Source organism: Polyodon spathula, chromosome 13 (genome assembly GCF_017654505.1).
Source record: "Polyodon spathula isolate WHYD16114869_AA chromosome 13, ASM1765450v1, whole genome shotgun sequence".
Taxonomy (NCBI): domain Eukaryota; kingdom Metazoa; phylum Chordata; class Actinopteri; order Acipenseriformes; family Polyodontidae; genus Polyodon; species Polyodon spathula.
The window spans coordinates 19,678,897-19,750,985 of NC_054546.1; the positions used below are offsets into that span (position 1 = coordinate 19,678,897).

Genomic DNA, 72,089 nt, shown 5'->3' on the forward strand with positions numbered 1-72,089 from the left:
TCGGGAACATTCCCCCAGCCCGTCTATGCAGCCACGGGGTTACTCTCCCCCTAGTAGGGACCGCCCCCACCATGCTTCACCCTGTAAGAAAGCGGGCCTCCCAGATCCCGCTCCGGGTCACTTCATCAAAGGGGACGATCTCGATCCCCTTATAGGGACAGGCACCATAGGGACAGGTCGGGCATGTCGGAGCTCACGTCCAAGATCTCCCAATTCATGGAGGTCATGATGGGCCAGCAGTTGCTGCTCATGTCTTTGGTACCAAATATCGCACCTTGACCCATGGATGAACCAGTTGTGCCACTTGTCGGCGCTTCCACCACAGACTCTGTTGGCTCTACCTGTGCAACAGCACGACCCACCTCGAGGGACTTGGAAGTTGGATGTGATCTCTAGGGACACATCAGACTTGGAACCACTCCTCAAGGAAGAGGGTTTAGACATACAGTAGTCGGCCTTGCAGCACTCCAAGCATGATCCTGCCTCGGAGGTGTTGGAGACGGATGGCCCTTGGTGGTTGGTCGTTGAGTGAGTAGCTCGTCACCTGGGGGTGGCCAGCTGTGCAGGAACCTCAGCGGTCCCTTTTGAATCACCATCTGCACAAGCACATCATACCAGGATGCTTCTGGCATTCCCAGATTTTATTAAAGTGCAGTCCACTTGGGGGGGCTCCTGCCTCTTCTCCTGCTACATTGCGAAAAGCTTACGCTTTTTCAGTGATGCAAAGAGCGGATGCAATCGGTTTGGCGTCTTTTCCACCAGTGGACATCACTTTTGCTGCTCTGGTGGAGACCCCAACACTATCAGGTTTGAAAAAGAATCCTACATGCCCTAACAGGCAATGCCGGACTACGGAGGTGCACCTCAAGAAGGGGTATTTGGCGGCAACTGAGGCAGTCAGGTTGTCTAATGTTGCTAGCCTGCTAACAGTGTATCAGGCAGCGCTTATTAAGGGTTCCTTAGAGCCAAGTTGGGGCTAGTTGCCCAATTGCTGGTGAAACTAGCCCAGTTAAATGCCAGGGCGCAGGAATGGAGCTTAGCTTTGTTGATGGTGGCTAGAAGGTAGCTCTGGCTCTCACAGGCAAGAGTTCAAGAGTCTGACAAAGTTCCCCTGCTAGATGCCCCTATTACACCGTTGCACACGTTCGGCCCAGCGGTGGACATGCTCCAAAGATCTGCTAAGGCCCGAGAGGTTTCAAAGCAGATGGCGCAAATGTGGCCACATCTGGGTTTTCAGCCGAAACGCCCACAGCAACAGCAGCAGTGGCGTAGGACACCACCACACCAGCCGGCTCGCCCAAAAGGTAAAAAGACTTTGCCTGAAAATACTGCAATATGCAGTCAGCCTGTATTCACTAGACCGTAGCAGGGAGGTTGGCGTTCTGGAGGAGGCTATAGACCACGCCCTTGTGGCCCCGTGCAGACCTCTCAGGAACGGCCACAGCTGAAAGCCCTGAAACATCCAGGCAGCCTCCAACGCACCACTACACTCCTCCACAGCTTCAATTCTGGCAACTATATACTGAGAACATCTGGGTGTACAAAACCGTAAACATCGGTTACAGCCTTCAGTTCCGGTTAATCCCCCCCCCCCCCCCCCCCTTTTTTGGGGAGTTGTGGTGAACGCAGTGAAGGACTTAAATCAGTCCTCAGCCCTGAATGTGGAAACACCTGATGTAGGGGGGGTGCGGGGCTTAAATAAAACTGCCCTCACACCCAGTGCGTCCAGCTCACTTCGCTGCATATTCAAGTCTAGTCAGTGATGCATTGCTGAGCAAGGACGCTATCCAGTCAGTAGACTTTGATCGAGCAAGGGTTCTACTCAAAATACTTCCTGGTGCACAAGAAGGACGGCGGGCTCCGCCCTATCTTCGATCAGAGACTACTTAACAAATACCTTCTGGTGTTACCGTTCAAGATGCTTATGCACTGACACATCATCCAGCCTTCCGGTAGGGCAACTGGTTTGCCACCGTGGACTTGAAAGATGCGTACTTTCACGTCCCCACCTGTCTCAGTCACAGGAAGTACCTGCGTTTTGCCTTTCAGGGCAAGGCCTATGAGTTTCGTGTCCTTCCATTCGGTCTGTCACTAGCTCCTCGAAACCTTTTCAAAGTGTAAGGACGCCATTCTGGCCCCCTTGCAGGTGCAAGGCGTCCGATTGCTAAACTATCTGAATGACTGGCTCATCTGTGTGCAGTCAAGGGAGCAATTAATAGAGCACATAGTGATGGTCAGAGACCACCTTCAACAACTGGGTCTAAAGGTGAATTCAGACAAGAGTCGTCTCGTGCCAAGCCAGCAGAATTAGTTTCTCGGTCTGCATCTAGACTCATTGCCCATGGAAGCGACCCTATCAACATAAAGAGTCGCCTCGGTAGAGCAGTGTCTCTCCCTATTCAGGTTGAGAGAAACTGTGAGCATGACATTGTGTCAGCGCATGTTAGGGTTGATGCCTGCTGCCTCACAAGCCCTTCCACTGGGCTTACTACACCAGAGACCCCTTCAGACCTGGTTCAATGCCTTCCAGCTACATCCGCAGCGAGAAAAACAAATTGGAGGTTTTCCAAACTTTCTGGAGAGCCCTGCGTTGGTGGAAGGTTCCATCCAATATCCGCCAGGGTGTGCTATTGGGTTCCATCTTCCGGGTTGGGTTGGGGAGCCGTCTGGAATGGGAAAGGGACCCTTGGAGTGTGGACAGGACATCAATGCTCTGGAGCTCAGAGCAGTGGACCTCGCCCTACGGCATTTCTTGTCGGTGCTTCAAGGCAAGCACGTGTTAGTGCGGTCAGTCAGCACCACGGTAGAGGTATATATCAACTGCTAGGGCAGATTGCGGTCCCACAGCCTTCATCAAATGGTAGCATGGTTGTTGTTGTGGGCACATCCTCAATTAACCTCCCTTCGAGTGGTCTATTTGCCAGGCCGAGTCAATCATGCAGCCAGAGGAGGTCCCCTTGCAGGCAAATAGCGCCTTCACCCTCAGGCGGTAGAGCGCATTTGTGAGTGGTTCGGCAGAGCATAGGTGGAACTCTTTGCATCGCAAGAGTCCGCGCACTGCCCGCTGTGTTTCTCAGTGAAGGACCTTGACAGCCCCCTAGGAGTTGACGCACTGGCCCACAAGTGGCTCCCTGCCTTCTTGGAGAAGGTAAGGGTAGAGCAAGCGACAGTGATTCTGATTTCCCCTCGGAGAGTATGGTTTTCGATCCTGGTGCAGCTTCTGCACAGTCGCCCAGTCGACCTCTTATCCCAAGCCCAGGGAGGGCTGTGGCGTCCAAGTACTGAGCTGATGCAGCTATGGGTTTGGCCCCTGAGCGGGAATGCCTGTCAGCCTTAGGGCTGTCAACGGCGGTTATTTTGGTTATTGCGAGAGTACCCTCAACCAGGTTCCAATATACGTGCAAGTGTCAGTTGTTTCAAGATTGGTGAGAGCCATGACCCAATATCGTGCCCTATGGCAGTGATACTACAGTTTCTTCAGAAACTTTTAGATGAAGGGAAATCTCCCTCTACACTGAAGGTGGATTTAGCCGCCATATCGGCTTGCTATGTACTCATTGACAGTTTATCACCAGGATGCCATTTTTTGGCATCTCAGTTCCTAAGGGGTGCAAGGCACTTACCGTCACGGAGCCTTGACATGGTCCTAGAAGCCCTTACCAAGGACCCATTCGAGCCTCTCCACAGAGTGGATGTGAAGCTTGTCTTTGATAAATGCTTTTTGCTAGCTGTGGTCTCAGCAAAACGTGTGAGTGAGTTACACCTACTATCCAGGCATCCAATTTGTACTCGCTTCACAGGAGATGAGTCTAGAGCCTCCATGCATCCTAATCTGGCTTTCTTGCCGAAGGTTATATCCCCAGCCTGTGTGAGCCAGTCAGTGGGGTTGACGACGTTCATCCTCCCCCTTTCTCTGCCCTAGAGGAAGAACGGTTACACATGCTCTGCCCAGTGTGGGCATTATGGTGCAGCGTTTTTCCCATTGGGTAGTGGATGCTATTAAGTTAGCATGTGAATCAGCAGACCTTCCGCCACCAGGGCAGTTGAAGGCACATTCCACTAGGAGGATGGCGACTTCCTGGGCCCTCTTTAGAGGTGTGCCCGTGTTTGAGATTTGCACTGCAGCCAGTTGGGTAACACCGCATACATTTACAAGGTTCTACAGGTTAAATGTACTGGGTTCCTCTGCTCCATTTAGAGCATCTGTGTTAGACTCTATCATGCTTCACGATGCTTTCGAGCACAGACATTGAGGTGCTGCTCCGCACATGCATAGATGGGAATGCCTATGCAGTTGTGTTATGACTTAATGCCTGCTGCCATGCTTTCTCCCTTGTGACGGCTTGGGTACACTGTTCCCATACTTAATGGTTATTTTCGAATTGAAAGAGAACGATAATTTGCTGATGCAACCCCGGTTCCCTGAAAGAGAAAATAACCATCAAGAAGCAAGGTGGCTTCGGAAGCCTTCGCGGCCTAAAGCAAAGGAGAATGTAATGCTGCATACACTGGGTATTCCAAGCCAACAAGGGGGCGGGCTTAGACATCAGTGCATGCACCAGCCTATCGGCAGCTTTGATATAAGCTCAGCTAAATTCTACTGCCTGGGGGCGATATCCCATACTTGATGTTTATTTTCTCTTTCAGGGAACCGGGGTTGCATCCGCAACCTATCGTTTTAGCTATATACTGCAGATGGATCACCTATACTCTGGAGGGAGGGATAACTTGTACTACATTATAACCCTACACTACGTGTTTCAGTGAGAGGCTTTATGCTTTATTATTTGATGGATGATTTGCCACATTTGATATTTATCTTTATTTAATTGAGTTTTTTTTTGTGTTATTTCTTTAGTTTTGTTGTCACATTTATTTTCTTTTATGCACTAGTCACTTTAATCACCCCACTTAAAACGCCTACTCTAGGGAAATCTAGACTGACTGTAATTGTGATAACATTTCTTGATGGATTTTAGCCTGTGGTATTTTGCTTATTTATTGGGTTTTTAACTATTTATTGTAATTTAATAAAAGCTCTGAATTATTACTTCTGCTTCCAGACTGCTGTTCATTTCAGCCATAGGACAATCTATCTACCTAATGTTAATAGTTGCACAAGCGCACCTAACTTTATTCCAGACCCTACCTACCCTAGAGGTGGTGGCAGCGGTCATGCTACTCAGACCCCAACGTGACATTCACACTGACTTAGTTGGGTTTGTTTCTCTCTCTCTCTCTCTCTCTCTCTCTCTCTCTCTCTCTCTCTCTCTCTCTCTCTCATGGAGGATTGTGGGAAGGGCTTGCAGAGAGGTTGAACTCTGGTGCGGTAGGACCGGGAAATTTTAAACTTTATTTACTTATTTATGTATTTATTTATTTATCTTGTTTGTTTTGATAGTTACTTAGTTGTTCTTTCTGGGGGGTGTGTTTGTTTTTTAATAGGTTAGTGGTGTGTGATGGTTTGTTCGTAGGTTAGTGGTTTGTGTTTGGAGATCCCATAATGAGGTCTCATTCAGGAGGGCTGGGGGCTCTCACCCGCCGACACGGGGTCCATTGCCTGCCTGACCCTGGGGTTTCAGTGGAGGAGTGCCTGCTGGCAGTAGGAGAGGTGGTGGGGTTTGAAAATATTAGGTCAGCGTCAAGAATGAATAAAGCGCTGGTAATATTTTTAGTGGAGGTGTCGCTGGTAAATAAGCTGGTAGAGGAAGGCTTTACACTAAAAGGTGAATTTGTTCAGGTTTCCCCTCTAATAACCCCGGTAACGTAAATTATTTCTAATGTGCACCCGTTTTTAAAAAATAAGCCATTAGAAAAGAATTTATCTTGTTATGGTAATTGTGTCCCCAATTAAAGGAATCCTGCTGGGTTGTAAAAATAACAGCATTACGCACGTCATGTCGTTTAGAAGGCAGGCATTTGTGTTACTAAAAGATCCAAATCAAGTAATAAATGTAGCCTGAAATTTTAATGTAGAAGGGAAGAATTGTGTGGTGTTCGTCAGTTCTGAGACGATGCTGTGTTTTTACTGCGGAGAACAGGGACACCAGAAGAAAGCCTGCCAGAGAAGGGAGGCTAGAGCAGAGACAGGGCAGGAACAGGGCGATGCTGGCAGGGAGGAAGTCGGGGATGTTGGGGGTGAGTGGGAGGAAGAGTCGGCTCCTGCATCATAGCTGCAGAGCGAGTCCATGCTGACCGAGGAGTACCTCCCAATGTGGAGGAAGAGAACACAGCGGAGGGTGAGCCGGGCGCGGTGCAAGATTCTCCGCTGGCTGAATCTCAGCCAGCTGATATAGTGACGGCTGTGGCAGAGACCGGTGTCGAGGAGTCGGAGGGAGCTGAGGAGGAGAGGATTCTCGGGGGCCAGCGAGAGGACAGCGCGGAAGAGATGGAGGGGGAGCACTCTGACTCCTCGCTTATCTCAGACATCCCTGAAAGCCAACCAGTCAGTAAGAAAAAATTATACATGCTTGAGCAGGTAAATGATTTTATGACAGAAACAAAAGAGAAATGGGGAGTAGAAATAGAGTTTTTTCCCTGATTTAAGGTTATTTCTCCACTCCGCTCACATTATCACAAGGAAAGCACCAATAGAAGAATTTGATCAGCCAAAACGTTATAGATTAAAAATAATTGTTCAGAAAATTAAAAACGATTTTAACAGTGGTTCAAAATCTCTTGTTTAAAAATGGCTGTTTTATGAAACTTCTTTTATTACTTGTTTTAGTCTGTTAGTTTTTTTAGCCATATTTTTCGCTCTATTTTTGATAACTTGTTTTCTATTAGAGATTTTTTTTATCTGTAAATGATATTTGTGATTTTAATGTAGGAATGGTCTCCATTGATCAAGAGAAGGCTTTCAATAGAGTCGACCACACCTACCTCTTTAAAACACTGGAGGCCTTCAGGTTCGGCCCTGGTTTTATCTCTTATATTCGGCTTTTATATTCCAACATTTTTAGTATTTTAAAGATCAACAATGGGCTGAGTCAGCCCTTCCCAGTGTGCAGGGGTATAAGGCAGGGCTGTGCCCTGTCTGGTATGCTGTATTTGCTGGTTATAGAGCCCCTGCTGCACCTGCTGAGGGTCAGGTTAGCTGGATGGACAGTGCCCTCCTCCGCCCTCCACTCCCTCCTCTGCTACAGTGAAGGTGTCTGCCTATGCAGACGATGTGACTGTGTTTGTGAGTGGGGATGCTGATGTCCAAGCACTGCAGCCGACTCTAAATGAGTTCCAGAGAGCATCTTCTGCCAGAGTAAACTGGGCAAAATGTGACACCTTCCTGTCGGGCAGCTGGGATGAGGGCACCCCTCCTGTCCTGCCTGAGGGGCTGGAATGGAACAGAACAGGCATTAAAGTGCTGGGGGTGCACCTCGGAACAGAGAACTACATGAAGAAGAACTGGGAGGGTCTGTTGGACAGGGTGAGGGGGAGGCTGCAGAGATGGAAGGGACTGCTGGCCCAACTGTCCTTCAAAGGCTGGGTGCTTGTTATTTCTAATCTGGTGGCCTCTAGCATGTGGCACAAGCTAGTATGCCTGGGCCCACCCCGGGGCCTGGTGAAGGAGATCCAGAGAGTACTGCTGGAGTTCTTTTGGAGCGGGAGACACAGTTTGAGTCCGGCAGTCCTGTACCTCCCTAGTGATGACGGGGGGGCAGGGGCTGGTCAGCATTTTCAGCAGGGTGGCAGCCTTCAGACTGCAGGCGGTTCAGAGACTCCTGTACACTGAGGAGGAGGCTCATTGGAAGAGGCTGGCCTGTTTCCTTCTCAATAGAGTTGGGGGGGCTGGGGTTAGGAAAACACCTGTTTTTAATTGAGAACACCAGTTTTGGTAAAGCAGGACTTCTTCCTTTTTATCAAAATATTTTAAATGCTTGGCAGTTGTGAGGGTGGAAAGGGATGTGGAGTCCTTGAAAGGGCAGGACCTGTTTGAGGAGCCCCTATTTTTTAATCTACTCTTTCCAGTTAAGTTCCTCCAGTCGATGACGCTCTGTGCCAGTTTTGTAAAAGCAGGTGTAACCAGGATGGTCCACCTGTTAAACCTTGAGTTTTCCTGCTAGCTAACTGCCTCCCAGCTAACTGAACAGCTAGGCTGGCACTGAGAAAAGCTTGCAGAAAGACTAATGGGTGAGTTGAGGGGCTGCATCTTCCCGTGGCTCAAGGCAGTCCTGAGGGAGGAGCTGTCAAGAGACACAGAGCAAAGATAGCTTTCCTTATTTCCAGGGATGATTGTGTCACCAGCAGTAGGTGAGGGGGGAGATGGGAGAGAATGGAGGGACTTTGCTTAAATACCAGAATGTGGAGGAAATAGTCTTTCACACAATGAATAGCGAAAATATAAACTGTATGTTAAAGCCACAGAGTATAGTAGGCCTAAGGGGTCTGGTACTCCAAGTGTAGAGCTTACTTATCTGTAGAGGAGGGGCACAGGCCGGTGTGGAGGGTACTGTACAAGCCGCCCCTCGCAAAGAGAGTGGGACACCTGCAGTGGAAGATTCTGCACTGCACTGTGTCCACAGGCAGGTTTCTCCATAGAGTGGACCCCAGTATTAGTGAGCATGCGCTTTCTGTTCAGCAGAGGAAACTCTTTTTCATGCCTACAGTGAGTGTGAGAGGCTGCGGCCACTTTTTAATTTAATGCAGGTAATCCTGAATAATTTAGGGGTTGCTTTTAGTAAGGAGCTTTTTATTTTTGGGGTTCTGTACAGTTTTAAAATGAAAAACAAGTGTGTTCTTATTAATTTTTTAATTGCACAGGCAAAATTGGCTATTTTAAAGACAAGGGAAAATCAACTCTGGTTCTGGACTGACCAGTTTAGTGGTTCAGTTCAGGGTGCTCGTGGTCAGCCAGATTAGAGTAGTTTAGTAGTTTAAATAAAGGATCTTAAAAATCAAAGAGGTGTGTTTGTTTCTCTCTCTCTCTCTCTCTCTCTCTCTCTCTCTCTCTCTCTCGCTCTCTCTCTCTCTCTCAGCATTTTCTTTTTTATTTTCTCCTTTCTCCACACCCGTTTTCCACTCATCGCACACACAAAATCCCAAGTGCTTCGTGCTGCTATATATGCAACTATGCCGAGATTCAATTACTAATTAATCATTCACTTGAATCTCGGCACGTGAAATAATTTGTGCAATCCCATACTCACTTACATTATCTGCACGTGAAGTGATTATACAATCCCTGTGCCTAAATACAACTACCGGTATATGTTTTAAATCACTCGTGCTATACAGACCCATTTATATCCAGTGCACCAATACCTACACACCAGCATTGACACACCACACGCAACATATAACACAAAATACACACATGGGTGGGGCTCACTGCCACAGTCCTTCTTTTATAAGAGCTTGGCTATTGTAAAGCAATGCTACGATTGCACTTGTTTATTGGTGTATTACATTTCACTAGGTATTGCACAGCTAAACGAGCTGGTTGCTGTGTGCACGGCATTCATCATACCAAAGTGCAATGTTGAATAGGTGATAAGGGTTCAGTGGAGCTTGACATGTGCATTGATCGCGAGACTTGTTTAAGTAGTTGGGCAAAGACAGGCAAATGGAAAAGGGAAGATAATAGCTTTGTTTTACACTCAATTTACACTCAATTTAAACAATTCTTAAGCAAAACACACTGACAAGGACGTTTGTCTAATTTCATATCTAATATACTCTATTTAAAACGTGCATTTCTGCAGTATATTCTTTCAAATGATGGAGGAAGATAACACACTGAGCTCAGGGGAATTCGTTATTGATACAGTGCTTGTTACTAAGAGGATTTGGTACAGATCCTTACGAAACAATTGAGTGTTGATTAGATTCTGACGATGATCTAATCAAAGATCACTAACAGGGAGCTGCCATAAGCCTACAAGGATTTCTGTATTGAAAGCGAAACACCTGTCATTGACTTGCATTAGAATACTGTGTGTATACAGTGTGATATTAGAAAACCAGGAAAATTCATCAGGGTTACGCAGTGAAAATAATTGTGGTAGCATTGTGTGTTATGGGACCCCTACTTTAATAGAAAGAGTATCAATTTGTAACCAACTGTATCCAACTGGAATGTGTAACATGTGGGTCAATGGATAATAATAATAATAATAATAATAATAATAATAATAATAATAATAATAATAATAATAATAATAATATATTTTGCACAGAGCCTTTCATTGAAAGAAATCCCAAAGCATTTCACATTTAAAAATACGTAAATAAACACGTGTTACCAAACCAAACAACAATGTTTAACTACCTACCAAGACGTATGTTTTAAATGTTGCATACGATTAATGTTTATTCTTAAACATTTGGTTTTACAATGTAATTGAATAATTTGGTTTAATTAAACACAGAAAAACCGGCCGGGTACGCGACTGTGAACTGTTCATTTGAGCAATTCAATAAATAGTTACTGGAAGCTCCAAGAGTCAGTCCAGCTGTTCTATATAACACCACAAAGGAGTTTTGTTTGATGTGTTTATTATAATGGTACATGAACGTTAAACACATTTATTCATTTATGTATGTATGTATGTATGTATGTATTTAGTCATTAGAGGACGTCTACGTGACAACCATTAACTGTGTTTTTGAACAAGGGATTATAATCCAGCAGAGCCTCATGTAGTTTCCTCCTGATTTGTACATTGTATTATAGGGTCCTCATATGGAAAACAGGGACCCATATGCGTTCGTATCCATTCTGTCTGTGACACATTACATGGTGACCATGATACAGTAACTGCCATGATTTTGCATCAATCTTCACCAAAGTTTCATCACACACTCATAACCTGGGAACACTGTGATAGCTTAATAATAGTAATAATAATAATAATAATAATAATAATAATAATAATAATAATAATAATTTCTTATCAGATGCCCTTATCCAGGGTGACTTGCAATTGTTACAAAATATCATAGTACAAAGTTTCACATTACAAAATATCACATTTCAGAATATCACATTACAGATAAGAGGAATTGTAAAGTACAATAAAATCAATAGCAAAAGATCAAATTCAAATAAGACCAAACAAATAGAGAATACAGTAAATTACATATTCGAATAAGAGCAGTTAACTTATATTAAAAAATATTTGCTTGTGAGTAAAGTCCAGTATGAACACGTAGTAAGTACGATGAATGGATGGGAATGATTTTAATAAGAGCAATTACAAAAACTGATGTTATTCTCTTTGTTACCAGGGAGTTATTCAACACAGAATACAAATGAATAAGATACAAGTGTATGTATAACCCATTTATATACAGAGAGATGTATTTTAATATATAACATCAACTTTGTTTAATTATTCCAACCTGGGTTAAAATATATTTCCCTTTTAACATAAAAAATATCAGTTTCAGTAGGTTGACTGAATTTCATGTATAGATGTGGTTTAACAATTAAGAAAGTCATATTGGATAAAGGCTGCCAGAAGGTTCATAGCTAACTTCTAAGTCTGCAATTGTAAATCTGGTTATTTCACTTAAATCCAGGCTGTCAAAAACACAGTCAAAATGTAAAAGTCCCATATTAGATATTGACCTCTCTCTTTGGGTCTACACAAATCCTGTTCAGGCAAGTTTCAAACCACCTGCTTTCCTGTCAAGGTTATTTATTATTAATAGGAAACTGTAAACATTTTCCCATACTTGGTATTACATTACCAAGTATTCATTAATTTCTACAATATAATGAAGCCACAGACAGTTCATCACTGAGGTATTTGTTATAATTTAAAAGATCAATCATAGAAACACTGACCAGTAAATCTTGCTTCAGTTGCCAAAAGTTGTTTCCTCCAGTTATCCACACGTGGTACTGCTTTGTTTTAAACAGGTAAAGACAAGTTTACCAAAATTAATTACATTCTCTTTGGCAAATCTACTATATACTTGACACAGATGAGTACCATTATGCTTTGACTGACATTTTTTACTTTAAGACATTTTCCACAGTATATTCTCTTAGTTTCAAACTCTTCAAGTCTCTGTCATTACACTTCTTTTGATCTTTTTACAGTAAATCACTTTTAGTTCAACTGATCTATTTCAATTGTACTTAAATATATTTGTCATTTTCATAGAGTTTACTCTTCTTTGCTTCACTGGATCAGAATGTTAAGGAGGCTTGTCACACGAGGGCTGCAGTGGTGACATCAGACCAGGAAATGAAACCTAAACACAGGATGGTACAGGGCAAAACGACATGGCTGCACTTGTATTTTATTAATTCATTATAAAATAAAGATTTAAACAAAAGCACAAAGAAAAGGGCACTCTGGCCAAAGTAGAAAAACACTAACAATTATTTTATATATAAAAATGAGTACCTTTGTTCGCTGGCTTTGTAACATTCACTCTTACTCACAACTCTCTACTCTGAGCACAGAGTGAGTTTTTTATTCTGTGGCTGGAGCCTTAATTACCCATTAAACAATTACCCTATTAAGGCTCCAGCCACATTCTAATGAGTTTTACTGGGATGGGGATTTAACCCTTATTCCTGCCAGCTACACTTTACAAAATGGGCTTTTTGCCGGTCTCAAACAATAAACAATGTCGAATGGCATTCATCTGTCTGCACACACATATACAAAAATATGTAATACTAATAATACATAAATAATAAAAGGGGCAGGCATCTTGTCACAATGCTCCATGCTTAGTTCAAAGAGATCCTTCCTCATGATAAGAGAGGCTTGAGGCTTTCAACATGCTAGCATGATTTTGAGTAATGAACCCTCTACACTAACTCCATACAATTCCAATAATAATATTTTCTACTGGTTACAGAGAATATCTAAACAGAAATACAGACTCCTACTATATTACTGTAAACTAATAAAATAGTTAGTGTATTTAGTGTATTTCAACAATTCATTTAAATTCTCCCATTCATGTCCAACAAATCAACCCGCTTCCAGCAAGATTCAAATTCACATCACAGGTATTGGTGACAACGGCTTTCACCTGATACCTGGACACGTCTGACAGGGATACCCTCTTTACATTTCAGCTTACCCAAATGAGCCCACTTCACGGTATGATCAGTTTTACACCCTACACATTCAACTCTTCTCATATTATCTGGGTCAACGTTCAAATGCAAGAATGAAGTAATTTACAAACCACTAACCAAGATCATGCAGCAGTCTATTGACACAGGGGTGGTACCGACAGATTGGAAAATTGCAAACGTAATACCGATCCACAAAAAGGGAAACAAAACTGAACCAGGTAACTACAGACCAGTAAGCCTGACTTCTATTATATGCAAACTTATGGAAACTATAATAGGATCCAAAATGGAAAATTACCTATATGGTAACAGGGTACTGAGAGACAGTCAACATGGTTTTAGGAAAGGGAGATCGTGCCTAACTAACTTGCTTGATTTTTTTGAGGATGCAACATCGATAATGGATAATTGCAAAGCATATGACATGGTTTATTTAGATTTCCAGAAAGCTTTTGACAAAGTCCCGCACAAAAGATTAATTCTCAAACTGAACGCAGTTGGGATTCAAGGAAACACATGTACATGGATTAGGGAGTGGTTAACATGTAGAAAACAGAAAGTACTGATTAGAGGAAAAACCTCAGAATGGAGTGTGGTAACCAGCGGTGTACCACAGGGATCAGTATTAGGTCCTCTGCTATTCCTAATCTACATTAATGTTTTAGATTCTGGTATAGTAAGCAAACTTGTTAAATTTGCAGACGACACAAAAGTAGGAGGAGTGGCAAACACTGTTGCAGCAGCAAAGGTCATTCAAAATGATCTAGACAAGATTCAGAACTGGGCAGACACATGGCAAATGACATTTAATAGAGAAAAGTGTAAGGTACTGCACGCAGGAAATAAAAATGTACAGAGAGTAGAGAGTTAGTGACAGAGAGAAGAGTAGTTTCAGTGTAGTGTACCTGGCGAAAACTAGATTGGAGGGGGTTGAGCAGAGAGTGTGTTGACAGGAAAGCAGAGAACTGGTGATGTATTGCTTACTCAAGAGTTTTAGAGAGCAATGGGAGAAGGGAGACAGGATGGTAGTTCTGGTGGAATGGGGGATTTTTTTTAATATGGGGGTGATGCAGGCCTGTTTGAAGGCAGAGGGGAAACAGCCAAAGAGCAGAGAGTTGTTGAGAGGACATAAAAGGGAGTAGACCAGGGGCAGCAGCTTGGAAGAGGTGAGTGGGGAGGGGTCTAGAGCACACGTGATGGATTTATGGCTCTCAGGCAGGGAGCAGAGATTGGAGTCCAAAAGGGGCAAGAAGGAGGAGAGAGAGAGTAGAATAGTAGGGGTTGCAAAGAGAGATGGGGAGTGAGTGAGCAGAGGACAGCGGGTGGGTGGAGAAGGAGTTGAGGTAGTGAAGAATTTGCGGATATCTGTGATTTTTTGGAGGAGGCAAAGTCATCAGCTGAGATGGAGGAGAGTGGAAGAAGGGGGAAGTGCTAAGGAGGGAGGAGAAGGTAGAGAGAGGTTTATGGGGATAATTAGTGGAAGACTGAATGTAAAGTGGAAGCAGGAGCATTTGGCAGACATGAGTGTAGAAGAGTTGGAAGTGAGGAGCAAGCAATAGAGATCCAAGGCAGCAGGGAGATTGGTTTTCTTCCATTTCATTTCAACAGAGCACCGAGTATGAGCCGAGCAGATCACGGAGGAGAGCCAGGGCTGGGGCAGGGAGGGACGGGATAGTCAAATTCCCCTATCCCGTCCAGAGGGGTGAGGAGAGTGGGACAGAACATAGAGTGATTAGAATACTGTATTTCCAGTGATAGAAAGAGCACACTTTTGTAATGAACTGTAAAGAGCTGGCTAACATAAAGACCCGTCCTTTTGTTCCTTACATGGAGGCAAATGTCCAGCTTCCCCGTTCAATGATGCTTTGATTTTCTTTGAATAAACGTATGTATTGTTAAATGACACTGATTTAATTTGTGCATGTTTTATACTATATATGTTGTCTGTCACTTTGTAACTGGTCTGTATCACTTAGAATCATCTTCTCCATTCATCTGTATGCTTATGTTGGGTTCTGAACTAGTTATTTGGGGTTTTTAGCACCTACATATATTATATTACTGTTTATGTTCAGTTCGTATTCACCCTGAACAAGAAGTTACAAATACAACTTGCTTACCACCCCTTATTTTGTATAACCCCTGTCTAAGGAGGTGTTGCACATGCTCAGATGTGTTCTTGTTCAGCTCGGTGCTAGTGAGTCTATAGCGTTTCCGTGGCCGTCAACCACGTTCTAAACCCATAGTGTGCTGTTCCAGTGACTGCCCTCTCCTACCTTTGCAAGTAGGTTCATTCAGGTCACAGTGTTGAGAATGGGTAGTAAAGCACTGTGCTGTTCCACTGCCCTCCCCTCCCTCTGCAAGTAGGTTCATTCAGGTCACTGTGGAGAATGGGTAGTAAAGCACTGTGCTGTTCCAATGACTGCCCTCACCTCCCTCTGCAAGCAGGTTCATTTAGGTCAGTGTGTAGAATTGACAGTAAAGCTTAGGGCAGGTTAAGTGAGCACACAGCACAACTCATAACAGGAGAAGACATAGATACTGAAGGTACAAATCCTAAAGTTATTTTAAAAAGGAGTGATGAATAAATATGAATAGATTTATTTATTATTGTTATTTGATTTTAGTACTATATATATACAGCTCTGGAAAAAATTAAGAGACCAGTGCAAAATTATCAGTTTCTCTGGTTTTACTATTTATAGGTATGTGTTTGGGTAAAATGAACATTTTTGTTTTATTCTACAAACTACTGACAACATTTCTCCCAAATTCCAAATAAAAATATTGTCATTTAGAGCATTTATTTGCAGAAAATGACAACTGGTCAAAATAACAAAAAATATGCAGTGTTGTCAGACCTCGAATAATGCAAAGAAAATAAGTTCATATTCATATTCAATACTAATGTTTTAACTTAGGAAGAGTTTAGAAATCAATATTTGGTGGAATAACCCTGATTTTCAATCACAGCTTTCATGTGTCTTGGCATGCTCTCCACCAGTCTTTCACATTGATGTTGGGTGACTTTATGCCACTCCTGGTGCAAAAATTCAAGCAGCTCGACTTTGTTTGATGGCTTGTGACCATCCATCTTCCTCTTGATCACATTCCAGAGGCTTTCAATGGGGTTCAGGTCTGGAGATTGGGCTGGCCATGACAGGGTCTTGATCTGGTGGTCCTCCATCCACACCTTGATTGATCTGGCTGTGTGGCATGGAGCAGTATCCTGATGGAAAAACCAATCCTCAGAGTTGGGGAACATTGTTAGAGCAGAAGGAAGCAAGTTTTCTTCCAGGACAACCTTGTACTTGGCTTGATTCGTGCGTCCTTCACAAAGACAAATCTGCCCGATTCCAGCCTTGCTGAAGCACCCCAGATCATCACCAATCCTCCACCACATTTCACAGTGGGTGCGAGACACTGTGGCTTGTAGGCCTCTCCAGGTCTCTGTCTAACCATTAGATGATCAGAGAAGATGACCTTACTCCAGTCCTCTACAGTCCAATCCTTATGGTCTTTTGCAAACATCAGCCTGGCTCTTCTTTGCTTCTCTTTGATAAAGGGCTTTTTTCTAGCTTTGCACGACTTCAGCCCTGCCCCTAGGAGCCTGTTTCGAACCGTCCTCGCCGTGCACTTCACCCCAGCTGCCATTTGCCATTCTTTTTGTAGGTCACTTGATGTCATCCTACGGTTGCTGAGTGACATTCGAATGAGTTGGCAGTCATCCCTGTCAGTGGAGAGTCGTTTTCACCCTCTGCCGGTCTGTAGCTTTGTTATCCCCAATGTGTGCTGCTTGACCTTGTTCTTATGAACCGCCGTCTTTGAAATTTTAAGGATGGAAGTAACCCGACGCTCATTGTATCCCTCTGCCAGTAAAGCCAGAATTGAACCTTTCTTTTTCTCACTCACAACTTTCCTTTTCAACTCTTTGGGCATGGTCAATAGTTATTTTTTGATTCCAATTACTTTTGAGGTACTACTAGCACTGTTTTGCCATCCAGCTGGTCCTAATGCAAGAGGATAGTGATGACCACAGGAGTGGTTTTTATACTTTTCCTCGTTAAATAAGATTTGGTTCAGGTATTCCCCTAATCAGTACCTCATTCAGTAGAATGAGGTGTGCCTGTGTTGGAATTCAACAGACACTGGAATGGAATGCCTGCCATACATGTAGAGATGCTGAGTTAAGAAAAATTTGCGGTGGTCTCTTAATTTTTTCCAAAGCTGTATATATATATATATATATATATATATATATATATATAATTTAGCAGACACTTTATCCAAAGTGACTTACAGAGGCTTAGGGGTGAACTATGCGTCAACAACTGCTGCCGCTGCAGAGTCACTTACAATAGGACTTCAGTTTTACGACTCTTTGGAAGGACCTCTCACAAGGAGGTTAAGTGATTTGTTCATGGTGACACACAGTGAGTCATTGGCTGAGCTGGGACTGAACCTGGAACCTCCTGGTATCAAGCCCTTTTCTTGTTTTAAAATAACTAAATCACAATGATAACCACAATCATCATCACAATCAGAATCATAATACAAATCACAATTGTAATCATACAGATAAAACTTTGATAATATTTTTCATATTTTACAAAACAGGCAATGCAGAGGCAGCAATTGCTAACAATTGGTACTTTGAATACACCAATGGACATGTTACTTATCTAGTCTTAGTGCACCACAGCACTTTATTAATCTGTCCCATTACTTGTTGGAGGATGATAATGATTGTTTTTAATATGTTTGTATTTAACAGTATGTTTCTTATTGTGACATCACTATGCTTATACCTTTTATTATGCATGTGAACTATTGAGCGTGCCAGCATGCAGTGCATTTATAATATTATCATTGCGTCATTATTATTTTGGTTTGTATTACATAGAAACTTGTTATGAATCCTGAATCAATACAATCTCCGTGTTAAAAGCACTGCCTGTTATTTGTTATTATTTACTTCTTATAATATAAACGCCTAGGTTTAAAGACCCTGATTAATACTAATTATGGAATACTTTAAAGTAACCAAGATTAGAGCAAGTTGGAGCCAGTGAAACCAGCCCATACTGCTTTATCTTTTATACTTTGTTTTCTGTGTATTTCAAAAAGGCATGTAATGGAGAGCACAATATATATTTTCCTTAAGTATCCTACTAGCATCACAGTACAGAACTAAATAAAAGGGTGTGTAAAGTTTGCAACATATGTTCTATACAATTAATATTAACTATATACAGAAAGTGTTCATAATTAAAAGTTAACTGGGTATGGGTAAATCACAGACAGTCTTACTGTTGAAATGTTTTATTATCTCACGTTTTCAGTTTGTTTTTTTTTCTCTTCACTGTACATACAATGTTAAATAGCGCATGTTATAAGACACTTTTAAATTCGTCTGCAAAAGTTTATAAGCTTGCAAAAAGTAAAATACAAAAGCATTAGCCGACCTGTGATACATTTCAAAGTATTCTTCCTATTACAAAACCACACTCACAGTAACGCTGTGCCCGTACAGAGCAATCTCTCTTTTCCAAATGAAGAGCTTCTTTAGTTCTTTCCTGAAACTGTCATGCAGCCATGCATATATGAATGGGCTGTAGCACGCCAAGCTCATGGCAAACAGGACAGCTGGATCAAGTTAAAGTAATACTTGCTTATTATGCGAATGTTAATGTCCCTAACGATGTTGAATATGTGCAAGGGCAGCCAGCAGATAACGAACACGATGACAACTATCACGAGAAGGCTAAATGTCCTTTTCTTTCTGGTCTTGTACCAGTCTGCCTGGGTCTGCGTTACTCTCCTGGGCATGACTCTGTTCTTCAGCTTGACAGAAATTCGGACGTATGATATTAATACCACTAGCAGAGTTCTAAATAGTATGTGTTAGCCATGGCTGGGACTGTCAAGCAACAGGCGATGATCCAAATGAATGGCATCAGATAGGCACTTAACTTCAGGGAGATTCTACGGTGTAGTGGGTGCACAATAACAACGTAGCGGTCTACTGCGATGGCTGTTAGAGTGAAAACAGAGATGTACACAGACACCGGCTGCATAAAGAGAACAAAATAACACATTGCATTGCCAAACAGCCACCCTCTCAGCTCATACACATACGCCAAAATCAGAGGGATACAAGTCGTACACATCAGGACGTCCAAAGCAGCTAGATTCCCTATTAGAAAATTGGTTACATTGTGCATTTTCTTTATTCTGACAATCACGAATACCAAGAGGCAGTTGCCTACAATGTCTAAGATGACAATAGCAGCGAACAGGGGAATGAGGAGAGCTTTGAGTTGCTGGATGAGTTGTAGACCTTCAAACACTGAAGAAGTCTCGTTCATTGTTGGCCATGGCGCTCAAGCAGTTTGGTTACTTGTGGGTTCTTGTCCAGATCTCATGTCTCTTGAATCGTTATTCGCGATGGTCCCCTGCACAAACACACATGTAATATTACTTCTTTAGGCCTTTTATTTTAAAAGTGAAATAATAAATATTTTAAAAAGCACAAAAAACCATTCCTCCGACTTGCTGCCAAAAAGCCATACCTCCGACGTGGAAACAAGGCCAATTGACTCAACTACGCACGAAAACACAGGAACTGGGGTGCAGAAAAATGGCAGCAGGTGCTCTGGACTGATGAATCAAAATTTGAAATATTTGGCTGTAGTAGAAGGCAGTTTGTGGTGGAGGTTCCTTGCAACTTTGGGGCAGCATTTCTGCAAATAGAGTTGGGGGTTTGGTCAGAATTAATGGTCTCCTCAATGCTGAGAAGTACAGGCAGATACTTATCCATCATGCAATACCATCAGGGAGGCATCTGATTGGCCCCAAATTTATTCTGCAGCATGACAACGACCCCAAACATACAGTGAAAGTCATTAAGAACTATCTTCAGCGTAAAGAAGAACAAGGAGTACTGGAAGTGATGGTATGGCCCCCACACAGCCCTGATCTTAACATCATCAAGTCTGTCTGCGATTACATGAAGAGAGAGAAGCAACTGAGGCTGCCTAAATCCACAGAAGAACTGTGGTTAGTTCTCCAAGATGTTTGGGCCAACCTACCTGCCAAGTTCCTTCAAAAACTGTGTGCAAGTGTACCTAGAATAATTGATGCTGTTTTGAAGGCAAAGGGTGGTCACACCAAATATTGATTTGATTTAGATTTTTCTTCTGTTCACTCGCTTTACATTTTGTTAACTGATAAATATAATCTATTAACATGTCTATTTTTGAAAACATTCTTACTTTACAGCATTTTTTCACACCTGCCTAAAACTTTTGCACAGATATATATATATATATATATATATATATATATATATATATATATATATATATATATATATATATATATATATATATATATATAACCTGAATACCTTCTGTCGGACAGCAAGTTGCTTTCAGATAAGTGAGTACCAGCAGCTCTAGTTACTAGCCAGCAGCGGTTGTAAATACGCGTTCCATAGCACAATTCAATGGCATAATGCTTAACAGACCTAGGTCCCAGTTACATCTGAAATAACGTCAATTGAGAAGTTTGTTAAAAAAAAAAAAAGAAACTCCACCGGTAAGTCCCTCCTTCTCATTTCGTACTAAGGGTAGAGTCACTGAATGCTGATGTCTACATTTCTGTTGGTACTTGTTTTGTCTTAAGTACTGCCCACCAGCTACATGAACTACATTAACAAGATACATGTATGCATTGCAATAACCACTACTTTTAAATTAAGTTATTGTAATTTTTAACTATATCAACCAATAAAAACAAATGCAGAAAAAGAGGATTGCAATTTAGTTGCACAGTCATGCTTGATTTGATAGTAAATACGATTTCTTACTTATTTGGATGTTATTGCATAGTCTATTATTGCATGTGCACTAATTAGAATGAATACTTTGTTAGCTGACCAGTTAGGTCACAATTCCTTTAGCGGTCGCTTCAGCTGCAGACTCAAGTGTTAAGTTATACCTGAAGCATCAGGAGTATGTATTTGATCTGCAAACCCTCCCTACCAAAGCAAAATAAAACGACATGGAAAGAAGAGCCTCAATTTCATAAAATATCTTTCAGTGCGCCTTGCACCTAATCTGATAAACCTGAATGCATTATTTAACTAGAATAGGGAGGTCTGATACCCTAAAAGAAAATCCTCAAAACGTTTATTATAAATTTATTTTTCTCTCTCTCTCTCTCTCTCTCTCTCTCTCTCTCTCTCTCTCTCTCTCTCTCTCTCTCTCTCTCTCTCTCTCTCTCTCTCTCTCTCTCTCTCTCTCTCTCTCACCTCTCTACAATGTTACAAAGTTTCTATAGTTGATCCTAGATAGATAGATTTATATATATATAGATAGATAGATAGATAGATAGATAGATAGATAGATAGATAGTTGTCAACTGGATTTACTAAGGGCCATGTGCATTGTGGAATCACTGTATCTTTCAGAACTTCGTTGTATCTAAGCTCAACCTATGTACGCATGACTGACGCAAGTGAGCACTGGGCTGTACATCAGAACCTTGGACAGCGTCTCTGGGAATAGGAGTGCGCACCCTAATCCGAGTTAACATAAGGGATGCCCTTTGAAACACAGTACTTGCAGCAGGTCAGAGATCAAAAATCTCAAATTACTGTTAACACCAGCATGGAATATTCTTGCCTTCTACCTCCACTTCATGGCACAAAAGACTGTCAGTTATTGGAACAGAAATGGGTCTGGCAATTGGCACCAAAGTCCATCGACATAATTATTTATATAATGTTTTTAATCACTCTGAGTGCTTCCTATTGCTATTGCTGTTTCTTTTTTTTTCTTGAATCAAGTAGTTCTTGTCAGGTATGTTATCCATAAAAACTCATAAGATGTATATGAGTAAATACAGAAATGTGGTTATTAAGATAAGCTGGATTGTGTAGAGCATTTTTACAGCACTAGAGATTTCTTCTGGCCTCTTATTTTTCACATCCTTGCAAAATTCAACCATTAATTAAATGGGCAGTTGCTGGTGATGGCTCGAGATTTTTGCACTTGCTTTAATAAATGTGTACATTTGTTATCTGAACCATTAATATGGTGACTAATACAAGGGTACGGCGCAGTAATGCAATACATGTATTGATGTGGTTTAAAATGCTTTAAAACTGTCACAAAAAAGGCAACATTTAACCATTGAAATTGTAACTGTTGCAAAAACACATATTTTAAACAACCAGAAAAACATTGTTTAATTTTATGTGCTTGTTTTAATTTTATTTGAAATAAAATGAATTCATGAAGCTTGCTCAGTCATTCAGCCTCCTTTGGCTCGAAAAAAAGTGATCTTTATTTTAAACTAAAATGTTCCTTGTAAAATTACCCACATTTGCTCTGAAATATACCTCACCTTTGTCTGGATACATTTTTTGTACAGTAATTTTGCCCTCTCAATGAGGAGTGTCTGTCTGGCTGCATGGTAAGCATGGCTGAGTGATTGCATACTTTGGTGGTTTGTTTGGTTCACCGGTCAGTTTGTAAGTTTGCTGTTTTTAACTCTAAGACTATGCTATACATGTCTGCTATAAGGTATAGATTTAGGGAACTGTTTTTTTTAGCTACTAACATTTAAGTGTTGACCACACAGAGTGTTAGCCTCTGCTTGAGAGAGGCCCACTGCTAGACATTTTCTTAGCTGCACATTAACCCATAAAGTGCCATTGTCCTCATTTTGAGGACAGGCTACTTTGTAATTTTTTGCAGCATTTTTAACTGGTCATTTTTTCTTGAACTATATTGTTGTTATGACGTACTCTAAATTTGTTAACCTGAAAAATTAAGTCTAAATGTAACTAGCAATCCTGCAAATATAGCCCTCCAGATGCTTTTATGATGCTTCAATATGAAATAGGATTATTTTTATACACACATGGATGATAAAGCTCCCTTTTTTATGTGTTGAGCTTGATAGCCACCGTGAAATTTCACTTTCTATGATTACGGGCACATCTAACTTGAATGTCCTCACAAGAGGATGCAGCAGTTTGTAGCCAAAGCAAAGGGTTTTCTTTTTTTTCTGTGCAGAAATATTCATTTAGAATGCAGCAAATTACATAAACACAGCTTGTATTCTGTTTTTTTTTTTTTTTTTTTTTTTTTTAAGAAAAATGCATTTGGTGATTAATAGGTTAAACCCTTTGCATGGCAGGGTGTTTGTTTTGTTCCCTGTTGTAAATGAGCTATCGAGGGAGTGACAGGTGTGTGGTTCACTAGTTTTAACTGTGTTATAGGAAAATACAAGATTCTTCCCAGTTTGTTGCTGAATTAATGCCCAATACACGCATGGCAATACAATCCTTATGAATACCTCCCATTTTCATTTCAGTGCAATATCGTGGTTATCTTTTGAGACTGATTTCTGTTTCACTGCAGCTTTATGGTCCCTGAACAGTAGATGCAATGACAGTTTATTTCCACCCGAACCCATCTGAGCAGAACTGCTCTATAGTCAGTTCTATCTGTTTCCCATGCTGTACAAATTCTCATTTTAGAATTAAACATTGGCAGAAATTTTCTCTAAATAACACCCTTTTTTTCATAACAGAGGAAAATAGCCATTTGCAGTATTCTCTTACGTCATGGGTGACACTCATCCACATCAATAATGCAGCGCTTCAATTCATCCAACTCGACAACCTAATGAGCACTGGCCATGCTTGGCCTTTTTTTCTTGTCTTACTTGCTGCATACAGAAATGCCTATGGTACTGCCGATGTATGCTGTAGGCATGTGTGAGGCGAGAGTGTATTAAATGGAATGTCCAGACAGTAATTTACGTGTACAGAAATAAAATAATTTATTTTTATTATCTATACACAACAAAATAATTAAATAACAAAAGAAAACAAAATGGTGTGAGGGAAGGAGTGCAGGGGTGAAATCCAAAACAAACCGTGGTAACTCGTCTTTAATCGTCTTCGTGGCGAACCATACATAAACAAAAAAAGACAAAAGAAATGTTAGTGTTTTTGTTTTAAAAATCCCGCTGCACCAACCTAGCCTCTCCCTCCACCCGTTACTCCTCCTATTTTACTTTCGGACCCACCCCGAACACAGTAGTACGTTCCCTTTAGTATGTAATGTCCCGCCTCTGTAGTCAGTGGAACACCAATCCCCAACTGACACGTGTCCTTATCCTTCACTTGACTCCAGTGGCTGGAATTTACATACTCGTACTTCCGCCCCTCACCAAGGTGCCGCCCCTCAAAAGATGACTTTTGCCATGGTCACGAGATCTTGGTAAGGGAAGTCCCGAGTTGGTTTGATGCCATCTACTGTCGGGAGGCTGAATCACAGACCGAAATCCCTTTGACTCATCACAGCATGATATAAAACTCCTTCACTGAAATGTAATTTCATGAATCTATTTATTGATTGTGGGAATATGGAACAATTTACAAATGACAGATAATACCTGGGTGTTAAATACATTTGACACAATTACAGTTTGTAAAATTGTTACTGCAATGGAAGTATGTTTGCATTGCCTGGGCAATCATTTATGCAGGAATGTCGACAGTAGTCTGGTATTGGAGGCGACTAAAATATACTTGGTATTTACGTGATTTGATTTAAGGTTAAAGTGAGTTCCCTGCTTTGCTTAATGGAGCTGACAGTGATTGAAAGGTGACATGAATGTAGAAATTACCTCCGTTCTCCAATGTCTGCTTGATATTTGGTGATGGCTGCAAAAATTTTCCACTCATTAAAATGATAATATTTGCAAGTGTATTTAGAGTTTGCTCCCTGAAACTCTGCATAGCTTTACATACTTCTTTTTAATTTTAATTGTTTAAATTGTCAGTTTTGTTTCCAGAAAAGGCAAGGGAGATGGTACTGTCTACCCACCATATCTCTGCAAGCAAATCCTGACCTGAACACCCCCTGCCTGCCATTCAGTCCTGGGTCCCTCTCGTTTAACTGACAAAACTATTGTACCAGGCTGTCTGTTGCTATGAGATCGCCACACTCATGAAGATTTTTCAGTTTCATTTTGTTTTTGTTCAGTTAAATAAAAGTCTCAATTGCAATCAACTGTTTCCATTTTATTTAAGTTTGTATGGTGTTTGCAATCATTCTGAGTGATTATAGGTTCTGTTGTTCCCATACAGATTTCTTATTTTTTCAGTCTGTTTTATCTGGAATTTACCTGGAGTTCCTAACTGCAGCATTCAACAGACTCCCTCATTCCATTCAAATTATGAGACATTGTGACATTTGAACTACTTGCCCACCTACCCTACGTATATATTGAGGTAGGGCAGGGAGGGCCAACAGAGTTACAAAGGTCACATGACTTGAATTGAACAAGGAAATCTGTTTAATGCAGGCAGTTAGTATTATTGAGGAAACTCAACGCATGCTCAGTGCCAGGTAAAGACAAATATTGAGCAAGCCCATTTATTTGGTCCTGATGTAGTCAACCTTGCCTTCAAATGGAATGGGACCATTGGCTGATTCATTATAAATATGAATATTCTATACTTTCCATTCTACAGGCAACACATTTTCAAATTATACATCAGGGCTGTAGCCAGCCATGAAAAATCACTGAGGCACTTGCTTACCCCCGCATGGTGTTGCTGTAGTCTGCAATGACAGTAAACAATTTTGAAGATCACAGAGGCTATAGATATCAGTGGGACTTTTAATATATGCATATAACGAGGGATGAAATGCATTTTATTTTGTGGCAAAGCAATGTGTAAAAGAGCCTAAATAAACAATTATCAGTATGCTTTTAGAGGCCCGTGCCTCATAGCGGACTATAAACTTGCTACATGTATACAATGAGGTAATGTAGCTTGGGTTAAAAGACCTTTCAAACTACTTTGATACTTGAGAGCAAGCCAATGCAGTACATGAGTAATGTGTTAAAAGGATTCTTCACAAAAGAAAAATCTGGCAGCAGAAGCTTTAATTAACTATGATTTTAAAAATGGCCTATGTGAGACCTTTAAACAATGAGCTGCATTAATCACTTTGTAAACTGGCTGCTGAATTGTGTGTTAGGAATGAGTGAACTCACAACATCCTGAAATAGGAGGGTAGCAGAATCCAAATATCAGCTTCCAAAGGATATCTTGAAATCGACAAACATTAAAAACATTGGATTGTGGTGAGTGGGAGGGCAGTGCTTTTGTTGCCCCACTCAGACAACTTGCTGCCTAAAAATCTCACGCTCGTTTTAAGGAGCACTGTTTAATTTATTAAATGTTTCCAACTCAATTGTGGTAAGTGTAGTAAAACCAAAATAAACTTCTATGATGTTTTGACAAGAAGTCTTTCTTAATGTTCCTTTGAAACTGCACAAGGGAGACCTACATATCCAATAGAAGTGAATGACTTGATAAATTACAAAGGTCTATCAGATGGGAATTTTGCTTACATTTGAAAATGACATATTTACTATGGAAGTTGTTTGAGCTTAACTAACTTAGTCTTTTACCAAATTCTGATGTTTGCATGTGTATCAAATCATAGAACAGTGTTCAGGATAACCATATGCCTTTCCCAGCATTTCCTTATGCTGTACAATAAAGTCTCTATTGCAGCAAAATGGTTCAGAGAGATTTCTATATTGAAGCACATTGTACTATGTATAACAGGGCGGAGGCTAGGTGCGAACCAGCGACCCTGCATGCCACAAGAGAACATCTTAACCACAACACAAAAGAGTTTATATTGCCACCCTCTTCTCTATTCATGGTTTTATAGCTTCATCTCATCTCACCGATGGGACAGAATCCATAACGGCAGTGTATCACACAACACTGCCTGTTACATTTACAGCATGTTTTTTCAAAGTCAGATGTGATTAATTTTAACAGGACATGTGGGTTCAAATAACGAAAATAAATAAATAAATACTTAAAGCCACATTTAAAATAATTTATATAAAAATAATTACTTTCATAGGGGACACATTTTGTAGCAATTTAAAAGGATTTGAATTAATTACTTACTTTGGAACTTTGCAATTAGCTGATGCTTTTTCGGAAATCTTTGAGTAAATTAAAAGTAAATTCAACTCATTTGTGGTAAATATTAGTAATGCTGACGTAATGAATTTGTAAACAATTAAGTTTTGTTTTTGATTCCATAACACAACAGTTACATAAGTTGAGGGCTGTTGACTGATTGTGAGGGGGTGCCCACCCCTTTTGTATATTCATGTATTGTTATTATTATTATTATTATTATTATTATTATTATTATTATTATTATTATTATGTTTAAATCCAGGCGGACGGGAACCAGTCTCATAAAGTGTAGATGATGTGGATAGAGTTAAATCCCCATCCCCAGTAATCTTGTGGGAATGTGGCTGGAGCATTAAGGTAATTAAGGGTTCAGCCATAGAATATAAAAGACCCATTCCAGGCTCATTAAGGAAGAGAGAGTTTAGAGGAGTTGAGAGAGAGAGCGAATGCTACCAGTGAGAGATCCAAAAGGTACTCGTTTTGTGAAATATCATTATTGTTTGTGTTTATTTTGCTTTAGCCAATGTGTCCTTCAATGTGTTTATCAACTTGTTTGTTTTATTATTTAATAAATAGACTGCTGTGGCAGTTTAAAATCTGTACCTCAGTTTTCTGTGTACTGCTTCCCTGGTCTGACGTCACCGCTGCAGTCATCTCTGCCACACCAGCGCTTTAGGACTACTTGAAAATTTTTGCAATTGAAAACAAATGAAGATCATTGCAAAAACTATTTTTTCTTTCATATCTGCAGTGCCTCTATTTTATCACCCCATTGAAACTACTTCAGGGCATCAATGTGGCTTTGAAGGCTTTGTTATACAACATCATTAGAGAGATCAAGACATATAAACTGGCTATTAGTTTGATAATGCAAATCGTGTTTTTTTTTATTTCATTCCTACTGAGCTCTCATTTACTTATCTAAACCCGTAATTGAACTAATAATTCCCTTAATTAGATCTTTTTATTTGTTCCCATCTTCTAAAAAGTTGCACAGTTCAAGTTACTTATAAGATGTTATAGCTAACTTAAAATCTGCAACTATGGAGGAAAGGGAGAAGGAACACTGGATGGTAGTTCTGGAGGGATGAGGGATCAAGGTTTTTTTTTTTAAGATGGGGTTTATGCAGGCCTCTTTGAAAGCAGAGGTGAAACAGAGGTGAAAGGGAGTATAGAAGGTGCAGCAGCATGGAAAAGGTGAGCAGGGAGGGGGTGTAGAGCACACATATTGGGTTTATAGCTCTGAAGCAGGGAGCAAAGATCAGAGTCTGAGAGGGGTGAGAAGGAGCAGAAGGAGGGTAGATTAGTAGGAGTTGCAGAGAGTGATGGAGAGGGAGGGAGCAGACAGGAGTAGGTGGGGAAGGAGGTGAGGTATTGAAGAGTCTGCGAATGTCAGTGATTTTAGGTGAAGGAGGCAAAGTCATCAGCTGAGCTAGAAGAATGTGGAAGAGGGGGAGGGCTGATGAGGAAAGAGAAGGTAGAGAAGAGTTTACAGGGATTGTTGGTAGAAGACTGAATGACAGAATGGAAGTAAGAGTGTTTGGCAGAGGTGAGTGTAGAAGAGAAGGAAGAGAGGAGCAAGCGATGGAGATCCAAGGCAGCAGGGAGTGGTTTTCTTCCATTTCTTTTCAGCAGAGGGCAGTTCAGTACCAGCTGAGCAGAACACGGTGGAGAGCCAGGGCTGGGGCCAGGAGGGACAGGCAGGCCCATATGGAAAAATAATATATTGAAGTATATGTGAAAGCAATAGAAATATATTTAAAATATATGGTAATATATTATCATCTATTTATATATATACAGCTCTGGAAAAAATTAAGAGACCACTGCAAAATTATCAGTTTCTCTGGTTTTACTATTTATAGGTATGTGTTTGGGTAAAATGAACATTTTTGTTTTATTCTATAAACTATTGACAACATTTCTCCCAAATTCCAAATAAAAATATTACCATTTAGAGCATTTATTTGCAGAAAATGACAACTGGTCAAAATAACAAAAAAGATGCAGTGTTGTCAGACCTCAAATAATGCAAAGAAAATAAGTTCATATTCATTTTTAAACAACACAATACTAATGTTTTAACTTCAGAAATCAATATTTGGTGGAATAACCCTGATTTTCAAGCACAGCTTTCATGCGTCTTGGCATGCTCTCCACCAGTCTTTCACATAGATGTTGGGTGACTTTATGCCACTCCTGGTGCAAAAATTCAAGCAGCTCGGCTTTGTTTGATGGCTTGTGACCATCCATCTTCCTCTTGATCACATTCCAGAGGTTTTCAATGAGGTTCAGGTCTGGAGATTGGGCTGGCCATGACAGGGTCTTGATCTGGTGGTCCTCCATCCACACCTTGATTGACCTTCCTGTCAGGTCAGGCAAGTTTTCTTCCAGGACAACCTTGTACTTGGCTTGATTCATGCCAAAGCTGCCCGATTCCAGCCTTGCTGAAGCACCCCCAGATCATCATCGATCCTCCACCACATTTCACAGTGGGTGCGAGACATTGTGGCTTGTAGGCCTCTCCAGGTCTCCATCTAACCATGAGATGACCAGGTGTTGGGCAAAGCTGAAAATTGGACTCATCTGGGGGTGTTTCAGCAAGGCTGGAATCGGGCAGATTTGTCTTTGTGAAGAACGCATGAATCAAGCCAAGTACAAGGTTGTCCGGGAAGAAAACGTGCTTCCTTCTGCTCTGACATTGTTCCCCAACTCTGAGGATTGGTTTTTCCAGCATTGAAAACCTCTGGAATGTGATCAAGAGGAAGATGGATGGTCACAAGCCATCAAACAAAGTCGAGCTGCTTGAATTTTTGCGCCAGGAGTGGCATAAAGTCACCCAACATCAATGTGAAAGACTGGTGGAGAGCATGCCAAGACACATGAAAGCTGTGATTGAAAATCAGGGTTATTCCACCAAATATTGATTTCTAAACTCTTCCTAAGTTAAAACATTAGTATTGAATATGAATATGAACTTATTTTCTTTGCATTATTCGAGGTCTGACAACACTGCATCTTTTTTGTTATTTTGACCAGTTGTCATTTTCTGCAAATAAATGCTCTAAATGACAATATTTTTATTTGGAATTTGGGAGAAATGTTGTCAGTAGTTTATAGAATAAAACAAAAATGTTAATTTTACCCAAACACATACCTATAAATAGTAAAACCAGAGAAACTGATAAATGTATATATATATATATATATATATATATATATATATATATATATATATATACACACACACACATACATACAGAGCCGTGAAAAAGTATTTTCCCCTTGTTTGATTTTCTGCATTTTTGCACATTTTTCACATTAAATCTGGTCAGATCTTTTCTAGGGTTGTCGTAGTATATAGAGGGAGTCAGAGAAAAAAGTTTGGTGCTTTCTTCATTTGTTTGTTGTGCAAGGTAATCAAACATGCAATCTTTAGGTGTGAAAAAGTTATTGCCCCCTGTGACAGGCTGGCGAGTGGATAGAGGCCCAGAGACAGACTGCAGTTAAAAAAAATAATACTTTTATTACAAATAAACACAAAATAAAAGTGCACAAGGGCAAAATAAAGATATTTAAACACAAATAACAAAACACAAAGCAAAACTTACAAAAATAAAGGCTTCCAGGCTGGGCGATGCCTTCACTGGATCCAAAAAAAACCACAAAAACAGCAAGCACAAAAACAGCAGCTTGCTTCCTCAGTTCCCTCCTCCCCTAATGGGAAGCTGAGGCCTCCTTTTATGTCAGGTGGCTGAGTGCTGATTGATCGTTAATTACTCCAATCAACCCCAGCCACCTGAACACAATAAACCCAGGCAGGTAAGGGAATTTAACCCCATCCCTGCCAATCTATAAAGGGTAGAGCTCTGCTCTGCCTCACCCCCTAGTTAACTCAACCCAATTAAAGGGATAATTAGGGTCAGCTGTTTGATTTTATTTTTTTAACAATCAGGCCTGATCAGGGCCAGCCCTGCCCAAAATAAATCTGACTAACTTTGGCCCTTACCATCAGAGTGAGGTTGTCAGCATACAGGTTCTAAGGCACATCCTGCCACGATCAAAAGAAATTCCAGAAGACCTCTGGAAAAAAAAAGTTGTTGATGCCTATCAGTCTGGAAAGGGTTACAAAGCCATTTCTAAGGCTCAGGGGCTCCACCAAACCACAGTCAGTGCCATATTGTCCAAATGTAGAAAGTTTGGGACAGTAGTGAATCTTCCCAGGAGTGGCCGTCCTGCCAAAATCTCTTCTAGAGCAAGGCGTAAAATCGTCCAGGAAGTCAGAAAGAACCCTAGAACAACATTCAGGGATCTGCAGGCCTCTCTTGCCTCTGCTAAGGTCAGTGTTCATGACTCCAACATAAGAAAGACAGTGGGCAAAAATGGGTTCCATGGCAGAGTAGCAAGGCGGAAACCACTGCTGACTAAGAAGAACATGAACGCTCAAGGTTGCCAAAAAGCACCTGGATGATGTTCAAGAGTTCGGGAACGATGTTCTATGGCCAGTTGAGTCAAAATTGGAACTTTTTGGCCAGCATGGGCCCCATTATGTATGGCAAAAACCAAACACTGCATTCTACAGTGAGAACCTCATACCAGCGGTCAAGTATGGTCGTGGTAGTGTCATGATTTGGGGATGCTTTGCTGCATCAGGACCTGGACGACTTGCCATCATTGAAGGAACCATGAATTCTGCTCTGTATCAGAGAATTCTACAGGAAAATGTCAGGCCATCCGTCCATAAGCTGAAGCTGAAGCGCAGCTGGGTCATGCAGCAAGACAATGATACGAAACACACAAGCAAGTCTACATCAGAATTGTTGAAGAACAAGAAATTTAAAGTTTTGCAATGGCCTATTCAAAGTACAGACCTAAACCCCATTGAGATGTTGTGGCAGGACCTGAAAAGAGCAGTTTATGCTCGAAAACCCACAAATGTCACAGCTGAAGCAGTTCTGCATGAAGGAGTGGGACAGAATTCCTCCAGGGTGCTGTGACAGACTGAGCAATAACTACAGGAAATGTTTGGTTGCAGTTATTGCTGTTAAAGGTGGCTTAACCAGTTATTGAGTCTATTGGGGTGATTACTTTTTCAAACAGGGGCATTAGGTGTTGCATAACGTTCTTTAATAAATAAATAAAATAAGTATCAAAATGTTATGTTATTTGTTAACTCAGGTTCCCTTTTATCTAATATTAGATTTTGGTTGAAGATCTGATAACATTCAATGTCAAAAATATGTAAAAATGCAGAAAATCAGACAGGGGGTAAATACTTTTTCACGGTACTGTATATATATATATATACCACCCACCATGGCCATCCCCATAGATTATTCCAGACCTCTCTTCCGGGACTTTGAGACTGAGGGGGTAGGTGGCCATTGGAGCCATGTGTGCGTTGCACAGGGGGTGGGGGTATATGCAGCCCTGTACAGTGTTTGTTTTCTGATTTATTGGATTGGATTCGCTTAAATGACGGCATAGCCATGTTCTTTTTGTTATTGTATATATGACGGTGAAGTGCCATGTGCTTTGTTATTGTTTTTGTAAGTGTTTTGCAGCATGGATGGGAAGCCCCATCCACATTAAAAACTCATGTCGAAGGTGGCCATCTCCCAAATTATTTAATTTGCTGCTAATCGGGAGATGGTCCCCTGTATAAAAACCTGACAGTTTTCCCTTCTCGGGGTGGTGTGTTCAGAATTGAAGAACGGGAGAGCAAGAGGAGAAAGAAATTTTAAAAAATTGACATAGGATCAGTGAAGGCGATTGCCCAGCCTGACCCGTTTATTTGTGTTCGAGATTAGGTTTTGTTTAATTATTTATTTGTGTGCTCTGTGAGCAGGGTTTTCTGTTTAAATATTATTATTTTTCTTGTTTAATAAACGGCGCACCACGTGTCTCTTTTTCAACTGCAGTACTTGCCTTTGTTTGCTTCCTCATTCTGGCCTGACCTCACGGCAATGTCATTTCCTGTCACAATGGGTAGGAAGCAGAAAAGCCTGTGCCTTTACTTCCAACCAGTAGCACAATTACCAGATTTTTAATTTGGTCTCAAAATAAATACTACTAATAATAGCTACGTGAGGTCCCGGAGTAGCTCACCTTGTAAAAGCATAGCTGTGTGATGTGTAGAGTGAGTCAGTCAGCCATGGGAGCTCAAGTTCACATCCTTACTGTGCAAAGTCATTGGTTTTCACTAGAGATTCCAGAGGGAGCATCGCATTGCCTCTCATGCGCCTGTGGGTTAAGTAAGGGATAAAGCACGATAATTGTAGAATTGACTACCGTTAGGCAAGAGAAACTGTGGATTATTTTATACAGATTCAACACATCATGGTTTATGCCACTTAAAACATTTCTTCCTAAATGATAATTGTTCAATAATGAGATTCAGTTTGATTAGTAATTTGGTAATTGGCTTTGCGAGATTTCATATATTTGTGTATCACTTTGCTTGTGTGGCGTCATGAGTTCCTCAGAGTCCAAAATCCCACTTACACAGACAATATTTTCTGTTGCAAGTGAAGATAGCAATGAGGACTTTGTTTTAGATCTAGAACATGAAAGTAGCTTTAGAAAAATAAAAATAATTAAAAAAAACAAAGGAGAAAGTGGAAAGTACTGAAAGTTTTGTTGAACCTAAAACTGATGAAGACCTTAATATCCGTGCCAGCAATCGGTTTTCAGAAAGTACTCAAGCAAAAGGTAGATGGGCTGCGAAGTTGTTTGAAGCATGTTTGAAAGAAAGAAATCCAAAAGCTGAGTTTAGATCTGACATCTGTGTAATTAGTGGAGATTTCTAAGTATGGATATTGCTACTCTGTTTATGGATCTAAGTATGGATATTGCTACTCTGTTTATGGATCTAAGTATGGATATTGCTACTACAGCCTTAGTTGTTTTGTGACAAAAGTAAGAAAATGCAATGGAGAGAAGTGCTGTGGCAATTCACTATATGAACTTATAATTTCAATACAGCATTTCCTAAGACTAAAGGGAAGCCCTTTAAGTTTGTTAAATGTCCCAGAATATTACCATTTTCATAGTTTTCTTAATGGGAAAATTAAAGCTTTGGCCAAATCAGGAGTTGGTTTGCATAAAAGAAAAGAAAAGGTTATTTCTAAAGACCAGGAAGACATTTTGTGGACAATGGGATTTCTTGGATCTGATACACCTGAAAACCAGCTGAATACTCTAGTTTATCTGTTTGGCATACATTTTGCTGAGGGCAGGGCAAGAACATTGTAATCTAAGAGTTGGAGTTAGTAGTCATCTTCAGTTGGGCAAGGACTCATTTGGATATTTTTTAAAATACAAAGAAGACATAACTAAGACAAACAGGTGGTCTACAGCATAGAAAACTGTAGTGCAAAGATGTTATTGCATATGAGAACAGTAGTAGCCCCAACAGATGTGTGGTGCGACTTTATGAAAAATACACACGGATCTACTGTATGTTTGTTTTTTTTGTTTTTTTATTTTATAACTTGTACTTATTATAAAACTGCTTTAATTACTGTTGCACTGCAACCTATTACATTGTCACACAAGTCTTGTTTAATAAAGGCACATTAGTAAGGCTGTTTTCCATTATGTACTTGTAAATATACATATATATATATATATATATATATATATATATATATATATATATATATATATATATACAGTACTTTGCAAAAGTTTTAGGCAGGTGTGAAAAAATGCTGTAAAGTAAGAATGCTTTCAAAAATAGACATGTTAATAGTTTATGTTTATCAATTAACAAAATGTAAAGTGAGTGATCAGAAGAAAAATCTACATCAAATCAATATTTGGTGTGACCACCCTTTGCCTTAAAAACAGCATCAATTCTTCTAGGTACACTTGCACAAAGTCTGGGATTTTGTAGGCATATAGTCAGGTGTATGATTAAACAATTATACCAAACAGGTGCTAATGATCATCAATTCAATATGTAGGTTGAAACACAATCATTAACTGAAACAGAAACAGCTGTGTAGGAGGAATAAAACTGGGTGAGGAACAGCCAAACTCAGCTAACAAGGTGAGGTTGCTGAAGACAGTTTACTGTCAAAAGTCATACACCATGGCAAGACTGAGCACAGCAACAAGACACAAGGTAGTTATACTGCATCAGCAAGGTCTCTCCCAGGCAAAAATTTCAAGGCAGACAGGGGTTTCCAGATGTGCTGTCCAAGCTCTTTTGAAGAAGCACAAAGAAACGGGCAATGTTGAGGACCGTAGACGCAGTGGTCAGCCAAGGAAACTTACTGCAGCAGATGAAAGACACATCATGCTTACTTCCCTTCGCAATCGGAAGATGTCCAGCAATGCCATCAGCTCAGAATTGGTAGAAAACAGTGGGACCCTGGTACACCCATCTACTGTCTGGAGAAGTCTGGTCAGAAGTGGCCTTCATGGAAGACTTGCGGCCAAAAAGCCATACCTCCGACGTGGAAACAAGGCCAAGCGACTCAACTATGCACGAAAACACAGGAACTGGGGTGCAGAAAAATGGCAGCAGGTGCTCTGGACTGATGAGTCAAAATTTGAAATATTTGGCTGTAGCAGAAGGCAGTTTGTTCACCGAAGGGCTGGAGAGCGGTACACGAATGAGTGTCTGCAGGCAACAGTGAAGCATGGTGGAGGTTCCTTGCAAGTTTGGGGCTGCATTTCTGCAAATGGAGTTGGGGATTTGGTCAGAATTAATGGTCTCCTCAATGCTGAGAAGTACAGGCAGATACTTATCCATCATGCAATACCATCAGGGAGGCATCTGATTGGCCCCAAATTTATTCTGCAGCATGACAACGACCCCAAACATACAGTGAAAGTCATTAAGAACTATCTTCAGCGTAAAGAAGAACAAGGAGTCCTGGAAGTGATGGTATGGCCCCCACAGAGCCCTGATCTCAACATCATCGAGTCTGTCTGGGATTACATGAAGAGAGAGAAGCAACTGAGGCTGCCTAAATCCACAGAAGAACTGTGGTTAGTTCTCCAAGATGTTTGGGCCAACCTACCTGCCGAGTTCCTTCAAAAACTGTGTGCAAGTGTACCTAGAAGAATTGATGCTGTTTTGAAGGCAAAGGGTGGTCACACCAAATATTGATTTGATGTAGATTTTTCTTCTGTTCACTCACTTTGCATTTTGTTAATTGATAAATATAAACTATTAACATGTCTATTTTTGAAAGCATTCTTACTTTACAGCATTTTTTCACACCTGCCTAAAACTTTTGCACAGTACTGTATATATATATATATATATATATATATATATATATATATATATATATATATATATATATATGGATAGATAGATAGATAGATAGATAGATAGATAGATATTACAGATTGAAAGATATATGAAGCCTTTTACCTGCAGCATCTGTGCACTGTCGAATTAAATCAATGGTATAGCATCCAACCAGCTGGCATTAATCAGTTGAGCAGATTGTAGGAAATATATGTAAACAAGCAGAATTTGAGGCTTTTATACAAATCACAGCTGCCACAGGTTTGTATAACAAAGGAGTTGATGAACAGTCAACTTGTGAAACAACTAGCCATAGATCAAGGAGGACAAGCAATGAGCAAAATTCTGAAATACTGTAGATTAAGAAACCAAGAAGTGGATCAGTTTGTCAAGATGAGATTTCCAGTGTTGTGTGATAATGAGATTGCTGGTGATCATGAACCTGGCTAGAAGTGTGAAATAAGAATTAGAAAGGGGGATGTTTGTGGGGAAGTGAGTTTCTTCTTCTTCTTCTTCTTCTTCTTCTTCTTCTTCTTATTCTAATCTTCTTAGAAGAAGAATAAGGTTCTTCCTTCTTCTTAAATTCTTCTTATTATTATTATTATTATTATTATTATGCATTGCTAATAGGCCTATAATATATTATTTATGTAATTATAATTGTTCTTCAATTTGGTGAAATTTCAAACTATGTTTAAACTGTGTAAAGTATAGGCTAATTGATTAAATAATTGCTGCTTAATAAAATGGCATTTGCTTTTTTGTTGAATTGTTGAGACTGTGGTTTAGTTTACGAATCAACAGTTTTCTGTGGATTTGTTGCTCAAACTATGGGTTCGCTAATCAATAATACATCGGCCCTGCACTCCCCTTCTCTTCAGAGCCACGCAGCCACTTTTAGGTAGTAGATTCACAGATTTAATCCACTGAAATATCAAAGGATGACGTCACAGAAATGTTTCAAGAATGCAAAACCGTGAGGAACTGCTTGTCCTCAGCATGCTACAGAGGACCCTACTGGCCAGGCACCTAGTGAGCTCGGGCGGACACCTGCAGGGCTGGCCTTTTTCCTTCAGAGGCCGTTGACATCTGCTTTCGAGTGGCTGAGTGTAAAAGAGGAAACCGGCTTGGTTGTGGGGTCGACCTTCAGTTCTCCTGAGCTGTGTGGGGAATTACTGTGGTGAGGGGGAAAAATATAATTAGACATACTACATTTGGGGAGATCTGGGATAAAATAATTGAGCACACTAAAAAAAAAATTGCTACTCTATTTTGTTTACTGTACAGAACACATTGTTGTACTGTAAACTACAACTACAAATTGCTAATGTATTGTTTTTATAGTTTATTGGATTTTTAATGGCCCTGTTTATACCACCATGCTCATTAGGGCCTGTTTGGTTGTTTATATGAAAAGTGAAGAAGGGAGGTAAGTAGTGCTTACAACCCTGGGGAGCATGAGAGAGAAAAGGGCTGGATATGGGTTATTAATTATGAGCAGTAATGCGGGTTAAAGATTGGGTTAAATAACCTGACTTTGTGGCATTTACAGTAAGTTATAGAACGGAACTGGTCCGAAGCATCTAACTACTAAAATAAATGAGCTCTGTGCAGTCTGTGTCTAGACCCTCGATACTGCCTTCTGGCCTGAACTAACATCAAACCAGCATCCCTAGCAATACACTTCTGTTTAAATAGAAGATATTATACTGGCTTTTGTTCACAAAGCCATCTGTCTATGAATACATTTAGCATAGCTCAGGAACACAATCTAAAAGAATTTTCAAAATAGTCCATCTGTTGGTATGAAGCAGAGTTTTAAGGGATAACTATTATCACCTAGTGAAGGATGCACGATCCAGAATCAGGGATATAGTAAAGCTGTGTGTCCACCTGTCCGATTATCTGTTTAGATCTTTATACTGCTTGAACACTTTTTTTAGAACTTAATATCAGATTGGGCCTCCATATGGCCTGATCACAACTTTGACATGACATGGCATGGATTCCACAAAGTGCTGGAAGTGGTCTTGAAGGATCTATTCAGTCATTCATATTTCATCCAAACATGCTCAAATGGATTGAGATTGGGGGATTGTGTTGGCCATGGAAAATACCTGAAGTCTCCACATGCTCCTCAAGCCATCAATGCCTAATTCTGGTATGGTGGATGACTTACAAGTCTTGTAAATTAGTTTTCACCATCAGGGTACAAGTGCAGCATTTCTGGATGGACTTGATTCTCAATGATGTTTCAATAAAGAGCAACACTCTTTTAGCCTTCCAGAACACTCAAGTGATCAGGTGTACTGCTCCACACCAGGGCAATGACAAATCTTCCTAAGAAAGGCAGTGCTTATCTCCAATAGTGATTACATTTTATAAGCGCATTTTTTAATCAAAAGTATTGTGACAATCAAAATCTAGAGACCAATCTGTCTTTTTTATATTCAAATTAGACATTTTTTATTGTAATTTTGTGCATCTTAAGTACTAGTTTAAATTTAACAATCTCTTAAACAAAATCTCTCTTGTTGGATCAATCATAGCACTGTATGATGCCACACACTGTTATAAAAAAAATAAAGGCCAACAGTAGCAATTGATCATTCTAAACCAAGTGCTAATAATAGTAATAAGCAGGATAATGAGCAGGGCATTTTCAAACCTGTTCAGATTGTGTGGAAGATGTCTATCGATTTAGAACACCTTGTTTAACTAAATCATGGAGCTTAAGATTAAATAAATAAATGGAAAAATCAATACAGGAATACCATCCAAAACATTATAAATAAAGTGTAAGGCCACGATGGACAACCAATACAGTGCAAGAGTTTGCAAGTGTTTAGATTATTGTAGTTCCCTACATTTGATGATGAAGTCAAAGTTCATCACATTATGTAATTTCTATCAAATTATGAAATATGCAAAAGGAATTAACTATAATTCTACAGGCTCAGAGAAAAATTATTCAATTTTAATGTTGGAGCAACAGAACTCCGAATGATTGCAACCATCATACAATTAAATAAGCTTGAAGCTACTTTCCCTTTGAATAAAAGAAAATAAATATTTGAATATTCGTAACATTATTATCTTCAAAACAAACCAGTCCTACTTTGCTGCTAGTGAACATTAAATAAAAACATGATGACAAATTGTATAAATAGCATAACTATAAATTTTCCAAACTACGTATCTGCTATTCAGAGCTACACTTCAATCTACAGCTGCTTTTAGCATCATATTGCTAATTGAATGTACTGTACCTTGTCAAGGGCTTGAGTCGCCTTTATTTGAAAAGGATGCAAAGAAAAATAAGTCACTCAAAGATATGAAACCACCTCTTTGACATGAGACTCTGAGACTCTGTATAATATATATATATATATATATATATATATATATATATATATATATATATATATGTGTGTGTGTGTGTGTGTGTGTATATATATATATTATATATATATATATAATATATATATATATATATATATATATCGTATATGTTTCGTATGTGATTCTACAAATACAGTAAATACAAAGTCAAAAATAGTTAACCAATAGCAAGAAAAGTACCATAATAATTAAAATCACCTTTTCATGTATTATATATTTGAAATGTGATTAATGTTACCTTTCACGTTTTTATGGACTTATCATGTAATGCATGTCACTTGAAATATACACATGTATACTAAATTACATTTAAGTGCATTATACATGACAGTAACGTCAGTCGATTATCTTCTATTAGCAGCAAGCTAATCGCTTTCATTTGTCTCTTGTCATGGAAAGTAACGAGAAACGTTAAATTCGTTGAGAGTTTGATTCGTTGTGCAAGCAACGTGGGATCATCAGAGTTTTCTCAGTCAGAGAGTCCATAGCCAAAGCCTAAAGGAGCGTTGTATATATATATATATATATATATATATATATATATATATATATATATATATATATACGGTATATATATACAGTGCTTTGCAAAAGTGTTCAGACCCCTGACCAATTTTCTCATATTACCGAATTACAAATGGTACATTGAAATTTCGTTCTGTTTGATATTTTATTTTTAAACGCTGAAACTCAGAATCAGTTATTGCAAGGTGACATTGGTTTTATGTTGGGAAATATTTTTAAGAAAAATAAAAAACTGAAATATCTTGCTTGCATAAGTATTCAACCCGTGTGCTGTGGAAGCTCCCAGTTTGCACCGATGAAAGAAATTGCCCTAACGAGGACACAATTACCTTACCATTGGCCTCCACCTGTGAACCATTAAAATTGCTGTCACATTTTCTGGATAAAAACCCCACTGTTGAAGGATTATTGATAAGGCTGTGAATCTGAAGGAAAATGAAGATCAAAGAGCATTCTACAGAGGTTAGAGATAAAGTAATACAGATGCATAGATTAGGAAAAGGGTACAAAATAATTTGGATATCCCAGTGAGCACAGTTGGAGCAATAATCAGGAAGTGGAAGCTGCATCACACCACCCAGGCACTGCCAAGAAAAGGCCGTCCCTCAAAACTCAGCGCTCAAACAAGAAGGAGGCTTGTGAAAGAAGCCACAGAGAGGCCAACAATCACTTTGAAGGAGCTACAGAGTTCAGTGGCTGGGAGTGGAGTAATGGTGCACCAGTCAACCATATCAAGAGCTCTGCATAACACTGGCCTGTATGGGAGGGTGACAAGAAAGAAGCTGTTACTCAAAAAGTACCATCTGAAAGCACGTCTGGAGTTTGCCAGAAAGCATGAGAGTGACCCAGCTGGATGTGGGAAAAGGTTTTGTGGTCAGATGAGACCAAGATAGAGCTTTTTGGCCAAAACTCAAAGCTCTATGTGTGGCACAAACCTAACACTGTCCATGCCTCAAGACACACCATCCCTACAGTGAAGTATGGTGGTGGCAGCCTCATGCTGTGGGGATGCTTCTCATCAGCAGGGACTGGGCATCTTGTTACAATTGAAGGAAGAATGGATGGAGCAAAATGCAGGAAAATACTGCAAGAGAATCTGCTTCAGTCTGCTAAAAAACTGAAGCTTGGGAGGAAATTTACCTTTCAGCAGGACAATGATCCCAAGCACAAGGCCAAAACAACATTGGAGTGGCTTAAGAACAAAAAGGTGAATGTCCTACAGTGGCCCAGTCAAAGTCCTGATCTCAATCCCATTGAGAATCTGTGGCACTATTTGAAAATTGTGGTCCACAAGCGTCGTCCAACCAACCTGAACAACCTGGTGCAAATCTGCCAAGAAGAATGGGCCAAAATCACTCCGACACTGTGTGCAAAGCTGGTACATACTTACCCCAAAAGACTTAAAGCTGTTATTGCAGCGAAAGGTGGCTCTACCAAATATTAATGTGTGGGGGCTGAATACTTATGCAAGCAAGATATTTCCGTTTTTTATTTTTCTTAAAAATATTTCCCAACATAAAACCAATGTCACCTTACAATAATTGATTTAGAATTTAAGTGTTTTAAAATAAAATATCGAACAGAACGAAATTTCAATGAACCATTTGTAATTCAGTAATATGAAAGAATTGGTCAGGGGTCTGAATACTTTTGCAAGGCACTGTATATATATATATATATATATATATATATATATATATATACTGTTGTGCAAATGTATGGACAACGACACATGTACCTTGTTTTCAGTAGGTTTCATTTGACTTTATGAAGCAAAATTTGTTAATTCTATAGTGTGATGCAATGTTTTTGCATGACTTAAAAGGATCCCTTAAACCTCAATAGCCCAAGCTACACTTGTATGTTTCCTTTAGGCCATTGCATAGTGTGTTTTCACTTGCAAATAAAATGCTTGACACCGTTACATTACCAAGTCACTTTATACACCTGCAGCCAAGATGATGACTACATGTAACAACTATCACATTACAATACTATTAGAATCAAAATCAATACATCAAAGTTTGAAAATTCAACAAGCATCAGCTTACAATATGCTTCTCATCAGTTCTTTCAATATTCAATATTTCTGCTCTGACACAAATTCCTCTGTATGAACTTTGTAGGACCACATAGCTTTCATCATGCCCAGTGGTATGCATACATGATTTAGTAATGGCATTCACGTCTTTTTAGAGTAACAATTGGTTTATTGCAACAATCTATAGTCCTTTAATCCTTAATATGATACTAGGTTGAATATTAGTTGTTATGGAATTGTCTGCAGATCACCCCCAGCTCTGTGCTATTACATTAATACACTAACTGTGAAAATACATAGGAGTATTTTATGTTCTAAATTAAAACATATTTAAGAAGATGATATTAAGGTACCTTTTCAGCACTGAAGAGAGTGAGATGAGATTTTACTTTGACACCTAACCTGAAGATATGCAGTACCTGTAGCTGAAAAGAAAGTTGAAGAATAGTTAATAGAAATAAGACAAACAGTTCTATTGTCCAAACACTGAATACGTAGATTGTTCTCTAGTGTAACTACAGTATTCAATAACTCATGTGAAAGCAGAAGGATGGGTGCCCTTGCAACCAGCTTGTCCCAATACAGTGGCTGCATTCACCAACATGTCCACTGAAGACTTTCCTTGAATGGCAACGCTTGCAAAAAAACACTACCGGTGTAAATACATGAATTAAGGTAAACATGGAATGAACTGCTGCACACTGTAAGGATGAGATCAGACCATGTTTCATATTTTAAGAATGTTTACTGTTTATTAGTTCCAAATACTCACATTAAATTCTACATTGCATGTTATTGTTTAGATACAACATGTGCCACTAGTATTAACAGCTCATTTATCAGATCACCTGAATCCTCAGAGAGAGCCTCAAACTGATTCATCGAGTGACCATGATGATCCATGAGGTATTAGAGATTTCTCCGTCTGTGCTGCCTCCATGCTCAGTATTCATAGCATATAGGCTTGGGACATACGTGACTACAGTATGTTTATGTTATCTGATTAATTAACAATAGGGCTTTAGCTGTTACTCTATTAAAGTGCAACCAATCACTAACCAGTGTCTTTTACAAGGTTACCATGGTATTTGTTTACCATAATATGTGAAATAGTAGCAGCAGCTAATAGCAGATAGCTATGTATCCATGTGACAGAAATATAATGAGTTGTAAATCTCTCTCCTGACCTGTGAGGGCTCAAAGCAGCGAAAGTATGTTCCTTTGGACAGGCTCTCCCAACAGTTAATTTCCAGTGTCAGGAAGTCGGTCAGCCTGGAAGAAGGCGAGACTCCATTGCCAGAACGTATTGACCCGGACGGGAAACAATATAGCAGCCGCAGATTGTAAAAACAGCTGCAGTCATTTACCAAGGGTCATGCGTACTAGCATATAATCGAGTCGGAGACTCGTAATCTGTTCCTTCGCTTTGGTTACGAAATATAACCCGGAAGGACCCATGCAGTAAACAGTACAATATCGTGAGTGTTTGTTTTGTTTGTCTTGTCTATAATTGTTACTTGTGTGTTCATAGACAGTTAACACATCCGGAGCGGTTGCTAAGGGTCAGCAGTAAACCCCAGAACACTTCCCCCTTCACTATTTGTCACTCTATAAACTATATCACTATATAAATACTTGCTGCCTGTTCCACTTGAAGGAGAAAAACATGAGTCAGTGTGACAGACATTGAATGATTCTTGATGCTAGATCTCCCTTCTGGCCTGCGAGGGTGCTGCTTAAAGGAAACAGAGAACCCTGGACTAAATGGCACGACCGTTTATTCCCATGGTTAGGTGGAAGTTGGCCATCTAGAAAAGGGACAGAGCTACGGTACACGAAACCAATGACCCGGACGGAAAACAGTGTGGCTGTTTACAAAAGATAGAACTACTGTACATGCAGACATAAGCACTGGATGTCAAAAAGATGGTCTGTTTACAAAGTATTGCATTGGGTTACATAAATAAAAACAATATCAAATATATACGAATTACACATTTATTCTTTGCCACCAAGTTGGCAGTTCTATGACTATCACACTTATTCTGCAGTTGACGTGCAAGTGACGTGCTGTTGTGGAATAATTTCAGGCTTCAGCAGAAGCAACCAGACCACTAATGGTTCAGAGGTGTTTGCAAGTGCTGACCTGTCTGCCCCGTGTTGCTATGACAACAGTTGCTAAAGGCACTACTGGATGCAGTTGTTTTACCAGAGGACCTCTTGGTGTGGAGGCTGTTAATGCAATTTTTGTAGACTGAAAAGACCTGTTGACAGAATAATATTTTCATCCATTGTGGCAGGTCTTTTAAACCCCTAATAGTTTTATTGAGTCCAGCCCATACATTGAACATCAATTTAGGAGGTCCAGTTCTAAAGCATTTAAAATCGAGGTTCTTGTTCACACCTCAGCCTCACAATAAGATTTTCTTTTCTTGCTGCCACCCTGATTAGAAGCTGTAAATATTCCTATGACATCCTGTGATCTTTCGGTTGATTCCTTCTTTATTTCAACTGAAAATTATTTGTCACAGATAATTGACTATGCGTTAAAGCTATGAGGCGAGGTGTCAAGGGAGGCGCGAGCTGTGTGCCCTTTTTTTTTTTTTTTTTGGAGGTTGGATGATTTGAAAAAAAAGAACAAATTATTATATATGTTAAATGTATTATATTTAAAAATAGTTAAAATGCGCATCCAGTAAAGGCGCTCTGCGTGAATGCAGGATGCACTCTATAGCCTGGACATCGCCAGTTCGAGTCAGCGCAGGAGTGGTAGTCTCCTCACTTTGGCTATCCTGTCACAAGCATGTACTATGCATTTTTCTCTGTGTTTAATGTATTATGTATTATATTATGTTTTCCTTTACTGTATTTCATGCATTATGTATTTTGCAATATTGTATTAGACATTGTTTGTTACTGTATGGTATTTCATATATTATGCATTTCTCTATTTAAAGTATTATGGATTTTATTGTTGTTACTGCATCTTGTCAAGCGCTTTCTGATAGTGGTCCATTTTGAAAGGTGCTATATAAAATAAAGATTGATTGCTGTCTGCAGTTTCAAAAATGCCAACAGATGATACCCCAGATGAGTGTAAACAGAGGATCCCTGCACTGACTTTACCTGTGCCTGGAATGCTCCCAATCTCTGCAGGTATTTTTTTTTTTCTTTTCTTTTAATATCATCTTGTGACGGAAAGATGAGTTCTGGTGATAAATCTTCCTCCCAACCTGTGAGGGCGCTAAAGAACGGGAGGAGAAGCATCTGGAAGGGCTGGCCTGACAGTTCGTTTCCGGGTCAGGGAAGTGGGTCAGCCTGGATGGAAGCGCGACTCTGTTGTAAGACCGTATTGATTTGAGAGATAAACGAGAGGCAGCTGCAAGTAATAAGGCAGCTGCAACCGTTTATCTCGATATCATGCGGGATTACATATAGGGGCCAGGGTAACGCTGGTCTTCTCCTTCGTTTGGGTAAATGTTCGGAGAGAGAAGGAGCGAGAGAGGAGCTCTCGTTGTTGCAGAGAATTACGTGTTGTGTATTGTTGTGTTTGTTTTGTAATTGTCTGCGTTTTGCACCACCAGACAGTTAACTCACCTATCCGGAGCTGTCGACCAGGGTCAGCACAATCCGGATCACCACTGCACGAAACCGTCACGAAATACAGTGTCTTCACCCACCACAAGCACGTCTGCACTCACCCAGGACTGGTGACCGTGTGTTCGTTTTGTTCGGGACTGTGTCTGTGTTATTGCTATCCCCGTGCTTTACACATTGTTGTGTATAGCCGGGGATTTATTATTTAACGGTCACCAGACCTGGATTATAAATAAAAGCACCTTTTCACTGGAAACTGTTGTCTGCCTGTCACTCCTGCATCGCATCACCGTTATACCTGTTCCCCTCCACTAGCCACTTTGCCACACGTGGTGTCAGAACACGGGACTATGGACCGCAACGCGCTGGCGGAGTTGCTGCAGGCACTGGAGACCAGACGGGATGCAGAGGAGAGACGGAGGGAGGAGCGCTATACGGCGCTCATTGAACGGGTAGGGCTGATCGTTGCTGCAGGAGCGACCCCTACCGGAACATCATTGATGTCGGCCCCGAAGGCACGGGCCATGAAAATGACGGCGGAGGATGATCCGGAGGCATTTTTGGTGGCGTTCGAGCGGCTGGCAACCGCGGCGGGATGGCCTCGGGAGTTCTGGGCAAGCCAGCTAGGACCTTGCCTGATCGGGGAAGCGCAGGCAGCTTACCAAGCCCTGAGCGACCAGTACGCCACTGACTATGACCTAGTCAAGCAGGCTATCCTCCGTCGTCTCAACATCACCGCGGAGACCCACCGGACGCGGTTCCGCGAGTACCGGAGAGCCCCGGAGACACGCCCCAGGGTGGTGGCACAGCGGTTGTGCGACCACATGGTCCATTGGCTGACCCCAGAGAAGAAGACCGCTCAACAAATGGGGGAAGCCATTGTGGTGGAACAATTCTGCCATGTGGTCGGCGCCGAAACTCAGGCGTGGGTACGGCGCCACAACCCTGACACCCTGGAGGAGGCGGTCAAATTGGCCGAAGATTTTGAGGACTCTTTGACGTCAGCCCGGGTCGGGATCCTGTCAGCCCCTGCCCTGCTCAGGAACCAACCTCTCCCTCCCTCTCCTCCAACACCACCACCATCACCCTCGGTCCCGGCACCCAGACCTCCCAGACCGCCGACCCCGTTGGGCCCCCTTGCCTCCCCCCCATGGAGACCGAGGTTGGCCCCCAGCTGGGGTAGAGGTGTTGCCCCTGCCCCGTTGCCCTACCAGCAGCGGGACAGATATTTAACCTATGCCCCCTCTGTCCCTCCACTCTGTTTTAGGTGTAACCAGCCAGGACATAGGGCCAGGTCATGCCCCGCTGCTATGGAGTGTGACGTGGCTGCATGCAACTGGACACCTGGAACGGGTAAGCAGGGGGAAAACGGTTGGGAGGGGCCCTGTCTGATTGACGTGGTTTTAGGGAATGTGAAAACCCACGCGTTAGTGGACACAGGGTGTGAGCAGACCTTGATCAGGACAGCTCTCTTGGGCGGTATGTCGTGGCGGCCACAAGGTCAGGTGGCCATCTCCTGTATCCATGGAGACACGGCGGCATACCCCACCCTAAAAGTATATTTATCGGTAGGACCGATAAAACGTCACCTTGTAGTCGGGGTGGCGGAAAGGTTGCCGCACCCAGTTATTCTGGGCCGAGACTGGCCAAAATTCAAAGAATTGGTGCAAATAATGGCAGTCTCAGCCACACACGTAAACGTGGCAGAAAAAGGGAAAAAGGAACGGATTGGTGATGTGTTTCCTTTTCATCCTGAAATGTTTTCCCCTCTTTTCCGTCCTAGAAAAACAAATAAGGAGAGACGGACCGCGAAATGGGAGGGAGCGTCTTTGAGACAAGGCTGGGGTCTGGTGGGAGAGTGCTGTAATGGTAACAAACGCCAGTCGAAGGGAGTGGGAACGCAGTGCGACCGAGAGAGCGAGGTTACTGGGCCGACTAGGGCAGAGGTTATTCCAGCCCCTCTCAATATACCGGACCCGTGGTACTCAAGCGCGGACCTAGTGTGGGGCCAAAAGAACGACCCGTCACTGGTGCACGCTTGGGGGCAGGTCCGGTCCATTGAAGGTAAGGATGTTGATGGCGCTGGGCCGCTAGTATATCCACATTTCAGTATAAAGGGGCAATTACTATATAGGGTAAACCTAGCCGCGGGCACAGGACAGCCTGTAACACAATTATTGGTTCCCCCGTCTTGTCGGACCGAGGTCATGAGGCTGGCGCATGATATCCCTTTTGCGGGGCACCTCGGAGCCGAGAAGACGAGGGAGCGAATATTGGCTCGATTCTATTGGCTCGGTCTTCATACTGATGTGTCGAGATATGTAGCCACATGCCCAGACTGCCAGCGAGTAGCGCCAGGTCGAGTGCGCCCCGCTCCTTTGGTCCCACTGCCGATTATTTCCACTCCGTTCGAGCGCATTGCAATGGACATAATGGGCCCTTTGCTACCTTCTGACTCTGGGTATACGCATATATTAGTAGTGGTGGATTATGCAACGCGATACCCAGAGGCAGTTCCATTGAGGTCCACTAGTGCAGCTGCAATAGCCACCGAGTTAGCGCACATTATGGCTAGAGTAGGGATCCCCAAGGAGATTTTGACTGATCACGGAACCAATTTTTTGTCCAATACGTTACAGCAGGTGTACAAAATATTAAAAATACGTCCCATCAGGACGTCCGTTTATCATCCACAATCGGACGGTTTGGTTGAACGTTTTAATCAGACCTTAAAGTCGATGCTGAGGCGATTTGTAACACAGGAGCAGAAACATTGGGCATCGCTTCTTCCCTACCTCCTTTTTGCAGTGAGAGAGGTGCCGCAGAGTTCAACAGGGTTCTCCCCCTTTGAGCTCCTGTACGGCCGGCAGCCTCGCGGCATTCTCGATCTGCTGAGAGAGGGGTGGGAGGAGCACAAAGGCTCGTCTAAAAATGTAGTGAAGTATGTGCTCCTACTACGAGATCGCCTGGATTTGGTCGGTCGTTTGGCCCAAGACAACCTCAGATCGGCTCAGCACCGACAACAGCAGCATTACAACAAAAATGCACGGATTCAAACCTTTCGACCAGGGGACAAGGTAATGCTGCTACTTCCCTCATCTGAATCGAAACTGTGTGCTAAATGGCAGGGGCCGTATGAGGTGATTCGGGCTATAGGGAAAGTAAATTATGAAATTAGACAGCCCGATCGCCGAAATGAACGTGAAATTTATCATGTCAATTTATTAAAGCCCTGGCAGGCAAGGGAGGTCTTATTTATAGCCCCAGGCAATATGGAGGATGATTTAGGTCCCTGTTCAGAGACCCCGAGCACAAGAGCGATTTCTATGGGGGAACAATTGGTTCCGGATCAGCAAAGAGAGCTGCGTAAGCTTATTGAGGAGTTCAGCGATGTTTTTTCTGACGTGCCCGGCAGGACAAACTTAGTTGAATATGACATTATCTCTCCACCAGGTGTCACAGTGCGAGAGAGACCGTACCGGATCCCGGAAAGTCGACGAAGTGGCGTTCGCAAAGAGGTATGTGATATGCTCGAGCTTGGGGTGATTGAGCCTTCCAGGAGCGAGTGGTGCAGTCCGATCGTCATAGTGGCTAAGAAAGACGGCACCAACCGCTTCTGCGTGGATTTCAGAAAGGTGAACGCTATTGCTAAGTTCGATGCATATCCCATGCCTCGGGTCGACGAACTTTTAGACAGACTGGGAAAAGCGAGGTTTATTTCCACTCTGGACCTGACGAAGGGATACTGGCAAATCCCTTTAACCCGCAGCTCCAGAGAGAAAACCGCATTTTCAACACCAGAAGGGCTGTTTCACTTTAAAACCATGCCATCTGGGCTACATGGTGCGCCCGCTGCCTTTCAGAGACTGATGGACCAGGTTTTATGCCCACATCATGAATATGCAGCAGCGTATATTGATGATGTGGCGATTTACAGCTCCACCTGGCGAGAGCATTTGGCTAGGGTTGCAGCCGTTCTTCAGTCTCTAAGGGCAGCCCGGCTGACAGCTAACTTGAGAAAATGTGCATTTGCCAAAACAGAGACTCAATATTTGGGATTTTTAATGGGGAATGGAAGGGTGAGACCTGTAGTCACCAAAATCCAGGCTTTGGTTGATGCAGCGATCCCCAAAACCAAGACTCAGGTGAGGTCACTACTGGGCTTAGCCGGTTATTACCGCCGCTTCATCCCCGAGTACGCCACAGTGGTTAACCCGTTAGTCGACCTCACCAAAAAGAGTGCTCCAAATTTAATTAAATGGTCAGCTGAGTGTCAGGGAGCGTTTGATACTATTAAGCGTACACTTTGCCAGGCCCCCACTCTTATCACACCAGATTTCACCAAGAGATTCATCCTCCACACCGACGCATCGAATGTAGGTTTGGGTGCAGTCTTGTCCCAAAAAGTAGCTGGAGTAGAGCACCCGATATTATACCTCAGTAAAAAAATGTTACCTCGGGAATGCAACTACTCCGTAGTCGAAAAAGAGTGTTTGGCCATTAAATGGGCTACTCACTCTTTACGATACTACCTGCTGGGACACTCATTTGATCTTGTCACAGACCACGCCCCACTCAAGTGGTTAAGCACAATGAAGGACAGCAATGCCCGGATAACTCGGTGGTATCTGGCATTGCAGCCCTTCATGTACCACATGGTACACCGTGCGGGGAAAGACCACCAAAATGCGGATTATTTTTCCCGGGAGGGGGGAGTAATGGGGAAGGTAGATTTAGCCGAGTGTTCCTTCGGCTCCACTCTGAGCGGTGGGATATGTGACGGAAAGATGAGTTCTGGTGATAAATCTTCCTCCCGACCTGTGAGGGCGCTAAAGAACGGGAGGAGAAGCATCTGGAAGGGCTGGCCTGACAGTTCGTTTCCGGGTCAGGGAAGTGGGTCAGCCTGGATGGAAGCGAGACTCTGTTGTAAGACCGTATTGATTTGAGAGATAAACGAGAGGCAGCTGCAAGTAATAAGGCAGCTGCAACCGTTTATCTCGATATCATGCGGGATTACATATAGGGGCCAGGGTAACGCTGGTCTTTTCCTTCGTTTGGGTTAACGCTTGGAGAGAGAAGGAGCGAGAGAGGAGCTCTCGTTGTAAAGAGAACTGCGTGTTGTGTTTTGTTGTGTTTGTTTGTAATTGTCTGCGTTTTGTACCACCAGACAGTTAACTCACCTGTCCGGAGCTGTCGACCAGGGTCAGCACAATCCGGATCACCACTGCACGGAACCGTCACGAAATACAGTGTCTTCACCCACCACAAGCACGTCTGCACTCACCCAGGACTGGTGACCGTGTGTTCGTTTTGTTCGGGACTGTGTCTGTGTTATTGCTATCCCCGTGCTTTACACATTGTTGTGTATAGCCGGGGATTTATTATTTAACGGTCACCAGACCTGGATTATAAATAAAAGCACCTTTTCACTGGAAACTGTTGTCTGCCTGTCACTCCTGCATCGCATCACCGTTTTACCTGTTCCCCTCCACTAGCCACTTTGCCACACATCTATATTGCGTGAAACAGTTGAAACAGCATGTAGTGGATTTATTCTCTGCTATCCAAAGAGTCTCAGGATTTAGGTTGATTATCAGCTCTAGATATTTTATTAAATGTATACAAAGGAATAGTCAGCAAAGACTGTTAACACAAATGGAGTTACAGTAGATATGTACAGTATACAGGATTTTTACAAGCTTGAAGATGGGGTGTGACTGGTGCATTTTACAGCTGTTACTAGAAAGTTCAGTAGGACAACAGATAAGGTATAGCCAAAGATAAAATCACAACAGAACCATTGTTATCACAGGTGATGGCCTAGGCATGGGGAGTAATGTTTTCCAGAAGCTTGAAGGTTAACTGTTGCCCTTAGCTGAACTAATCACTGTCTGCTATAGACTGAAAGGCATTTCATATTAAGCTAAATATACATTGTCAGAATTCAATAATTTTCATCTTCAAACATTTATGTTATCTGTGGAGTGGGTGAAAGGCAGGCAAAGATTAAATTTCACAAGCAGGGCATTACAACTGTTGAAACATCTTAAACTGTACCACATTATTGCTCAGGCTCTGTATATTAAAAAGCATTGTTATTATTATAGGAGTGCATACTTGTTAAATCATGTAATTTAATTAGTTATTGATTGACTACCTAGTCCAGACAGATTTGTCTTGGTTTGGAAGCATTTTAATGTATTAAAAGATGAAAACTCATGTAATGGTACTTATTTTTAATATGTAGACTATAGTGATGGAGTAATAGCCTGGTGTATGAGTGTGTTTGTGTGTTATATATATATATATATTATATATATATATATATATATATATATATATATATATATATAATATAGATAGATTGTTTAATGCCAAATTGTTTCCCTCTTTGTCAGCTGTGATTATATCTCCTCTTCAGTAAAGCTGCCCTGCTTTTGAATACTTTGAGCCATAGTCTTACCTCTTACACAAATACACCTGCATTAGCTGGGTATAGTCTGAGTTGGGATTAATTTCCTGTTCAGAGTCATTTCAATGTAATCATTTTAACAGCCTTGTCATACTAGCCATTTACCTGAAACTCCTGAATTTAACAGAATTAAAAGTAGTTCTCCAACATCTGTCACTGAGCGCTTGTGTACAGAGCTGATTGGCTTCGGGATCAGAGGATGACCACTGGCCTTCAATTCTGAGCTGTTGTGAGGATTTGCTACAATGAGGGTTAATAATGGGACAGTTTGGAAACCAGCAGCAGAGCTCTGTGAACAATTCCCTGTTTCAGTCATTAAGTAACTTTTTATCCCCTCTTCAGTTTCTTAAGCAGTTGTATATTCCTTCACATTATCAGTTACTCAGAACAATCCCTCATAGTGATGCCAAAGGAAACAAATTGACTGCTCGATGTAATGCAACAACGTTAATTATTAGGAAGAGGTGGCTTGTTCCTGCAGTTTCTCAATATCTTAATTGGATAGTATATATGGCACTGCAGCAGGCTGGTGAGTGGAGGCCCAGAGACTACAGTTCAAAAAAATAACTTATAAATAAACATAAAAATGAAAGGGCACAAGGGCCAAAACAAAGCAATTTAAACACAAAAAGAAAGACAAAAAGCAACACTTACAAAAGTAACAATTTCCAGGCTGTGCAATGCCTTCACTGGATTCAAAATAACCAACAAACCAACAAACCAACAAACCAACAAACCAACAAACCAACAAACCAACAAACCTGCTTCCTCAACTCCCTCCTCCCAAATGAGAATCAGAGGCCTCCTTTTATGTCAGGCGGCTGGGTGCTGATTGATCGTTAATTAAGTTAATCATTTAATCAACCCCAGCCACCTGAACATAATAACCCCATCCCTGCCAATTTCTAAACGGCAGAGCTTTACTCTGCCACAGGCGCTATATACCTTTTTGAGTCACACAGGAACTACATATATGTATTATTTAAATCATAAAGGAACTGGGCAGTCATGCAGTGATAATGGCAATTGGATATTACAGTACCTCTTTCATGAAAATGTATTAAGATCACTCTGAAAGATATAAGATCATAACTAGTCATTAATTCCGTCATACACTGCATACGTTGAATTGAAATCTGTTGCAAAGTATCATAGGCGGCATTTACATGCATAAGTCATGATAGTTTTCCTTACGACCTGTTTGCCGTGCTTTTCATGAAATGCATTGCTATGCAGTTCTGATTTAAGAAAAAAATTGTCTGTACCAATGCAAATTTCTCAGTTCCACTCATTTAGACGAGGGGATATACAAATGTCCCTGTCTGCTTACTAAGTAGGAAAAGAAAGACTCTGAATATCGTGAGGAGAGCTTCATGTGCTGCCATGAAGATAAAAATATTTAACAATGGAAATTTATTCACGTGTTGTTGTGTATATGCTGAATTACACCACACATTAGCTACTTGTTTTTCTGGTTACCTTTCCAACACGCACACACACATACAGCTTTACTACTTAGAATTTATATTTGTGTGTGCATGTGTGTTTGTGGAGCATCTAAAAGTTACATTTCATTAACACTAGAAAAGCCTTTTACAATACATGTTTTTATTTTGAATATAACCTTGTGAATACCTGCAGGTCATGGATGGGGGGGGGGTACTTGATAACGGTCAATACAAGAGAGACTTTCCTAACGAAGGTGATCGGGGATCCAAGTGCAAGTGTTGTCTTGCAATGTCCCAATAGACAAGCTACAATGTAGAGGACGTACGGTATTCAGTCCTTTCAATGGCACTACCACAAGAAGGGCACGAAAAGGATTTACGGGTATTTCGTTAAAACACCTCAGATACCTTTTGTTGTTCGTGGGTTTGTTGTTTGAAGGAGTCATCTTTTAAAGGGCATGTATGCCCCGTGTCTATTGTGAGGGTGTTGAAACACAGGGAAAAGGACGACTGACAATACGAAATTTGTCACGTGAGCGAGTATTGCAATACGTGAGATTACATTCCCTGAATAAAAACTCGAGTTTAGCCCTTTAGTAAGGGGGCACCCCACGTCGATACACCAGAAATGGTTAATGACCACGTCGTGACCGAAAGTTCCCTAGGAAGTTTGTGTGAGCTTGCAGAAAGTCGATGAATTGTTGTATCAGGTCACATGAGTAGACAAGGTGATGTTCAAGTACAGTCAGTTGCCATAGCGGATCGTTTCAGGGTTCGTAATAAGAAATTGGTTCGATTGGACACTGGTTGTCGCCCATACGGGAGCCAGCGTTGCCTTTAGTTCAATACGTAAGAATTAGCTTGTACCGATATACACGTTGGTATTTTCTCCTTGACCGGTTTTAAATAATAAAGCTGGCTTTACCCAACAATGGGTATTGCCAGCATCAAAACAAGGGGATGCAGTCCCGAAATAATAATTACAACAAGCACAGACACAACACAAACACACACACGTCTCCAGACAGTGCATGCTCTTAGTGCAGGTGTGGTGCTGGAACAGTGATACTGGTTAAGTGCAGGTGCGATGAAGTCCGGGTAAATCACTGGCCCAAGGCTGCAGCTCCCAGGTCTGTGCGTAATTAGTCTGGTGAAGAAAAAACACATAAGGTTGCAAACAAGACAAAAACACTTAACTCAGTTACCAAAAACAGTCCCTGTTTCCTCCCATCAACCACAACAAAGGAACAGATTATGGCGTCACGTCCCCCTAAAGTACCCTCAGCCCTGCCCTCTCCGATAGCTAGTTCAATCACATCTCCTCCAATTCATGAATGAGGCTTTGCTTACCTTACTAGGCCGATAACTCCTGGTACCGTGACGCCATCCCTTTCCTGAATGGCCGGCTACCGACTGCCCCCGGAATGAGCTGCCCAACCACTCAGTATGGGGCACGCAATTCCTGCTGTTCAGTGCTCTCACAGGTTGAGAGGGAGATTGCTGATTCGGATTCATTCGCTCTTTGTCACATATCCCATTTTGATGATCTCTCCCTGCACGTTGTGTTATGAAATACATGAACGGTTGAAGCGCCAGATACCACCGAGTTATCTGGGCATTGCTATCCTTCATCGTGCTTTACCATCTGAGTGGATCGTGGTCAGTGACAAGATTGAATGAATGTCCCAAGCGGTAATAGCATAAGGTCTGAGTGGCCCATTTACTGGCCAGACATTCCTTTTCTATGACGGAGTAGTTATCCTCCCGAGGGAGCATTTTTTTTCTTATATACAAGATGAGGTGTTCTACTCCATTGTCCCGCTGGGACAAGACCCACCCCAGACCAACATCTGAAGCATCGGTGTGGAGGAGGAATTTCTTATCAAAATCTGGTGTGATTAGGGCGTGAGCTTGGCAGAGTCGTTGCTTAATGGTATCAAAGGCCCGCTGACACTCTCCTGCCTATTTAATTAAATTCGGTAATGAATAATGAATCGGCAGTAATAATCATACCAAAGATATTCTATAATATCTTTGCTCATACCAATCTTTTTTTATTTTTTTTCGAAGTCTATTCACGGGGCGTGAGCTGGGGGGTAGGGATAGGGCAGAAGAAGCAGAAGGGAGCTGTAAGTAGGACAGAGTGCCAGCTAGAAAGGACCGGAACTAGGACAGAAGGTGGTCACTGACTGAGGGCAGCGATGCCGACACAACCCAGGGGCGAAGGACCCAGCAACCGAAGATAGGATACAAAAAGTGGTCACCGACTGAGGGCGGCGATGCCGACACGACCCAGGGCCAAAGGACCTAGCAACCGAAAACACATATGAGGGTTATGACTCGGGGAGCTGCCCCTCAGGGGAAGACGGTCCAGGAAGACTGGGACATGAAAGGAGATAGAGAGGGAGAGGTACTCAGCGTCTGAGACTTCTGTAAAGGGGCGCTCGTTAGACCCCCAATTGGCCGAGACTTCACGCTGTCTGGGACCTGAGATAAGAACAAGGCATAGAGGTTAGTACGGGACTCGAGCATGAGTAGCGACGTCCCAAACTGAGACAGAGTATAGAACAGAGCCTTGAGTGAGGCGAGATAAACGCAGGAGCTGCGAAAGAACAGAGTGTGGCCGGGGGTCCGCACTGACTCACATGGTGAGAACCCCCCTGAAGGTTAAGGGAGGCTGAAGCCTGCCCTGAGGTCGGGGAAGTGAGATCACTTGCCCCCCAAAAGGATGGACCCCTGGCTCCTCACCAAATCTCCCATACTGTGAGACAAACAAAAGACAGCACATGCCAACGCATAACAAACAAAAGACAAGAAGGACAAACGGGAGGATGTTTAGTAATTTAGTGAGATATGACTATGTGTATACCTGCTGCTCAGTGGAGAGGAAAAAATCCCTTGAGTCTGACCAGGGGAAAACCTCTAGTGGCCCCGGCAGACAGGTAGCCCCCACTTCGGGCATGCTAGCATTTTTAGAAGGAGCAGCAACTATATCAGGGAAGGATGAATGAATGTAGGAATTCACTGCAGAGGAGGACCAGCTCCCCCACATTCGTGATAAGGCTGGGGGGGAGGGAAGAGTCGAGGAGGGAGGACTGCTCTGGAGGAGAGGGAAGGGTCGAAGCGGGAGGCTTGCTCGGAGGTAAGGGTGGAGTCGAGAAGGGAGGCCTACTCACGAGGCGAGGGTGGAGAGGAAGGAGGCCTGCTCGGAGGCAAGGGTGGAGGAATGGAGGGAGGTCTGCTCGAAGGCAACAATTGCGTATTCTTTTAGATTTTAATATCTTCACTACATGTTTTAGGACAGTTGGTCATGTATATGAATACGTTAACACAGTACTTAGATGTCACAATTTGGCGAGTTGAATGAGCCCTCGCAGATTGTGAAAGCGCAGTAGCAGCAAGCCAGAAGATTGCTGTACTGAGGCAAGGAGCTCGCAGTGTCGGATGAAGCTGCCTGGTCACCATGGCGACTTACCACTCCCCACAGTCACGCAATGAAGGCGTTGCCGTGGTAGCCAAGGACTGAGAGGCGGAAAAGTTGCAGAACAGCAGTGTTGTTGGAGCATGTTATGACCGGGTTCTGGGAGTGGACGAGGGGCGCTTGATTGCAAGCAAAGAGTAAAGGAATGTTCAGGTGACAGATCTTTGTAGTGGATTAAAAAGAGGAATTATGTCAAGGCAAATGCTGACAACGGGAATGTAGATGTCTTGTTGAAGGAGCTTTAGAGGTTTTAGTGGAGGGCCAGTCTGTCTAATAAAGACACGGACAAGTTGAGAAATGAAGCTACGGTTTGGACGGTGCTGTTGCTGGGCTGGAGGCTGGAAAGAGCAGGAAAGACTAACGCTGGAGCTCCTGCAGCCGAATGGAGAAGCTGAATGATGAGAAGTAGCACCAGAACAGGTAGGAAAATATTTGATAATATCTTGGGAACGCTGCGCAGAGAATTGACCTCCAGTGAAAGGCAACAAAGTGTAGATTAGCGGTGAAGCACGAAAAGACGGCGTCTGAGCGTTTGCTACAAAACGAAACGCTAGACAGCGAAGGTGCAAGTGATCAGGGCTTAAATAGAAAATAGGTACTAATTGACAGGAAATTGGAAGCCCCCTGCTGCACGTTTCCTGAACTACGCAGGCTAACATTTATCGAAAAACAAAAACAAAAAACTCTTCTCCCGATGGTTCAAAAATAAACCGTGGCAAAGTTGTACTGTCAGTCAAAACACACATGATCAAATCAGAGCTATGTAGGCGGGACTCAGCGTGAAACTTTATAACACTAGGTTAGTGTCTGTTAAAAAACAACAGACTGTTCAATTTACAGTCTATTAACAAGGTATGAAATCATAAATACTTCTGAAAAAAATAAACACATAGGCCTGTGTGCCAAAGTGGTTGGTAAGGGGAACAGGTGTAGCGGTGATGCGATGCAGGAGTGATGAACAGACAACAGTGATTCAGTGAACAAGTGTTTATTTGTGCTGTTTCCAGGTCTGGCGACCGTCAAATAATAAATCCCCGGCAGTACACAACAATGTGTAAAGCGCGGGGATGGTGAACACAGTACAGTCTCACACACAAACAAAGGCACGGTCACCAGTCCTGGGTGATATTCAAACGTGCAGGTGCTCTGTGCAGTGGTGCTCCGGATAGTGCTTTACGTGGCGACAGCTCCGGAGGTGTGCGTTAACTGTCTAGTGGTGCGAAAAAGACAGACAATTATAAACAAACAAAGACAACACACAACACGTAATACGCTCTGAGAGCTCCTCTCTCAGTCCTTCTCTCCTCACGATTACCCAAATGAAGGAAAAGATCAGCGTTACCCTGGCCCCTATATGTAATCCCGCATGATATCTAGGTAAACGGTTGCAGCTGCCTTATTACTTGCAGCTGCCTCTCGTTTACCTTTCAAATCAATACGGTCTTACAACAGAGTCTCGCTTCTTTCCAGGCTGACCCACTTCCCTGACCCAGAAACGAACCGTCAAGCCAGCCCTTCCAGATACTTCTCCTCTCGTTCTTTAGCGCCCTCACAGGTCGGGAGGAAGATTTATCACCAGAACTCATGTATCCGTCACAGCCTGTAAGGCAACTTTAATTCTCAGCGCAAACTCCTACATCATACCCCAATTTTCCATAATAGACTTGCCTGATTAAAAAAAAAGCACTCTGATGAAGTAAGCTTAGTTTTCCACAGTTGTGGTAATAAGTACGTAACGTACAGTATATCGAATATGCCATCAAAACACAAGTCGGGTTGTTCAAAGAGAAAACAGCAGAAAAGAATTCCAAATTTCCAAGAAAGAATCAGAAAATGCTAAAAAAAAATAAATAAATAAATAAAAAAGTACAGTATATGGTTTCAAAGTGGGCCGACAACAGCAGATGGAAGTATAGTGCGGCAGAAGAACTGCCAATCTCCTCCTTGACAAAAAAAACAAACAAACAGTTGAGCCACAGGAAAGATGTGAATCAGAGAGATCGGATTTAGGAAATGTAAAACAGTAAATACAAGGTACTGAATCATGAATTGTAAACCCCGTACCCAGTCAGTCACCTTTACCAGATTTTTATGATTCAGCTACTTGGCCTGACTTTTGTACAAAAGAGCCAAGAGATAAAATGAGACATAAACCTTTGCAGCTAAAGAAACAGAAGTTAAATTCCCCAAAAATCACACATGAGTTGTACTCATTTTTGGAACAAAACTTCAATTTGATCCAGTTATCCACACCGTACTTTGTTGCGTTGTAAAATGCATCAGTCCCGTTCGTTACTGATTTGTGCAGAGAGATTACAGTTAGCACATTTTTTTATTTTTAATTATTTAAACCTGTACACACTTAGAGTGGCACAGTCATTCTACCTGAGAAATGTAGTGGAATGCAGGGGTGCTCGCACGGCTTGAGCTGTTGGTGGTAACTCTATTCAGAAAACAGGCAGACGAAAAAAAAGTAGAATAGCTATATCACACTTTATTGTGATTCAATGTGTATATTTTGTGACAGCTGATAATAACAACAACAACAACACTAATAATAATAATTTATGATGGGTAGAATGACTTTCATTAGTGTTTCAACACTTGACAGGAGTATACAATACGTTCTTTCACAATTACTTTGATTTTATTACAGGTTCAGGCCAAATTGTCGGCCATAATAGTATTACAGTATTTCATGTTAGATTTCGAAATGAAACATTCTCAACAGGATTTGGAATCTTAATGAAGGTGAAAGTCAAAGATATTCCAGTAGCCATATAATTGTGAGTTACCCATTTAGAACCATTGCTTCTCCTGTGTACTAACTGTTAAATTGAAATTTGCCTTAACGCCCTGACTAGGTGGGTAAGGTGGTGATTGGCAGTTGATTCAAGCTACTGACCTGCTTAGTACACAGATTATGTTGCTGTTTGCAGTTAGAAGGAACAAAATAGTGATTGGTAAGTACATTTGAATGCTTGTTTGAAGTAATTCATTTTCTAAAGTGTTCAGAGCTGTTGTAGATTGTAGTGAATTTTGATAGTGTGTAAACTGGACCAGCTCTAGACCTGCAGGACAGTATAAATTGGCAAACAGTGTATTAGAATGCCAGCCGTTCTAAACGCCAGCCAGTCGAAGGGCCAGACATCCAAGGGCAGTCTGAGCTGTGGCAGTCAGAGCGAGGACAGGTGTAGCAAAGACCTTTTCCAAATCCTTCTCAATGGCTACTAGAGGCCTCATTCCTACTCTGATACCTAGCGCCTGGATCACCTGGACAAAGCGTACTCACTCTTTCTCCTCTCCTAGAATGAACACTGGTAAGTACCTGCTGTAGATACCTTTACTAACTCTTTCTCCCCATATGCTGCCGGCCCACAAATTAGAAAATCTCCTTTTTCAATTGTCGTTCTCTGACTAACAAATCTCTGCTTCTCAGTGAACTTATAACTGATACTAATCTTGATCTTCTCTGTCTAGCTGAAACGTGGCACTCTGTAAACAACATGCACTCTCTTCATCTAGCCATTGTAGGTGACTTTAACATTCATGTTGACTTGCCTTCTTCTCCCTAGTGATCGACTTCAACATACTTCTGGACTGTCTAGGGCTCTCTCAATCAGTCAACATCCCCACACACCGCTGCCAGGGTGAAGTACTTCTCTGAAATCATAACTATGAGACACGGTAAACCCAAAGTTCTCTTTAAAACGATTGATCAAATCCAGTCACCGACAGATCCATCTGCCGTTCATCCTCCTCTCTTACCTGTCATGATTTCTCCTCTTTCTTTCAAAACAAAATTGACAACATCTATTCTACGTTCTCCCGCCACAAACCCACTTTACTACTTGACACCTTGACTTTCCTCAATTTGCCCCCCCTGTTCTCTACTCTTTAAATTGCTAATGTCTCTAGCCTACATTTGAAGTCAACTTCTGCAACATGCCCCCTGGACCCATGGCTGACTAATCTTGTCCATCTCTGTGCTTCTGATCTTGCTCCTTCCATTATGCACACTCTCAATCACTCCCTGGACTCAGGCTCAGTTCCTGCTGCCCTTAAGCTTGCCCGAGTTACACCGGTAATCCAAAAAGCCTGTCTGCTGCTGCCTTTCCCCACTGTATGAAGGCTTGGTGTACTTCTTGACAACAAACTCTCCTTTGATATCCACATCTCCTCCGTGGTCAAATCTAACATCTTTGAAACCTCTAAAGTCCATCCCTACCTTTCCCTCCTGGAATCGGAGATACTCTGTCATGCATTTGTCTCCCCTCGATGGAGACTTATGGTGGTCTCCAGGCACGCACCATAAACTGACTGCAGCTAGTTCAGAATGCTGCTGCCATGAGCCTTACCAGATATATTAAAAAAAAAAAAAAAAAAAAAAAACGTGAATACATCACCCCCCATCTTGCCCAGCTGTATTGGCTACCTGTAAAGTTCAGGATTACTTTCAAAACTCACCTACAAAGCCCATTATAACACAGGTCCTGAGTACCTACTCAACCTGCTTACTCGCTATGTCCCTGTCCGCAAGCTGAGGTCCTCCAACTCTGGCCTGCTAGATGCCCTTAGCTGGGGCAAAATATGCCTCTTTTCATTCCCAACATTGTTGCCTTTTTATACTTGATACAATGCTGAAGTAATGGATTCCTGTTATTTTTAATTCCACTGAGTAAAAATATTCCCCTCGCAACATAGTTTAAAAACAAGCTGCTTCCAGTGAATAGACCAGCAAAGATAACAAACTGAGTAGTCAAAGCTTTATTTTAATAATGTGGGTGGGTTAACATTAAGAGCTTACGAGAACCATTTGCCTAGCTGCCAGAGACCAGGCAGCAACATGATGACTCAACCCTCCAAATTACAGATTTATACAATTAATGTTGTGCATTGCAGTGCTAAAAGTTTCAGATCCTTCAATGTCTGATCTATATTGTGTTGTGTTTTTGTTCGTGTGGGTGATGGTTCAAGATGAATGTAAGTGACATGCAATAGGAATCCCAGACCAGTTATTTGTATTTACGTTAGCAGCCCAAAAGAAGCAGAGACTTTGCTTTAACAAACAACTTGCAGCTCTGTATTGCAGCTCCGATGAGTACACTGTTCAAAGAAAATACAAACTGAAATATATAAACAGCAGGTTCTGTAGGGCTTCTGTTGCTCTGCAGACTGGCATAACATACAAAAATAATATTTATAATAATAATCTACAAAAAAAAAAACATAAGATAGCACCTTTCAATGACGAGTCACTATGTATAAAAACACAAACCATATGAAACCCATCCCTCTAACAGCCACTATTAACCCAATGGCTGCAAATCTCTTAGTGTGACAGGCTGGAGAGTGGATAGAGGCCCAGAGACAGACTGCAGTTCAAAAAAATAATACTTTTATTATAAATAAACACAAAATAAAAGGGCACAAGGGCCAAAACAAAGGTATTTAAGCACAAATAGAAAGAGACAGCACAAGACTTACAAAAATAAAGGTTTCCAGGCTGGGCGATGCCTTCACTGGATTAGAAATAAAAAAATAAAAAAAAACACAAAACCAAAAACAACAAGCACAACTGTCTGCTTGTTTCCTCAGTTCCCTCCTTTCCCTAATGGGAAGCTGAGGCCTCCTTTTATGTCAGGTGGCTGGGTGCTGATTGATCGTTAATTACTTTAATCAACCCCAGCCACCTGAACACAATAAATCCAGGCAGGTAGGGGAATTTAACTGCCAGTTTATAAAGGGCAGAGCTCTGCTCTGCCACACTTAGCTATACCAATATTTTACAGGGGAAAAGGAAGGCAGGTGAGGCAGTACCTGCTCAAAAAAAAAAAATACAAATTGGAATACATAAGCATCAGGTCTGTAGGGCTTTTGTCCCTCTGCAAACTGACACGAATGCAAGGGTCACTCAATTTTATACGGGCACCCCAAAAATAAGCCAGACGTCCCCGTATGTTGTAATTTTAATTACCCCTTCAGGACTACAAAACGTGTGCTGGAGCCGGATGCCCAACCATTTAAATTCTACCCACCGGTTCTATGGCTACACTCTCCTGTGCCTGCTGAAAGGATGGCCTCGTCCTTTCACCCTCCCATAAGAGATCCCTTCATTCTTTTTAATTTATTTATTTATTTATATTATAACTACTGTTACAAGTTCTCAGTCCACTTTTCAGTCCTCTTTTCTTCTATGCTTTCTATATCTTCTGACCTTGAGACACCTATGACACAGTCTACAGTCAAGGACGAGGCAGCCTGGTATTGTTCGGGTAACTGGAGTTGCTTTTACACGAGAGAAAGGTGAGCCGAGCTGAGACGTCACGCATAATGAACATGACAAGTCGATTCAATTAAATGTCACAGACCGTAAAAATAAAAAAAAGCATTTGTTTTTTTTTTTATTGCGGAAAAGTACTGAAAATGCACGTGTACGTGGGCATGGGGGGTGGGGGGGGGTTAAAACACATACTTAAACAAAGGAAGTAAAGACAGGGGTCCTTATTACAGGTATACATAATTTAATTATGTTTTTATAAAATTGATTCATGAAACGACATGTGGTTTAACGTTTCAATTTTTTTTTTTGATGCATCGATCAATAGGCCCAGCCCTAATATCTATACAGTGCTCTCTCGCTATAAGGCCCTCAGATATAACTCTCCTGCAGCATGTCCCCCAATTCCCTATACTAGTGAGTCATGCATTCTATAATAAATACAATACCGGTGTTGTTCAAACTGTAAACAACTTCTCAGTCTAACTTCCATTTCTGTCTCTCCCTTTTGATACAGTATCTGAACTGAAGAAAAGCTGTGCTGGCACTTTATACCACAGACATCTTATTCAGCATCCATTTTATAACTAAATAAATATTAAGTCTATTACGTGGTTATCTTTCTAATGTATTTACTCTTTTGCTGCGAGAGGAGCTGCAGCTTTCTCCGGGAGACAAGATGCTCTGGCAGCTGAACCTGGGGCGAGCTCTTTCCCTCTTCCCCTCTCATTCTTGCACTTGGTTTGCTGCGCTCCCACTGGGCTGGTTCTGGTCTGGGTCTGGGTGATATGTGTCACTGTGGTGTGGGTCAACATGTGGTGGATTGGTGTGTGTGTTAGCCTGGTGTTGGTCTGACCCACCCCGACTATTGTTACCTTCCTTTTCCACCCATAGATCCCCATAGGCCCTGACTGTCTATTCCTAACCTCTGACAATGTAATACTTTGTCTCCAACCTGCTACCTGAGACTCCGTCTTAGATTCTGTTTCCTCTTGTTCGTCATCATCTGAGATAATGCCCCCATTATAACTTTCTCCCTGACCCCGAGGGTTACTATCTGACAACTGACCAGGGTCTCTAATTGGAAGAAACATATATGGGGTGAGCAGGTTTCTATGAACAACCTATTCCTAACCAATAAGCTAGGTACCCCGTATGTTGTAGTTTTAATTACCCCTGCAGGACTACAAAAGGAGTGCAGGAACCGAATGTCTGAGGTAGGTTAATGATTACATTCTGGTGAACCTGCTGTAATTAGAGAGAAGACATGTTTGAGAGCTCAGTGGAGGCTTGTGGTTGCAGTGCGTGGTTGCAGTGACGTCATGGACCAGGAAGAAGCAACATAAAACAAAAAAGGGCAGGGCAAAACTGAAGCGCAATGGCACTCAGCGTGTTTATTAAATAATAAAAGAGTTAAACAAAAAAGCAAGACACAAAACAAAAAGGCACGTTGGCCAAACAAACAAGCAAACAATAAAACACTAAAATGTATCGTGCTGGTTAATAAACCAGCACATCTAGCAATTGTTATTTCTGATTATTTAGACTCACATCTCACCTCTGACACTCTCCTAATAAGCATGGAGTACGTCTTTTAATATTCTGTGGCAGGTGCCTTAATTACCTGAAGGCTCCAGCCACATTCCCACGAGGGTTCTAGCGAAGGGATTTTAACCCCATCCCCACCGACTACACATTATAAGACCGGCTGCTGCTGCTCTGCTCCTGGTGGTGGTGGAAGCAAAGGCAGCTCCTGATGCTCTGCTCCTGGAAGTGGAGGTGATGTAAAAGGAGGTGTGGGTTATCTGCTGACAGAATGGAGAGACATGGAAGTTAACATTGAATACACTGCTCAGATGCTCAGGATTTGTTGTTTTTACAACACAAATAGCCATGGGCCAGTACCAGCAATGGCCAATCGACAATACACACCAGTGTCAAATAATCAAGGATACAAAAATGCAAAGCAAACCACCGTGAAAACAAATTGCAGAATAAAAGGTGTTGTTAATATGACAAGCGCTGCTCCTTTAGTCTCGAAGGTCCCGCTGACACTTTTATTACTACAGGTCAGATTTATAAATTCCTAAACTGCCCTCGATCCCAATCCCACATACGGTGGTCAGCGGTTGTTGTTTGCTGTGTGTTTGGGTTGTTTTATTTGTTTGTCTGAGGCAACACGGACAGCCCTGGTGGTGTGTCAGCAGCCTCCCTTTTATAGTGAGATACTTCACCAGGACACACCCACCTGCTAGTTAGAGATCCACAGCTGTCCAATCTCCGGCTGGCATTCCCTGTAAACAAAACTCACCTGGCAGTGCGTCTCACTGTCTGGCTTTATCCTGCAGGCTAAAGCATGTGCCCGAGAAGCCAGTGACAGTAGATTGTCCCTGTTACACCCTCCTTTTTCTATTACCAAACATTCATTGCAAAATAACCCATATAGCGTTCAGTGCTAGCAGTAGGTACAGTAAGAACCATAATAGGGTTTTGAAGTAATAAGCTACATTTAAACATTTTCTTATAGGAATTCAATATTACAGGAATAGCTCATGTATTCTTGTTGAAATTTACTTTATTTCATGACAATCTGATTACTTTTTAAAACTCATACATTTTAAAACACCCCTGTGGCCTCAATACTCAATACAGCTCTCAAACATGTCTTTGTAATTTTGAATGTCAAAAGAGCAGACTGAAAATTTTAAACCATGTCCCATACATTTGATGCAGCTTTTAAAACAATGACACTCGAAAGTGGAAATCATGTGTCATGGTGCCAAAATGGCAAAGAGCAACTTTCTATGTCTATTGAGGCTATAATCAAGGGTACTCACAGAAGACAGACTCAAGATGACATTTCAATGCATAATAATGAAAGAGAAACTGATATAACATCTTGAAAAATGGATTTAAACAAATGGACTATATATAAAGCTCAATTAGTACACATCGTGACACACATTTCCTCTTCATTTTGCCATGTCTTGCCATGCAGGTTTAGTGATGCACATACAAAGCTTAACAAAGGTTTTATTCACAAACAGCTGTATTCCGCATGCTTGGTTATGCAGCTATGAAGAAAGGTTTTGCATCACCTTGAATTTTATTTAACATTGTGTAATCCAAGAAACTAAAACGTGATATCGCAAAAGACCACCAGAAGCAATAATAGTAGTACAGTACAGAATTTCATGTTAGATTTTGAAACGCCACATTTTTCAAGTATATGGAAAACTACAAAGCGGTACGTAATTCAATGTTAAAGTAACATTATATAGCAGGTTACACTCGACTTGAAGTAAAATGAGTTAATTATATAAGGTGATGAAAAGCTTTTAGCTATAGCTGTACCTGTGGTTACACTGACTAAAAACACAAGGGTGTACGTGTAAGTTATCCAGAAGAGCAGAATTCAGCAGAAACCCTGGTGTGAGGTAGGAGCTGATGACAGGAAGCAGCCACACAAACTCACAGCTCTGAAGCATGTTTCCTCAGTGACTGTGTGCCTTGAGCAAGTGCATCTCTGTCCTTGTACAGTGCAGCAGAAACAAACCCAGCTGTGAAACCGGATAGCAAGAGTCGTGAGTAACTGACAGAGGCTGACCTCGAAACAGCAAACCATGCTTCCCTTTTAAGCCTCTGTACAAAAGAATATGGGCACAATTCTCAAACTCTTTCTAATTATACAGTATAAGGCACTGATCGTTGTGTCCCCTGACTTGTTGTATCTTGTGGAGTTGGGGCGAGATGATTTCTGTTGTAATAAGAGCAACACTACATGTCATATTAACTTATTATGATTTGCAAAACAATGCAATTTTTTACAATGCTGTTGTTTTTTTTTCTTTACTTTAGAATTCTGCAGCATGTTCTTTGCACATAATCTGTACACAGGATAAGATGCACTGGAGTTTTGACAAACCCTTAACAATGATTGGTTCTTTTCTTGCACATGGTTTATAAATTTTTTCACACGTTTTCACAAAATGTGTCTAATTGTAAAACACCTGGTTTAGGTTGGGAACAATAATACACCCAGCTGAGCCCTATATTATTTACTATGTCATGGAGAGAACCCAAGCAAAAATTACATAATATGGTACAGATAATGGCATACTGCACAACTTATATATAACACACAGCACACATATAACAGCTACGGTTTCTCCTACAATTGGTTTTATTTACTCTTTAAAAGACATTAAAGTTGGAAAACATATAATCTATTTAAGAAGTGGTGGAAGGTTTATTATTTGATTTTAAATTTCATTTTTCAAATGTTATCCTTCACAAGGGATGAAATCCCAGGTGATGGGGTGTGGAAAAGTGGTGAGTGAATACAAGTGACAGCAGTGCAGAGCAGATTAATCACGCAGACAAATTTAGGCGCAAGATTGTTTACTGAAATAATTACAATGTCCAGAGCCTTTAGGCAAACACCTGTAAATAATAAATGCTGGCATGATACAGCGGTGTGTATCACTTGTAATTTGTAATCCCCAGGTTTGACCTGCAACCAAATGTCCAGGTTTAACACACACCCACACTAAACACAAAACACAAACACAAGGCAGGTAGTGAAATTAGTTGCTAGTGGTGTAGTTACAGTACTCCATGAAATGCAGGGTTGAAAGTGATGTCCGGGTTGATGCTGGCTTGCGCTACAGCTCTGGATCGTGTTACTGATAGTCTATTGAGACAAACAACAGTTACAGCTGACACTAACAAACACTCACGGTTTTCAGCAATACGTTTTACTCCTTCAAGGTCAAATCCAACCATTTACACAGGAACAGATTACTTTGCTACGCCCCTATTTTATACCCTCCCTCACGACCCCTTGGTTAAAGAGCGCATCCGCTTCTCCAATCCGTGGATTTCTAGCCGGCCGATTTCCACCTACCCACAGGAATAAAGTGTCATGCCTTTTAGTCCAGGGTATTCTGTTGCCTTTACCTGGTGCCCTCACAGGTCGGGAGGGAGATCTAACACCAAGCGTCATTCGATTTCTGTCACATGGGGCTATAGTGGAGGTGGCCATACTCCTGTCACACTTCCCATTTTTCCACATTTCGGGGAATTCTACTGTGATGAAACATGCTATTACATTATTTAGCATAGAGTATTACATTCTGAGAATATATTCTATGTATGTGCTTAATATGTCTACCTGTATGTGACATTTACATTTTTGCAAGTGCAGCATCTGGAAATTGTGGTACAGACAATATTTAACATAACTTATGTGGAATATCAGATTGTGGGGATATACATGGAAGCGTAAATCCGTCTGTCTGTATGTCACTCTTACATCTTTACATCTGTCTTAACCCTAACCCTGCTGACCTATGATATGGTAAGCGGCTTTTTCATCATACTGATGGCTCTAATTTAGAAGAGGTTTCTCAAGAAACATTTAAATAAAATTCTATTGAAAATGATTCGCTGGGCATTTCAGTTTTACTCTGTATTTGTGTAAAGAAAAAGAGTTGTTGCTTTGAGATACAGTATAAAATTACTCATTCGTACTAATGGGGTCTAGTAACTAGCATATTGTTACAGTGCTCATTGTCATTGGATGAGTAAATGCCTTTCATTTGTTTAGCAAAGGTGAAGTGTCCCTCAAGCTTGCATCATAATAAATTCCACACAGATGATGCAAAGGGATACAATACAATTTAAAATTATGTTATTTTTTATGTATTTTAAATACACAACACATTTTAAATGCCATCTTGTCACTATATAAAAAAAAAAAAAAGTTATCTTTGAAGCAAGACTGATTGATGTCCGCTAATAGAACTAATTTCTGTAAAATGTAAACCTTCAAAGATTGGAGGTGTTTTTTTATGATACATGTTACCTAGTCTTCTATTAGAAATAGTGGTATAGCAGCGCTGTCCTGTTCATAAATAACTTCAAAGCAGTACACCCATAGGTGCATCCTTACATCTTTAAAATGTACCATTGACTGTTTAACATTACCACTGGTATGGTTTTAAGGCAGTTTATTGATAGTTCTAGTGGAGATCTGTCATAATCTATGGCTGTATCGGGTGTTGCTATTATTGCTGCAATAAATGTGTGCCGCTATGCCAATCAAAGTCTCTTTACTGTGTCTCCTAAAATACCAATGAAGAGTTTAAAATACCAATGCACAAGGGACCTGGAGAGGCACATCTGAAGAGGATTTCTTTTAGTGACCTGATCCAGAAAACATTCACTGCTATAAATGCATAAAACATGTTAAAACACATGGAAATCATCCTTCTTGCATATCTGTATGGAATTGGGGTTGTACCACTTCTGATTAATTTTTTCTCTTAGATTTTTAAACAAGATTAAAAACACAATTTTACAATGTAGTGCTTTTATGCTAAAATGATGTTCCTTATCTCTCTGCCTTGTTTTATTGTTTTTTTTGTGGTTATTGCTTTTATTGCATTCTTAATATTTGTCATTGTATTCAATTTTTATTGTGAAAGGTGCAATATTAAAAGATTATTATTATTATTATTATTATTTATTATTATTATTATTACATTGTATTGTTATTTGCTTGTAGAAAATATTTTAATAGATATTATTAGAATGATGTGAAATTTTGCTATTTTTACAGTGGCACATTGTACTGATTTGTTTGGCGGTGAAGAGGTTAAACTAATTGTCAGTTGATTAATCTAATTATTTATAAGGTGTCAGTGTTGGCAATAGCAATGGGGCCCAGTACAACAAATAGACAAAAGACAGAAACACTTCCATAAATCTACATTCAGCACACAGATACAGTAAGTCATAGGTCCTCCCTAAATGAAATATAATTGGTTGCTGTCTTTAAAAAATATAACAATGGAATTTTATTGCACGTCAACTACAGAATAAATACAGTAGTCACAGAATTGTCGCCTTGGTGGCAAAGAATAAATGTGTAATTCGTGTATATTTTATGTTGTTTTTATTTATGTAACCCAATGCAATACTGTTCAGGCACACAATCTTTTTGACACCCAGGGATTATGTCTGCTAGTACAATAGTTCTATCATTTATAAACAGCAGTTGAGATTATTCAATTTGGATACAGAAATAGATGAGCTAATGCTTTTAATGTGGATTGTTTTTAACAAACTTACAATGATGCATAAAACTATGGATAATTGGGGCCACTGTAAAATCTTAGTTTACAAGAATTGGCAAATGTATGGTTTGTTATGATCATTTTAAATAGAACATATAACCAGATTACAGCTGGTTTATTTTGTATTGCCCTGGTCTTGCATATTGACTTTGTGCAAATGTCTCAAATGTCATGAGTGTGACTTAAAGCACCACCGTTGTGCACACCTGTTTGCTGTCAAAAGAGATTTCTGTAATCTGCATCCATGCAAATTGCTGTTTCCTTCACATGTTCTTTCAGAGCGCCAAGGCAAGGTAGCTTTAAGAAGAAAGCTGTCAAGAGAACCTACTGGACCGTGAATGATGTATTTAATGAAAAATGACTAACTGACTCATGTTTTTTTTTTCTTCAAATGGAACAGGCAGCATGTATATAATCCTACAAAATCTAACACAGACTTGATTTAATGTATTCCAAAACTTCAGGCACATTCCCAACAGAGCCACGTAATCAGCCAGCAAAACACAGTTCTGTTACAATCTCAAACTGGGGCTGTCTACCAATTTAAACCATAAATGACAAAATCAGTCTACATTTGTTATGTTTTTGTATATCCCATTTATAGATCGCTTTATTATTTATGTGATAATACTGATTAAAAGCACTGTTTTTTTTCTGATTGTAGCTAGCAAAAAAATGTACTTATCAAGTTCATGTGTTTTTTGTTTTTTTTTTATCTACCAGCTACAGAAGAAACCTTTGTGTTCTGCAGAAAAGTTCCCTCCTGTGTGTTTTGGAATAATAGCCTGCTAAAATGTTCAAACAGAGCTTTCATTGCCATAATGTTCTACAAAGAACTGTAGTTTGATATCTATTTTTATTGTGGTTTAATATACCTCTGTTTATATAACCCTACACTTGTTTGGGAGTCAATGGGAATAATTGACTGATGTTATTTTGACTCTCCGGTTAATATCAAATGAACCAGTCTTACAAGCAAATTAATGCACAGTAAATATCAAAATATGATTGCCTTTACATTTAAAATAATTTTGAGTGCCTATACAAACCAGCCAATTTTGGAATGAAAGTGTACTAGTGGGGCAGACTGCTCTTTCAAATTGCATTTGAAGGCAACAACTAACTACAATTGGACAACATATTTAGTGCAGGATACGAGTGAGGTACAATGGGCAGCACATGCTAGTTAGTAAGTGTGACAGTGTAGCGCCACAGCCGAGGCTGTTACCGGCAGGAAAGGGACCCAGAGACCCCCAAACAAAGGATTTCTACCTCTTTTATCCATGTAGCTCCTCCCCAGTTATCACCAATTACCTAATTGGGGATATAACCTTTAAAAAGAAAACAAAA

General features: G+C 41.1%; 1 pseudogene; it reads right to left on the minus strand.

The window, feature by feature from the left end:
• Positions 1-18,536: 18,536 nt before the first annotated feature.
• LOC121325917 lies at positions 18,537-19,410 on the minus strand (annotated as a pseudogene).
• Between the last annotated feature and the right edge of the window lie 52,679 nt (positions 19,411-72,089).